The sequence below is a fragment of the Fundulus heteroclitus genome, chromosome 7, assembly GCF_011125445.2.
Source record: "Fundulus heteroclitus isolate FHET01 chromosome 7, MU-UCD_Fhet_4.1, whole genome shotgun sequence".
In the NCBI taxonomy this organism is placed as follows: Eukaryota; Metazoa; Chordata; class Actinopteri; order Cyprinodontiformes; family Fundulidae; genus Fundulus; species Fundulus heteroclitus.
In genome coordinates, this window is record NC_046367.1 from 8456344 (window position 1) to 8528432 (window position 72089).

Consider the following 72089-nt stretch of genomic DNA (forward strand, 5'->3'; position numbering starts at 1 on the left):
TTTGTTGCCGAGGAGATGGAGGCTTTCCTCAAAATGAATGGAATTCAACACATTAAGTCAGCACCCTACCACCCGTCCACCAATGGACTGGCGGAAAGATTTGTACAAACCTTAAAGCACAGTCTAAAGGCTTCAGTGTCCCAAGGTTCCCTTCATCAGCGACTGTACAGTTTCCTGCTGACTTACTGAAACACGCCACACAGCACCACTAAAGCGTCGCTCCCTGAGCTCCTCCTGAAAAGAGTGCTGCGCAGCGAACTGGATTGCATAAGGCCGCCGTCAATGAGCCAAACTGTCCATAGCAGCCAGCAAGAGCAGAGCCGACGTAGGTCGGGCACACCACGGTCCTTTCATATAGGAGACCCGGTCCTAGCACGCAATTACCTAAGGGGTACCAAGTGGGTGCCAGCAGAGATAGTGGCCATTACCGGGCCACTGTCATACCAAGTATGCACCAACAATGACGCAGTGTGGCGTCGTCATACGGATCAACTGCTGACCAGAAAGGGCCCTGCCCCGGAGCCCATGGACTCTCCTCCGCTAGATATCTCCAGCCGGGCAGATGCGTTGGTGGACCTGGCCGCCCCTGACACCCTGCCAGCCACACTTCAAGAGGATAACGTTACAGACCGGGTGCCCCAGCTCCCATCGCCAACGGAATCAGCGCCACCGCCATCTCCAGTGACTCACCATCCTCACCGGTACCCCACGGAGTGGAGTGGTCTGCTTTTGGAAAATTTAAAAAGGTTTGCATCTGACAAAGAAGATGACACCTTTGGCCCAAGCAAAACAAGGGACACAAACTGCCATGTGGAGAAATGGTTTGGAATGGTAAAACATTCCATTCTAAAAAAGCAAAGGAGACTGAGGCCAAGGGGCTTTGTCAGGAAAAGGTTTGCCTCTCTACAGGGTAGATATAAAGAACACATCATGTGTCATCAGTTATCTGAGCAGTTACTCCTAAAACCCATGCAACAAAAGGACATAGGTCAATCACAGGAGAGTTGGGCAAAGAGGGATGAAGCAAAACCTCGCACTGGCAACTCCAAATTCTACACTGCTCAAACCACTGTTCCTGTTCCAAAGAAAGCAAAGTCAGCTTTGAACACTGGCAAAGATCTTCAGAAGACAAATGAGAACAACAGCAGCTCCAAGCCCACAACAGAGGTACTTTTTTGCTAAAAACATTAAATTCAAGCCATTTATATTTCTTGATGCTGAAACCACAAAGACTTTTTGACAGCTAGAAACATTGTAAGACACATTAAGCATCAGTCAGGCAGTTTTATTCACACAGTGTGGTTCACTCCAGAACACAGTTCAACCCGACCCCATCTTACAAACATACAAAATCTAAAAAAACACAACAATGTTAATATTGTGGGAAATATTCATGAATTCAAAAGAGGTGGGTTTTTCAAACACAACTTTCTGTACCAGGAGGATATCTAGACATAGTACTGAAATACTGAAAATGGAATGACTTTGCTGCTGGAAGTGATTCTTTTTAATTTATTCATATCCATGTAGGTTGATGTACTCTGGAAATGCCAGGCAACTGAACTTGTTGTGGCTGTTGTAAATCACGAAGAGCGGAAACACACATTTACCCTCAGGCACAGAGAATTTCAGAGTTTGAGGCCTGGTGAACTACTCATTGGAGAGGCAAGTTTTCTCATTAAAAATATATAGATGGACATATTCATAGATAATGAACACAACTTTACTTAGACTGCTCTACTGTACGATATCTGACATTTTTATGATTGATCTTCTCATAATATTTGTTCAAAGGTGATAGAATGTTACATTGGAACCATCCTCAAGTCTAAGGATACTGCTGGCCCACTATACCACATGAATCACTACACCATGGGTGTAATCAGGGTCTGAAATTAACACTCGCCAGTTGCCAAATGCGAGTAAATTTCCCGTTTGGCGAGTGAATTTCAGAGGGCTAGCTGCCACATGGCAAGTAAATGTTTGTACCAAATAAATCAAAAATAACATAAAAATAACAAAACCCATCTGGGCTGCGGATGACCCGTTCACAGCTCTGTCCCTCCAGAGCTCAGTCTAAACTCCTCCTTCTGCGGAGCAGGAGGCAAGGGGGGAGAGCGGCTCCCAGATAAATCCTTCATTCAGAACCAGTCATGGCTGCACGCTGGATCAGAAAACAGATCTGCTAACCAGATGCATTCTAAAACGCCAATTAGTCTGTTTATAAGTTTCGTTCTTATTTATTCTGCATTTTTTTTTAACTACGTGTGCTGTGTCTCTGTGCTTCACCGCTCTTACTGCGCCCCCCACCCTCTCGGAGCAAGGTGCTTTTATCAGCAGCCAGCCTTCAAAACGTGAATAACTACGTTTAATGTCCTTCCACTCGTACCAAAATGTCCCAATTGAAGTCAATAGTAGAGTCAGTACCTGTGTTTCATGCTTTTTTGTTTTTAATGACACAGAACCAGCAGTGCTTCGGTGGGCGTGGTTCCTTGCGCTTGAATTCAGGTGCGCAAAATTACGTTACATATAGTTTAGGTGCGCACTTTTAAGGGTCATTTTAAGGAACTTGTAACATCAGGGGCTTTAGCTCAGACCCATTTTTTTCTTCTCTCCCCTCTAAAGGAGCCTTTTACAGTCTTCATTTGTGCATTTTCCCCACTGTTTATCCAGCAGCTGGATCAGCGTAAACACGCAGTGCGAACCCCTGCGTGCTTTAAGTATGGCAGCTGAGGGAAAAATGTTGGACCATAGGCTTGATGAAACTCTGCCTCATTCACAAATGAGACCAACATGGATAGAATAGTGATAATCTGTAGTGTTTTTATTGCCTGGATTTGAATCTGATAATTAATATTGTGCCTTTTATAATAGACTTAATATTTTCCTATCAAAGGTAGGAAACAAAGATTTCTCTTCCAGGGTCCAGTCAGCCACGCCCCCCAAAACTAACATAATCTCACTCTTAATTTTTGGTAAAAATTGAGAGGTCTGGGGAGGATTAATATTTTGGCTGGTAAAAAATATGCCTGGCCGGTTGATTTTTACATCTACCGGCCAACTTGGCCGATGAATCAGGAAGTTAATTTCGGACACTGCCTATGTGCTCTCCACATTTTCTCTTTGGTAAGGAGCCAACATCTGAATGTCCAGACCTGATACCAATGACTGTAGCGTCTCTGCAGGTAGGCTACGTTTATTTGGCTTTTTCTCAGCTGAAGAAAACCATAAAATTCATGAGGGCTGTTTATGTGAGCTTCAGCGTTGCAGAGTGAAGGATTTTGTTATTGTCATACCAGTTCACTTTTTCATGTTTGTGGCACGAAATTAGAACTCAGATCCTGATTCAAGAAGCCAAATTAATTATAAATATGTAAAAAAAAAAAAAAATTAAGTTAAAAGTGGAAGCTGTGTTTAGTCCACTGAGTGCAACCTGAGTTCACCGGTTGGGTTGTTGGCCCAGGGCCCCAAACAGGCTAGGACCGCCCATGGATGTGAGGACCCAGAGTGGACTGGGGAAAGTTGGCTGAAGATCTGCAGAGAATCCAACAGGCTCCATTCTCTGGATCTGTGGAGGTAAGTTTCAAACATCTGGTTCCAGTCAACAACAAGGAGCTGATTAGATGTTTCTCCAGGTGTTGATGTGGTTTCAGAGATCCTCCTCTGATGTGGAAGCTCTTCCTCAGACGTCCGGTCCTGATGTTGTTTCTACTTGATGATGGTAAAAACAACTTCAGTTTTTATGGCAGCACCTTTTGCTCATTAGTGTTGGACTGTTGGGAGGATCCTGGCAGCGTCTCGCTGGTTCTGGGTCTTCAGAACAAGTCCAATCTCTGAGGAGCAATGCAACACCTTCTCCATCACCTGCTCAGCTTTCTGCCTGGAAAACACTCAGCAGAAGCTGCGTTCAAGGGAAATGGGACATTCTGCTGTTTGTGGGTGTTTGAAACGCTTCATCAGAACAAAGTCTGTATGTCTGTTCTGGTGAGACGATCCAAAGTGGGATTAAATGTGTTTGGCGTTGGAATACGGAGCAGTTCTGCTGTGTTTTCCACAGGCTGCATGAGTCACAGCAGCAAGACGAGCAACAATCAGTTCATTTCAAGCTGATGGTGAATCTGACCTCAGATCTGTAGAGCATGTTTATTCACAGCAGGGCGCTGACATGAAGGTTTCCTCTCTTCAGCAGAACAAAGCCAGGTTCTGTGGAGAGCCACAGGTTCTAGGTTTGGACATTCAGTCACACTTTACTGCTGCTGTCTGCAAACTGAAGCAAATAAATGTTTCCAACAGCAAAAAGAGTTCAAGATCAACTGAATTAGAATGAAAAGCAGCAAAAATCAGCTTTAAATCCCTGCAGTTCTGGCCCAAAAACAAATAGAAGTGTTGAGCTGGGGTCCGTTCTTCGTATGTTGCTTAAAACATCCAAGATCAAATGTGACATCCAAGATGATTTCATCCGGCTAATCATGATCCGGCTAATTGGGTTCTTCAAACACACCTGTTGTTTATGATTAGTATGGCTGGATTGAGTTATCTGAGATAACTGCGAGTTCATGCGTTTGTTTAAAAGGGGAAATGTATCGATAGTAGAAACAATGATCAGCAATGCTGCTATTGGCTGTTCAGCATGGCCAAAAAATGCCCACAGTTTATTTTTTCCAGCAGAACAAGAGCTTTTAAAAGAAGGTTATGCCGAATTTGAGTCAATTAAAACGACAGGGAACATCTCAAAGTCTGCTAAAGCCAGGAGAGAGGGCTGGCAAACAGCAGCAGACAAATTAAATTGTAAATACTGTCCATGGTAGATGTTTCTATCACTTTCTACAGTATGTAGTTTTGCATTTTAATAATTTCATAAGTACTTTGTTCTTTTATGTCAGAGCCTCGATGGGAGCCACTAGAACATGGGGAAAAAAGTGAAGTACAAGAATATTGTACAAAATGGTAGCCTTTAATTATTATACTGTATTTTAAAAAGCAACTTCTTCCTATTTTTTTAAAAGTCACTGTTAAATTATGTGTTTGTCTGTTTTTAACAGCCACCATTAAGAAGGCTGGAAAAAAATCGGGTTCTTTTTACTTTTACATGTTTAACCCTTTTTCTTTTTTCTTTTTTTTTTCACAAAATCACTCAAGGTGGCATCTGTTCCCTATATTAACGGCATCTTCAACAAAAAAAAAGTATCTTGACCTGGAAAAAAAAATACAAATTAAGAGGAGAAATTGAACTTCACAACGTGAAAAAGAGAAACATTGCACTAGAGATCGAGTTGCTTCAAAATGACCTTCAGAGTAAATTCTAATACACCATTTTACACATAGTAGTATTGCTGACTTTACATAACTGTCTCTTACTGCAGGCAAAAGATGACTTGCTGACATTTCTTTATAAATAATTGTTTAAATAAAACGACAGGAACAAAGCATTATTTGTTTCGTCTTTTATTGAACATAAAAAAATGGTGTTCCACAATTCTGTTCCTTCCTCTGCCACTAGGTGGTCCAAGTGCGCTGGCTAGACACAGACTTCCCTATCTCCTCCGCTACGATCTAATCCTGTTTACATGAAATAAACCTGCTCGGGAGCAGGCTCAACTTTGCGCACATGTTGCTATGACAGCAAGTCCGGGATGAGCTTCGAAGAACCAAACGATCCAAGATCATGCCAAATCGTCAACAATCAAATCCAGCTAACTGAGTTAGCGACGTACGAAGAACGGACCCCTGCTCAGAGTTTCAAAGAGTTTGGGTCAGAAAATATCTGAAATACATTAAAAAAACAGTATATGTGAAAGATTGTGATAAAAAAAAACCTGTTTGATGCCAACAGAAAAATAAAATAAAGTGACTCAGTAAATAGAAACAATGTCTCACTTTAATACTTAAGGTCTTTGTTTATTGAAAACTCATTAATGTTCATAAAAAATATTAGATTTAGGTCATTGTGGTATAAATCTGTAACACATCATTCAATAAAATGACATAAATTCACATTATATATCTCTTTATTACAGATTTGGCTGCTAAACACATACTGTAAATTTTAAGTTTCAAATAAAACTATATTGTACAGCTGCATTGTCATTTTTACTGAAATACTAATCAGAGTTGTGGTGATTTTGATGTTTTCAGGTTATTTACCTTAAAAATGTTTAAATTAATGATTAAACATAATAAAAAAATCCAAATATGATAATTCTCAGATGAGAAATTTACAATATTAGATTATATCTGTTGTCTCATGTGTGTCTGGACACAACAAAACAGGTCCAAACCACAACCGGATCAAAGAACTGGTTCCACTTTTCAAACCTGGGGAATCATTTGACATTTTATTGCTGAGTTCACAGTTTTTACTGCTAAAAGCAACAAGGAGGAAAAACAACAAATATTCTGGTGCTAATCAACTGGTTTAGAAAACAATGTTGAGAAATGAACAAACCCAACAGAACCAGAACATCAATTCTGAAGAAAAACAAGTGCTGACAATCTCTAACAATTGATTTCTGTGCACTTTAGACATAAAACAACAACGATCAAGAAAATAATCTGCTGGAGATTTAAATACCAGAATCAAAGTCACTGAACCTTCAGTGGATTCTGTCTATTTGGGCTTACAGAACTCAGCAGAACCTCCATGACAAACCCAAACCCCAGCATGTAGCGGCTGAGTGAATGTGGTCTGGACTCTGTGGAGTAGAGTCATGGTTTCAGAGACGCTGTAGAAGGACAGAATACCTGCTCTGTGATCCAGGTACACTCCTACTGTGGTAGAACCAGGACCTGAGATGGAGGTCCAGATGTTGTTGTGACGAAATTTATGACCTTGGTAACAATATAATGCCCAAGATTTGTCATTAGCTCCAAATATACTATCATCTCCTCCTCTGCTGATATTCTTGTATGTGACTGCTACATCAACTTTCTCTCTCCTCTCCACCTCCCAGTAACAACGTCCAGTCAGACTCTCTCTACTCAGAACCTGAGACCAACCAGTGAATCTGTCTGGATGACTAGAATAAGACTGAGGTTGTTTCATCTTTGTCACCTTTCTGTTCCCCTCTGATAGTAACAGATAACTATGTGCTGTGTTTGGATCCAGTGTGATTTCACATGAATATCTCAAGAATCCAGCTCTGCTCTTTGGTTCTGGTTCTGACAGTGAAACATCCACCTCAGTGAGTCTCAGTGAGATGTTTGTCCATGCGTCTCTAAGGATGTCCTGTAGGTGATCTCTGAGCTCTGACACAGCTGCTGTCACATCCTCAAAGTAGCTCAGAGGACGGATCTTGATGCTGGATGAGTGTGTAGACTCACTGAGTGCTGACAGTGAGGGGTAGTTGTGGAGAAACTGGTTGTGATCCTCTGTGTCTGAGAGCTGCTTCAGCTCAGCGTCTTTCCTCTTCAGCTCAGTGATCTCCTGCTCCAGCTTCTCCTGAAGCTCTTTGACTCGACTCCCTTCAGTTTCCTGCTGGGATCTGATCTGCTGCTTCACATCAGAGCTTCTTTTCTGGATGAGACGGATCAGCTGAGTGAAGATCTTCTCACTGTCCTCCACTGTTTTATCAGCAGAGTGCTTGATGGCCTCCAGCTCCTGTTGAAGCAGCTTCACATCTTTCTCTCTGTCCTGGATTCTCTGCTGGATGTTTTCTCGTCTCACCTCCAGCTCTCTCTGCCTCTCAGTCCTTTCTGCTGCAGCTGACACTGTGTAGTGGCCTTTATGTTCATCCACAGGGCAGAGATAACAGATACACTTCTGATCAGTACGACAGAACATCTTCATCACCTCATCATGACGAGAGCAGATGTTCTCCTGGAGGTTCTTGGAGGGCTCCACCAGCTTGTGTTTCTTAAATGCAGCTGAATTATAATGAGGCTGAAGGTGTTTCTCACAGAAAGAGGCCAGACAGACTAAACAGGACTTGATGGCTTTCAGTTTTCTTCCAGAGCAGGAATCACAGGCCACATCTTCATGTCCAGCATAGCAGAGATCAGCAGGAGCAGCTTGCAGTCCAGTCTTCTTCAGCTGCTCCACTAAAGCTGCAAACATGGTGCTTTTCTTCAGAACGGGCCTCGGTGTGAAGGTCTCCCTGCACTGAGGGCAGCTGTGGATTCCTTTCTGATCCTCTTCATCCCAGACATTTTTAATACACTTCATACAGTAGCTGTGTCCACAGGGAATAGTCACCGGATCCTTCAGTAGATCCAGACAGATCGAACAGGAGAAGGTTTCTCGGTCCAGCTGGTTCTGCTCCATTTCTCCTCTCGGTCACAGTGACTGTGTGAGTTTCATTTCCTGAAAACAGCAACTGCTCTGAGCTCAGGGCAGGGCAGAGAAGCTGCAGCCAATCGGCTTTCACCTCCAGCAGATGTTGGCTCCACCAGCTTCAAGGTGTATCTGAGAGCAGGAAGAACAGGGAGGCTTATCAGGTTTTACAGCCTGCAGAATAAGGAGCAGAGGTCGCCTTTATAAAGCTTGTGTACGCACAAAATGCGCCTGAAATGTGTGAATCCCCCTTTCCACACAAAATTCACATCTATAACAAAATAAAACTTGTGGGGAAAATGTGCGGTCCTCACGGCTTACACCCATTTTGGAGACGGAAGAAATGTCTGAAAACATCTGATTCCTCTCAGACGTTCAATTTCAATCCATATCAGATTTTAACGGTAGATCAACTTCATTGTAACCCTTCAAAACCGCAAAAGGACCTTTAAATAAATAAACAAATTATATGTAACTTAAATCTATGAAATTAACTTAAACTGCATAGCTGTCACTGATGGCAGCCACAGGGATTTTTCAGAAATCAAAACCTACTTCTGGTTTAAAACCACTTTATGCCACAAGGGGGCAGCACCAGTCCACAAAGTCCCTCTGGTTTACAATTGCTCAAGACATGGCTGAGCAAACGTGGCGACTACGGTCTGTCAATTCTACAGAACTTGAGGTAAGCTAAGCGTTCGTGCACATTTGACAGCCCAGCCTTTTCTGCTTTGTTTATCAACGTTCACGACAGTTAAATGTAGAAATTAATATGTTTTTGTCTATTGCCTGCTGTTGTTATAATTCTGTCGACTATTGTTATTGCCGTTAATTGCATACTTTGTCACCAGGGGTCCGTTCTTCGTACATCGCTAACTCAGTTAGCTGGATTTGATTGTTGACGATTTGGCATGATCTTGGATTGTTTGGTTCTTCGAAACTCATCCTGGACTTGCTGTCATAGCAACATGTGCGCAAGCTTAAACCTGCTCGCGAGCAGGCTTATTTCATGTAAACAGGATTAGATCGCAGCTTTATAAGCGGAGGAGATAGGGAAATCTGTCCAGCCAGTGCACTTGGACCACCTAGTGACAGAGGACGGGACAGAATTGTGTAACACCATTTTTTAATGTTTAATAAAAGACGAAACAAATAATGCTTTGTTCCTGTCGTTTTTTTTAAACAATTCTTTATAAAGAAAAGCCAGCAAGTCATCTTTTGCCTGCAATAAGAGATAGTTATGTAAAGTCAGCAATACTACTGTCAAATGGTGTATTAGAATTTACTCTAAAGGTCCTTTTAAAGCAACTTGATCTCTAGTGCAATTTTTCTCATTTTTAAGTTTTGGAGTTCAATTTCTCCTCTTAATTTGTGTTTTTTTTTCAGGTCAAAATACTATTTTTTGTTGAAGAAGCCGTTTATATAGGGAACGGATGGCACCAGTGTGCGATTTGCAAAAAAACCAGAGGGGGGGATAATTTCAAAAGTTGTATTAATGAATCAAAGTTTTATTAATAATGGTTAGCTAGCAGGTGCTCTTTCAGGTAGCTAGCTAGATCCAGTAGGTTAGACTTTTGTTTTTAAACTTGCGCCATCTACTGTCAGGACTCAGGAGTGGGTATTAATTTACTTTAACTGCTTTGAGCAGAAAATGTAATAATACTCTTTAAATACAAACAACAAAATTAATTTACAAATGTGAAGGACACAAGACATGTATTAATATCAATTTTGAAAAATCCATCATATTCAGGGGTTAAAGCAAAAATAATCAATTTGACTGAAAACATTTTCTTGTCAGCCCATATATTCCCGGGCCATGGAAGTCATGCCACCTTAGTAACCTCATTTGCTTATTGTAACAAGTCCACTTTAACCAAATCTGGCAGTTCCATTGACAATTCCTGTATCTCTCCCACATTCCAGCTACAGAGCCTTTTCACCATCAAGGACAGCCCTCTGCATAATCTCCTTCACTTTCCACATCCATAACATCACCTGGTTAACTTTCATATTTGCAGCATCAAGCAAGTTCTTCCTTCACACTTTTGCCAAACTGGTCCACAGTCCACTCACCTTTCCACTTTACAATTTCAAAACCCTCCATAAACTGCAGCTAATTCAAAAGACAGCAGCTTGCATCATTACATCATCTTCTTCACACCTGTACATTAACTCTACTGTAACATTCAATATAAATCAATCCAATATACTCTGTGTCCCCACCTCTCGCTCATTGACTGCTGGAGATGGTCAACAGCCCCTCCACGACCTTCTTTGTTACAGAAAAGCGCAGGTGGAATAATATTTATGATTTTTTTTTTACTTTTTCCGAATCAGACCCAGTCAAACCGGGACATCGTTTCACATTACGACCCTCCTTCTTCTTCTTAAAAAAAGCGCGTCATGCTAAATTAGCCGAGCTACAGCGTTACTCTTTCAGTTTTAAATAAAACATAACAGCAACAGACACACTTACCAAGGGAAGTTGTTGTCAGCAGTTTTATGCACTGAACTTTCTGACCTGCTGGTTTACATAAATCCAAAGAAAACCTTTGACTACCGCTACTTTCATTCATGCATCTGTGGTCAGTTTGAGATTTTCTTTTAAAAGTTAAAATGATTGAACACCGATAAACCTCAGACTGGTAGATTTCCGCGTTGCAAAGACCCGCCCTACTCTCCTTCTGATTGGCTAATGTCCTAGCTCTGCCAGATTTCATTGGTTAAGCGCAGCTTCTATTTAAAATCTTGAATAAAAAGTCTACACGGAACATTTTGTGCTTATTTTCCAAATGACGAAAGTCCCTCACAGCATTAAACCCCTGATAATATTACTTATTCAAATCAGAAGGGGGAGGAATGTATCCCCCCCAGGGATAAAACATGAATGACCAGAGGGGGGGACGTCACAACCAGAGAGGGGGGGGGGGGGGATCCCCCCCAGCAAATCGCACCCTGGATGGCACTATGTGTCATTTTGTGAAAGAAAAAAGGGTGAAACATGCCTCATGCAACGAAAGTGAAAAGAACCTGTTTTTTTTTTTTGCCTTTGGTGCCCTTGGTGGCTGTTATAAACAGACAAACACATCATTTAACAGTGGCTTTAAAAAAGAGGAAGAAGTTGCTTTTTAAAATACAGTATAATGATTAAAGGCTACCATTTTGTACAATATTCTTGTATTTCACTTTTACTTGTCCCCATGTTCTAGTCGGTCCCGTGGAGGCTCTGACATAAAAGAAACAAAGTAAAAATGAAATTATTAAAATGCAAAAATTCATACTGTAGAAAGTGATAGAAACATCTACCATGGACAGTATTTACACATATAATTTGTCTGCTGCTTTTTGCCAGCCGCTGTGATTTCTGAAGCTCCTCGTCAAATTGCCCAGAAGAAGAAAAAAGCGGCTGGCAGAGGACTGTTTCGGCTGCAAACTGTTGTAAATAAACCCACAGCTATAGCTGAAAGCCCCCCCCCCAAGCAACAGTTAAACCTTGTAGTGTGTAAATGGAGAGTACAAAGGCAACACAAATCTTTTTTCACCGTGTAAACAGAGCCAGAGACTGTACTACAGTAATGCAAGTGTATCCAAAGCAGAGTTGTTAACTATAAATAACTGCCGAATTGGTCAAATTTCAAGTAGAGGACTTGACGACTTCTTAAAAGTCGTCAAGTCCCTGGCCATGGGCCCCCAGGGCCCATGGCCAGGACCACTTCAGCGCGGCCGGCTGCCGGCGGAGCCCACGGGCTCGTCCCCGCGGCTCTTGGGGGCGTCGGCATTGCGGTGGCTGGGGGATTTCCTCGGGGTCGTCTCTCCTCTTTCCTCAGGGGGGGGTTGCAGATTTCCTGTGAAGGCCCCTCTCGGGCGCACTGCTTTGGGGGCCCCTTTGTGAGTCCGGGGTTATGGGTTCCCTGACCCCTGCCTCTGTGCTCGGGGAAGGTGGGTCTTCGGTTCTCCACAATCACTATCAAGCCATTTCCTTCTGGATAATTTTCACCTAAACTAGTGCACTCTCACAATCTCCCACAGGTGCTGGGTCCCAGGTATTAAATGTTCACTTATATATAGAAAGGCTATAATTTAATTACTTTCTTTTACTTTTTTTTTTTAGGTATCACATTACACATGTCAGCTTAAATAATAATACATATGTTTAGCAATGGTATCAAGATGTTACACGATTGTATCTGTTGCTTTATGTCTGTTGGTTGTGCTGTTCTTTTTGTGTCTCTTTCCAGGTGATGGAGCAGACAGAGGAAGTTTTATCATTCTCTTCCTTTTATCTCTTCTTTCTTTCACCTCTTCTTTCTCTTTTTTTTTTCTCTTCTTGTTTTTCTTTTACTCTCCTACTTTCCCATTGTAGTGTCCATATAATTTGAAATTCTCCCTGCAGGAATCACAATAAAGCTATTTACACGCACAAATCAAGCGGAGCATTATGGCGAAAGCTGTTTGCTCCACTTGTGAAAGTAAAATCTGTCGAGCTCTATTTGGCATTAAGATATCAATTTTTATTGCCACATTGCTAGACAGGACACTGGGAAAAAAAAAAAAAAAAAAAAAAAAAAAAAAAAAAAAAAAAGTAATAAAAGGCGCCCCTCCGTCTCTCCTCTTCTCCATGACACTCAAATATCCCGCGAGCTGATGCCGGGTTACGTTGCGTTGTTATGAGACGAAAATTATGTTGTTTAAGCAAGATAAGTCTCTCATTAAAACAAGAAACTTTGCCGTTAAAGGGAGAAAGTTATATAGTTATAGGAAGTTGCCTTGTCAGCCGTCTGTGCGGCATATTTACAGTGTCCTCCACAGATGGATCTCATGGCTGATCCAAGGTCGGTGGTGTGGGCGAGAACCCAATAGGGGGCGTGGTCAATTTGCATATTTTTGAAACATTTAGATATAACATTTAACATTTAGATATAGATTTAACATTTAGATATAGATTTAACATTTAGATATAGATTTAACATTTAAATTTAACATTTAGATTTAAATTTAACATTTAGATATAGATTTAGCATTTAGATTTAAATTTAAAGTTTAGATATAGATTTAACATTTAGATTTAAATTTAACATTTAGATATAGATTTAACATTTAGATATAGATTTAACATTTACATTTAACATTTAGATATAGATTTAACATTTAGATATAGATTTAGCATTTAGATATAGATTTAACATTTACATTTAACATTTAACATTTAGATTTAAATTTAACATTTAGATATAGATTTAACATTTACATTTAACATTTAGATATAGATTGAACATTTAGATATAGATTTAACATTTAGCTTTAAATTTAACATTTATATATAGATTTAACATTTACATTTAACATTTAGATATAGATTTAACATTTAGATTTAACATTTAGATATAGATTTAACATTTAGATATAGATTTAGCATTTAGATATAGATTTAACATTTACATTTAACATTTAACATTTAGATATAGATTTAACATTTAGATATATATTTAACATTTACATTTAACATTTAGATATAGATTTAACATTTAGATTTAAATTTAACATTTAGATATAGATTTAACATTTACATTTAACATTTAGATTTAACATTTAGCATTTAGATATAGATTTAACATTTAGATATAGATTTAGCATTTAGATTTAACATTTAACATTTAGATATAGATTTAACATTTAGATTTAACATTTAACAATTTATTTTACTTTATAAACATATTGTTGACAATTGCATATAAGATCTTGTTTATTGTGAATTTCTGTCTTAAATGTGAGAAAAGGGAGCTAAATGTGAGAAAAGTGAGCTAAATAATCAAAATATATCAGCTATAGAATTTTATCTGAAATTTTACATTCGGCACCCCATATACATAGCCTTTCAAAACACATTTTTGTGGTTGATCCTCTTCAAGGCTCCAATGAAGTTGAGGACATAAAGGCTGACTACAAAATTTGGGTATTATGAAATTATGAAAACTGAGTACCTTAATGACACATTTGGCCATAGTCTGTGAAAATGTAAACCGAAAATTCTGTTCCCTTTGTCCTATAGACAGTACTTCAAGATGCGTCGGAATAGACTTGGAAAGTAAGATTGGGTTAACATCAAGTGGAAGCCTGGCAAAATAACCCACACCTTCCAGAAAGATGCCACCAGTTGCGGGATCTTGTCATGCAGGTGATAGTATTCAAAATCTTTTCTTCAATATATTTATTTTTTGTGCAAAATCATACATAGCACATGTGTTGTTTTAACATCTGTCTAGATGGCCAAGATGACAATAATGGAATTTCCAAACATACCGCAGAAATTTCGCGTTGAGTCATCTAAAAAATCTCTTCAAAATCTAAGAAGAGAAATGACAGAAGAAATTCTGAAAGGATCAGGTATTGTTCAAAATATTACATTATTATGTTGACAACTTCCTACAAACATGACAGTAATATAGCTTAATTATTTTTAGTGGCAAAGGATGACTTCTGTTCCTTCTGTGGAAATAAGTACTTACTGCCAACCACTGCTGATGCTGTTTGGGTTAGAATCTCTTTAATTGTCTTAGAATTCTGGCCTTTAAACAATGGCGGGTTTTGAGGAACGACTTTCGGAGATTGCCCGCAACTACCCACATTTATATGATGTGTCGTGTCCGGGGCACAGGGACAAACAAAAAGTTATGAATAGCTTTCAGGAAATCGGGGAGGCTCTGGGCATGACAGGGGATGTTGTAAAGTCCAAGTGGGCCGCAATTAGGGAGCGCTATGTGCGCGCTTATAGCAAAATCAATAATAAAAAAGCGGGGATGGAGCAAATGGGATGTCTGCAGCAGGCCCTCCAATTTTACAACGCCTGATATGTCTGAGCCCTTACATTTTTCACCGAGCCACTGTCAGTAATTTTCCATCTGATGCGGTAAGTTCTGTTTTGTAATCAATTTGTTTCGTACCCCCTTTTCCCTCGAGTTGTCATGACTAGCCTCTTAGGATAATTTGAGTTCTGGAATTGGCTACTATAGCAGTAAATTGATCATAAATTACATGCACGAGCACGTAGGCTATAAAAAAATTATTGTATGTACACACACACAAAACCAATAGCTATTATTAGCCCTACGCTGTTTACACCATATTGTAAAAGATAATAGCGTTAGATAATAGGGTGTCTGTGTGGTGGTGCAGGAACCTGAAGGAACAGTATGTTGCTTTTGATGAAAGCATTGGCTTGAAAATAAAATGGACACAGACACACACTATAGTAGAAGACAATTGATCTTTCATAACGTTACATGAAAATCTTGAGTGTAGTTGTTCTTTTATTAGAGTTAATTAATGACAGTCTGTAACGTTTTGTACACATTTGTAGTGTCAAGAAGATGATGGCAAGGATGAGACATGCAGAGACTCCCCTCCACCAACACCTGCACCAGCATCATCATCATCATCAGCAGCAGCATCATCATCACCAGCCTGTGGAACCTCCTCTGTTCCACCCTCAGAGAGTCCTTTGGCAAGACCAGGCCAGAGGAAAAGAAAGAGGTCTCCTGAGGACATCGACCCTGTTGATGCCGCCATTCTTCGAAAGCTCGATGAGAGCAAGAATGTCTTTTCAGCATTCACAACTTACCTCAACGCTTTCTTACTTGAGCTTCCTGAGAAAGAGGCCAAGGCACTGGTGAAGGACATACAGCACCTTATGCTGTCTTATTGATGTAAATATCATGTCTGACACTGATGTCAATGTTCACCAGGTTAGTTGGCATTTTTTTGGCATCTTTGGCATTTTTTTAAAGGTGGGTTGCCTTTTCACAACAGTGAATGTTAATGTTAATAAAATATAATAATAACCCTTGACTGTTCTGTTTTTCCGCATGAATTGGTCACTAAATGTGATCTGATCTTCTTCACTAACTCACTAGTATGACTGAACACAATGTGCAGAAGCTGGCGCTACAAAATAAATTACATGGCACGTTTTTATTGAGTGTCCATGCGTCAGCACATTGTGTTTAGTTAAACTAGTGAGCTACATGAAGGTCAGATTATATTTAGTGATAAATTCATGCGGAAAAACATTTTGTCATCATCATTGTTTCTACTGTTAATGTATTTTGATGATATTTTAAATTATTTTCTTGAAACTGTTTTTAAAAAGAGTTGTACATAAAATGTTAGAGAATTATCTTTAAGATGGATCAAATTTGACCTGTTTGAGGTCATGACATGCAATGTCTTTATGCAGTACTGTTTTGCACTTAAATAATAAAAAAACAACTTGAGTGATTGTGATTGGTGTGGTTTATTTTTATTGTTCGATGTATTAGCTACTACTACTACTAAACAAAACAGGTTGATTTTGATAGATTTTGAACAGACAATCCGAATCCGGCCCGCCGAACAATTTAGTCCGGCCCTGTGGCTAAATGCATTATCATTATAAAAAAAAAAAAAAAATTTTTTTTTTTCAGTGTCCTGTCTGGCAATGTGGCAATAAGATGCCACAAAGAGCTCATCAGATTTGACTTTCACAAGTGGACAAGATAAAAGGAAGAGACTGATAAAACAATTATTGAAAAAAAAACATGTATTTTGTTTAATTGAAAATATGCAGTTCCTATATTGTCCACGAGGGGCACTGTGTTTTAATTAGCAGATTAAGCTTCAGGTTTGGAAAAATTTAAATAATTTCTTAATTTTTATCTGTTTGATGTATTTTGTCATGCAGAACAGTGTTTTTAAGTTCCAAAAAATGTGAATAAATGTTTTTCAACATTGTATAATCACTGTGATCAGTTCTTATGTATAATGCACTTAAGTAAATGTTTAACTGAGTAAAAGTATTGTTGGAATTGCACATACTTTTCTTAAAAACGCTGAGGTTATTCATAATATATTGTGTAAAAGTGAAATTATTTAAAAATCAACAAGTCCACATTTATTAGTTCTATTTAATCTTGCAATGGGTTTACTCGTGTTGCCCTCTTGAGATCAGATTAAGCTGTATGCGGCCCCTCAACCAAAATGAGTTTGACACCCCTGCTCTAAAGGAAGAACAGCCTCTGTGAAGCAGACGTTTTTACAAGGTTCCTAGAGCTACTTCCGTTTAGCAACATGCTAACCATTAGCCGCTAATATGGTTGCGTTAAGTATCACCGGCTGATTGTACTCTGTCAGTTTGGTCCAAATCCTGTACTGGGAAGTGCCTCAAAAAGGGGTGCCAATACTTAATGTCACCGAACGTGACCAAAGTTCATGGGTCAGATTGGCCTTCTTTAGCAACTCAGCCTCACCAAATCTGGGCCCAGAATTCAACATTAGACCAAAATGGTGTGTAGCGCCATTTCCCACAGGTGCGTGGTGCTGTATTGGCCAATTGGGTCGTCTCTGGGCCTCATGCCAGGTCCCGTTGGAGACTGAAGGCCCAATAGGAAAGCATGTGAAATCCAAAATGGGCCAGAAAAGTGACACATGGCTGATAATGTTAAGAGGAAGTGACTGTGCGAATTTCAGAATCCTACATTAATCACAGCCACTGCAGTGGGCGTCGAAAGTTGCCATTCTATCCCAATGGAGCCTCTCCCTCTGGCAAGCAGAGTTCCGTCGTCATGGAAACTCACTTATGCCTGCAGCTGACCCGTCTACTCAAGCGCAGACACTTTGCGTCAGACTCTGCCTCATTGAAATAGAATGGAGAACATTGCCTCGAACAACACTCGATTTCTCCGGAACCGTAAATTGTTCACCAAATTCACCAAATCTGTCAAGCATAAGTTTGTACAAGCTTCCTAGAGCTACTTCCGATTAGCAACATGCTAACCGTTAGCCGCTAAGATGGTTGTGTTTGGTATCACTGGGTGATTGTACTCTTTTAGTTTGGTCCCAATCCTGTACTGGGATGTGCCTCAAATGGGGAGAAAATATGTTGTTTATAATGTTGGCATGGTAACTCAAAATGCGGGTGGTACAAAAAAATACTTCATGGGATCAGCACACATGTTTTGATATACACACTGTGGGGATTATAATATAAAACTCTGAGTCTCCCACACCGGGAATTGATCCCACGATGTCTTGAATTCAAAGCCTGCACTTTGTGCGTGAGCTATACTGTAGCGCCATATATGGGCATGCATTTCTGGGAACACAAGGGCTTTGGTCCCCCGTTGAAAAGCATTGGATGTTTGTCACCTCATAGCTTGGAGATGCTTTATGCGATGTAGCCCAAATTTCTTGTGGAGCTTTCTGTCTTGAGGAGGTGCAGCTTTTGTCAAGCAGAAGTTTGTATGAGCTTCCTAGAGCTACTTCCGGTTAGCAACATGCTAACAGTTAGCCGCTAACATGGTTGTGTTCAGTATCACCGGGTGATTGTACCGGGTGATTGTACTCTGTCAGTTTCCTGTACTGGGAAGTGCCTCAAAAAGGAGTGCCAATACTTAATGTCACCAAACGTGACCAAAGTTCATGTGTCAGATCGGCCTCCTTTAACAACTCAGCCTCACCACATCTGGGCCCAGAACTCAACATTTGACCAAAATGGTGTGAAGCGCCATTCCCACAGGTGGGTGGTGCTGTATTGGCCAATTGGGTCGTGTCTGGGCACCATGCCAGGTCCTGTTGGAAGCAAAGGCCCAATAGGAAAGCATGTGAAATCCAAAATGGGACAGAAAAGTGACACATTGCTGAAAATCACTTGAAAAATTTAATATGTTATGAGGAAGTGACTGTGCGAATTTCAGAATCCTACATTAATCACAGCCACTGCAGTGGGCGTCAAAAGTTGCCATGTTATCCCAATGGAGTCTGTCCCTCTGGTCAGCAGAGTTCTGTCGTCATGGAAACTCACTCACACCTGCAGCTGACCCGTCTACCAAAGTGCAGAGACTTTGCTCAGACTCTGCCTCATTGGAAAAGAATGGAATACTTTGCCTCAAACAACGCTCCATATCTCCTGATCCGTAAATGGTAGAGACGGAATTTTTTCTGCGTTTATTTCGTAACGGATAGGAGAACCAGACAAACTATCAGTTTTTGCTGAAAATATTTTAATAAAGGCGTAAAAAATTATGATCTAAAGGGGATTTTTAAGGAATTTCTAAAATCCTCTAAAAATGGTCCCGAACAAATTGCTCTAGCTGAAAAAGTATGAGATATCAAAAGAATTATTTCACTGTGAGTATCAGCAGGGTTTTGAGGACTATGGTGCTCATTTTTATGTTTGTACAAAAATCGGTGTAGGCATGGCGACGATGTAAAAAAGTGGATCATTTGGGGGGAAGGAGGTCCAAAGCGTTTTCAGGATTTTGCACATTCGCTACTCCCGAACAAATTGTTCCTGTGGCAAAACCGTAACAGTTATCCACAAAATTCCTTTTTTGTGAGTGCCACAAGGGTCTGGACTTGAATGTGTGAAAGTCTGATGCCTGTATATTAAACGGTTTAGGAGCAGCGACGATTTGAAAACTTGTGTTGTTTGGAATTTTCAGGTGTCATTTTTCACAATCGCTCCATAGGAAATGAATGAGGAGGGTTTAGACTTGTTGGCGGTCTGAGGTGATTTGCAAAAAAAACTATAAAAGCTACACCAATGAGGGTTACACTTCCTGAATCCAGACAATAATTCCTACATTTTGATGTATAATGTATGTAGATAGGTTGAAAATTGAGCGAGTGAGAAGAAGTTGTTCGGAGAAGAAGAATTTCTTGAATTTCTAGAGTGCGCACTCTATAACTGCCTCCTTGACGACCATAGCAATGCATGTTATTTGCTGAATTTCTTGAAAAGCCAAAATTATTTTAAGGAGGTACTATATGAAAATGGTAAAAGATATGAAAAGATATCACTACATTTTAAAAGTTGAATGGCGTTTCTGGCTGAAAGTTGGCTGAAGCAGTAAGCTGTCAAAAAGCAGCTGAAATGAGCGGAATTTTAGTGAATTACATTAATTTCCTATGGGAGAAAAAAAGCTGAACATTTTAAAAAGTTGAAGAGTTAAAGGTACAAAAACATATAGCCATTCATTCCAGAAGAAGCTGAATAGTTTAAAAGTTGAATGGTTGAAATCGGAGAAAATTTGTAGGAGGAGAAGCGAATCAAACTTTAAACAGTAAAAACGCGAAAGAGGATCTCAATAACTGTGAATGCCTACTGCATTCACAGTGATTATTAGAAACAAACTATTAGTCATATGATGAGATTAACATTGATATGTCTTGTTGGACCGGTCAGAGCACTTCAGGAATTCTTGAGATGCCATAATCTGTGGGAGGTGGTAGTGTAGTGGTTAAAGAGCCTGACTTGTATGCTAGTAGCCTGGAAATTGTGGGTTCGTATCCTGGCTGCCACTGTTGTGCCCTTGAGCAAGGCACTTAACTCTAAGTTGCTCCAGGGGAAACTGGCCTTGAAGTAATTGATAGATGGCAAAAATGTAAGTCGCTTTGGATAAAAGCATCTGCTAAATCCATAAAATGTAAAATAATCCTAAAGTCTACCTACACTAGATTTAAATCACTCCTTCCTGTAAGATATTTATTTTTTTCAACCCTATTTATCGCTATTTATCTATTGTCTATTTATTGTCACTGGATTTGAAGTGCAGAGTGGTAGGCTACAGTATGGATGCGCATAATTATAGTACAAAAGTATTGAAGCTGCTGTGACAATGTAATTTCCTGTAAAATATTACAAGGTATTCATTCATTCATTCATGAGATGTGTTCGCTTACCTGGATATGGACGCATCAGGTTCACCTTTTGAGGAAAGGCCTCATCAGCGACAAACACTGGTGGGGTCACGATATCCATTCCAGGCAAAGGTGCTTGAGATGGAAGGGGAAGCTGACCTCGGATCAGTTGCGCGCCAAAATCTGTGCGGGCAAAAACTCCAGCGTCGCTGTCTCACCCGTACCACATCAGCAAAAAAAAATCTGTAACGCGTGTCACAGGCAGCCATCAAGTCAAAGCTAAAAAAAACTTTGTAATTCAAAAAACAACTTCCGCTGTTGGCTGGCGCTCTCACTCGAACGTACTTCCCATCTATTGACCCAATACAATTTGGAAACTGCCACTGCTGCCAGAACTCTTGCCGTATCACCTCCCAGTCATGACCTTGAGGGTACTTCATGAAGTCCACTCGCAGTTCCTCCCAGATAGTGCGACACACTTCTCTTACAATGCCACTAACCGTGGAGATCCCCAGCTTGTAGCTGGCTGCCAGAGCTTGTTGACTCATCTCAGAAGCAAAGAACCATAAAGTCACAGCCAGGCGCTCTGCCTCCCCAATCGGTGCACTGTGGGAAGCGGCATGTTGGATGCGGGGGGAAATGCGCCTCAGTAACCTGTCAAAGGTGGGAGCGGACATCCTAAAGTACTGGAAATACCGCTCGTCGTCCATCTCCCGCATTGGCAACACCAAACTGCAAAATTCCCCATCAAAAGGGCAACTGGCGTTTAATGGCCTCACGTTCCACTGTGTATCTCTTTTTTTACTTTTCTTTCACTTACAGAGCAAATACAACAAAATCACGTCTTGGACCGTCGCCATGTTTGATCAATGACAAATTATTGGTGTCCAGCACTGCCACCTAGAGGAAATGTTGGTATGAAGGAGTACGGACAGAAATACGGACGTGTAGGCCACACGTAGGGTATGAATGGACCTTAAAGGGATGTTACCATTGAGACGGATAAAAAGGTTGTTTCAAATAAACCAGTGATAAGGTCGGTAACCCCACTTTTATTATAACTAATGGACTCATAGGAATACAATAAAGCGTCAAATTTTTATGATCCTAATATATATTGTTGTCACAAAATAAGTTAATTTGTTAGACAGCCCAAAGGAGGCTATGTTTGAGTGGATGAGTGGAACACACTCCTTTTTTACATGTTAGTGTAACATTGGTCATATTTGCACTGTGTGTGCTTTTTTCCACAGAGTGGGTAGGTCACACCTCTCTGCCCCAGTACCATCGGGGATCTGACACAGCCAGAGTTCAGTTGCTGTGTCAGATTGATGAAGTGGAAGTTCTTTGTGTTTTGTTTTTCCTGACAGTTGTAACTAACATCACTTTGTTAGTGAGTAGATACCCTTGACATCTAAATGTAAACAGGCAGGGAGTTGTATCGAAAGACTATAGGGACCATGGCTGAGCTGAATTGTATAAGTTATAATATAGGAGGAATTAATAATCCGATTAAAAGTAAAAAATTTCTGGGACAACTAAAGAAGCTGTACTGCTCTGTTGCTTTGATTCAGGAAACATCAGAGACTGAACATCTAAAACTGAAAAGAGAGTGGGTGGACCAGGTTTATAGTTCTTTGTATGGGAGAACGAAGAAAAGAGGGGTAGCTATATTATTTAGTAAATCTGTGTATTACAATAATGAGAAAACCTTTCGTGATGATGAAGGCCGATATGCTATGGTAATAGGCACAATTGGAGGAGTAAAGATAACCATACTTAATGTTTATGCCCCAAATGAAGACATTTTATTAGAATGGTCACAACTCTACTTGCAGACTTTCTACAGAAGCACCATAGAGAGCATTCTGACCAGCTGTCTCTCTGTGTGGTGTGGAGGCTGCAGTGCTTCCGACTGGAAGAACGTGAGGAGAGTGGTGAGGACAGCAGGAGGGATCATCGGGGCTCCTCTCCCCTCCATTAAGGACATTTCATCTCAGCGCTGCGTGTCCAGAACCCGTAACATCATCAGGGACCCATCACTCTGGGAAGAGGTTCCACAGCATCCGCTGCAGGTCCACCAGGTTCTACAAAAGCTTTTTCCCTGCTGCCATCAGACCGTTGAACTGCTGAACTATAAACTGGACTCTGCACCACATCCGCATATTTGCACATTTGCACATTTGCATCACTGCATCTCTATCTAGCATTACAAATGCTGCTGAACTTTTAGTTTCTAAATGCATTCTTGCACAAATGCCAATTCTGCACATACAAATGGTTTTTAAAAATACTCACCTGTACACTGTGATTGCACAGTTCTCCTGCATTGTTCTCCTGCATTGTTTACATTTCAATTGTTTTCTTTTAAGTCACTGCTGCACCTTACACTGTAATTTACTGTAATTTACAAGCTGTATGCAACGAAATTTCATTCTGTACGCACTCTGTGCATACAAAATGACAAATAAAGTTGTCTAAGTGTAAGATAAAAGCGAGGGGATTATACTAGTGGGGGGTGACTTCAACTGCACCCTGGATTCAAAGTTGGACAGGTTACCTACAATAATAAAATCTCAATCTAAAATGTCTAAGGCATTATCAAATATGATGAGGGAACTGGGACTAGTAGATATTTGGCAACTCCACCCCAATGAGAGAGTCTCAGGTTCATGGGAGTTATTCGAGGATAGATCTTTTCTGCGTAATCAAAACTGAATTGCATAGGATAAAAGAGAGCACAATTGAGCCATTCAGTATTTCAGACCATGGCCCTGTGACCATTAAAATGAATTTAGGAATAGACACTCATTTCAGACATTGGAGGCTTAATGTCTCATTATTAGCAGACATAAACTTTAGGCAAGAAATACATAGAGCCCTGGTTGAATACTTCACCATAAATGATGATGGTAGTGTCTCCCCCTCAGTTGTATGGGATGCCAGTAAGGACACAATAAGAGGGCAGATTATTTCTATAGGATACAGGATAAAGAAACAAAGGCTGGCTAAACAACAAGGATTGGAAGCTGAAATACAAAAGTTAACAAGAGAACAAAAACAAATGGGAAAGAGTGACACTTTAAAAAAAATAAAGGAGGTTAGAAAACAACTGGATGAAGCTTTGACATATAAAGGCAGAGGGAGCGCTCAGGTGTACCAACAGAAAATATTACGAAATGGGTTATAAAGATAGTAGATTACTGGCTTTTTAACTAAGAAATGCCCAATCTAGTCGTGCAGTTCCCAAGATCAGAAACCCAGAAACCCATCAGATTGAGACAAACCCAACTAAAATCTCAGACTTGTTTGCAACCTATTACAGTTATATATGGCTGAAGAACTAGAATTTAAAGAAGAGAAAGTTACAGAGTTTTTAAGCCCTCTCAATCTGAATAAACTCTCTAGTGAGGATGCAGAACTGTTAACAAAACCTATCACAGAAAGTGAAATTAGGGAAACCATCACCAAATTAAAAAACAATAAATCACCAGGAACGGACGGCTTTTCTGGAGAATTCTACAAAATATTTGTGCATGAACTCGCCCCCTTCCTATGTAAATTACATAATCAAGTACTAAAATCAGGGGACCTCCCAAATTCATGGTCGGAAGCCATATTAATGGTAATACATAAGGAGGGGAAGGACCCTCATCAATGTACCAGTTATCGCCCTATAATTCTACTCTGTGTGGATTATAAAATCTTGACTTCCATAATAGCCAGGGGCGTTTCCAGCTTTGAAGGACATCCGGGGCTTAGCCCAGACCATTTTATGTAAATACAGGATCACTCAAAGTGTTTTTTTTTAATAATTATTAAAGTAACAATTTACTTTCAGTCAAAAAACATCTTTAACATTATGCACAAACACATACACACTCTCTCTCTCTCTCTCTCTCTTTCTCTCTCTCTCTCTCTCAATACACACACACAGTCAACATGCACTATTCACCTCTTGCTGTCTATCTGGTGTGTCCTTCTATATTTGTTATATTACTCTCATTACTTGCTGTTGTCTTTCTCTCATCACTTGCTGTTGTCTCTCTCTCACCACTTGCTGTTGTCTCTCTCTCACCACTTGCTGCTGTCTCTCTCTCACCAATTGCTGTTGTCTCTCTCTCATCACTTGCTGTTGTCTCTCTCTCACCACTTGCTGTTGTCTCTCTCATTACTTGCTGTTGTCTTTCTCTCATCACTTGCTGTTGTCTCTCTCTCACCACTTGCTGTTGTCTCTCTCATCACTTGCTGTTGTCTTTCTCTCATCACTTGCTGTTGTCTCTCTCTCATCACTTGCGGTTGTCTTTCTCTCATCACTTGCTGGGTATCATTAAAGGGTATTTTCTTGGTTTTGAGCATTGCAAATCGCAGCTGCAGACAGGAATCGTTAGTGCTGCTTGAAAGACAGATCTCAGGCTTGGGAACATGTCAGGGTCAAGGAGCTTGTATACACTTGCCATATCTGAAATGACACCCTCATCTCTTCTTTTGATCAGGAAGTGTCTAGCCACTACAACCTCTTCTTTACTGACCTTCATGTTATAGTGTTTAGCAATCAGCTGTAGAGATTATTCACACAGGAAGTCATTTGCTGCTGGATGGCAAGCTTTCATTAGCTCTGCACCAACACCACAAAATCTACCCTCCAACTCACTCACCATTCTGTCGAGGCATGGGTAAAATATGTGATTTCTTATCTCATCCCCAGCGCTTACATAAGCCCTTGTGCCAGTGGTGGACTCTACCACATAGTCATCTAATCGCCTCTGCTTGCGTTTGTGAGAACCTCCTGGAGTAGGGGTCTCTGACAGATGGTTGGCCTCAAGAATTTCTTTGGCCTGATTATGAAACTTCTCTGCCATTTCCTCTGTCCGCATGAACCTAAGTGTTTCAAGGACCACATCGTTATACAATGTCCACATCATCTTTTTGAAGGTACTTGTGAAGTCCCTCTGTAGTGGACAGCAAGGTTTTAAACATAACAAGCAAATAGACATTTAAAAGACTTGAAAGTTTGGAAAGCAGTCCAATTGCTGTGGTAGTAGTAGTCATTTCGCTGAGGCACTCCAACAATGCTGGCAGATTTGCGATCACAGCAGTGACTGATAAGAGCTGGCATGTCCATTGCGTCTTCGAGAGGTGTACAAGCTCACTCTTCTCTAAGCCCAAGGCTTTTTGCGTGTCAGAGAAAGACTGATAATTTACTAAAGACACACTGAAGAAACAGTACACACTCTCCAGTGTGTCGAAGAAATCTACGGCTTCTGGCACAGCCCTACAAGTGTGACAAAGCACCAAATTCAGTTCATGTGCATAGCAGTGCACATACACTGCTTCTGGATGCCTCACGCGAAGTTGAGCCTGAACACCCCGAACAGCACCGCTCATGATGGAGGCCCCATCCTAAGCCTGAGCCACGCATTGCAGGTCTTGCAGGCCTTTGAATTTTAAAACTTCTTCAATTGCCTCTGTGATTGAACGCGCATCAAAAGACTTCAGACTTTTAAGTTCCAGAAAACTTTCTTTGACAGTGTTCTCATATCCCACATAACGAACACACACAGCAAGCTGTTCCACATGATCATCTTAAGCCTCATCAGCCATCACTGCATACATTTTTGAATGCTTCATCTCTTCAATAATGGATGCAGTATCTTCCTCCACACAACATTGTATCATTTCATTCTGAGAGCCTGCAGAGAGATATGTGGAATGTGCAGGAGGTGTGTAGCTTTGGAGAAAGGGGTTGAATTTTCCCTGATTGTTAGAGGACTCTTTCTCATCATGGCCACGGAATGTGAGGCCTTGCTTTCCCAAAAAGCTAATGACAGCAGTGATACGACGGAGTTATTCTCTTCTTTCAACTATCTGGTCAACATTGGCCACATGCATTCTCTCAACAACACTGCCTTGTGATGAACTGACTTTGTAATTCTTCCAAGCGATCATTGAAGCTTTGTGTCCTGAACAAGTATCATGCTCTCTAAAGCTGTCCAAAGCTCGTTTCCAGTTTGAAAATCCAACAGAGCTGGTTATCATATCTTTATTTACTCTAGACACTTGTTTCCCAAAGAGCCTGCATGAGAAGCAGAAGGCTGCATTTCGGTTAGCAGAGTACTCTAACAACTCAAATGTCTCAAAACATTTTGGCTGGAAGGCCCTTCTCTGTAGTCCAAAGGTGGTGAGAGGGTATTCTTTGAGTTTTGCTCTGGCTGGGCCTGTTTCTACAGTTCCTAAATCTTCCACTACAGCACTATCGACCTCGACTAACAACTAAAGCTTCACATTCTTCACAGCTTCACAAAATGCGGGACAGGTGGTCCCCGTTTGATAATATTTAGTGGGTTTTGATTTACACACTGTTTAATGTTTGATGATCATGTTATTTTATATTTGAGTGAGTGAGCAATCTTCTGTCACTTGTTTCAGCTTCTTCTTCTCCTGTGTTTTTATCCGGAGAAGATTATGTACTAGAAGATGCCAGTACAAGTGCTAACGTATAACGTTAGCCTGTATGGTAATAATAACCAGCTAGTTAAACAAATAGGCCTACAGTGAATGATGATGATGATGATCTTCAGACTTTAAGGATATAAAAATGAATTCTTGACTTGCCCACTGACTTCTTTCCAAAAAATTCCCAAAGTCTCCTTTGCTTGATTTTCTATATTTCTTTCTTTCCTGCTCGCTCTGTCTCCGCTGTTAACTTATACTCATTCATACATCTATTGACTGTAGCTGTAGCAGCAGCTCGCACTGTAGCGCTTGACTGTGCTAGCTCCTCCCCTACCTGCTGCTGCTGCATATTTAACAGAGTGGAAGAAACGGAGTAGCCCATAGGCTACCGACAGCAAATAAATGTATTCTTTAGGCAAGATTATTTTTAAGGTCTATTTTTACAGGCTGTATGCAGTATATGCAAAGGAAAAGTGCAATGAAATAAAGCAACTTATAATTTCTGGGGTTTACATAGGCTATTGTCCAGTTTCATATTTGCTCATTACATTCGGGGCTTGACTCAAAACATTCGGGGCTGAAGCCCCGGCAAAATCGGCTGGCGCCGCCACTGATAATAGCTACCAGGATTTAAAAAAATATTAAGAAATTAATACAACCAGATCAAACAGGATTCATACAAGGATGTCAAGGAACAAATAACATAAGGAGAGCCCTGAACCTGCAGACAATAGCAAGAGAAGACACACAACCATCAATGTTTCTCATTTTGGACACTGAGAAAGTTTTTGACTGAGTTGACTGGGTGTCTCTGAGGCAGACGCTAATAGAAATGGGCTTTGGGAAAGAATTTGTGGCCTGGATCAATCTACTGTATAAAGAGCCCAGCTCCAAAGTCAGAGTTAATGGTCACTGCTCCAGTTTCTTCAGGATTGAGTGAGGTGTGAGAAAGGGGGACTTGTTGTCTCCTATCTTATTTGCTCTAAGTATTGAACCTATGAGGCAATACGCCAAAACGTACATATTCAAGGGATAGCAGATGAAGGGGGGGGGGTCAGTTCGTAAAATAGCTCTATTCGCGGACAATATGTTACTCTTTGTAAAAAATCCACTTCTTTCCATCCCTGCACTCATGAAATGCCTGTATGAATACGGGTCAGTGTATGGTTACAAAATTAATGAGACTAAGTCAGAAGCCATGATGATTTCAGGCACCTGGCCTGTACAGCTAAATAACAGTGTCTCCTTTCGCTGGTCCAAACAAGGGAAGAGGCCGAGGGTAAGACTGAAATGCCTTCGATTACCTAAAGACAGAGGAGGACTGAGTCTCCCGAACTTTAAAAATTATTACTGGGCTGCCCAAATAAATGCAATTGTGGCGTGGCTTGAAAATGACCGAGAGACAATATGGACTCGAATAGAGCAGGATTCAGTTAAGGCTGTTCCTCTATCTATACTGCCATTCATTGATACAAAGTCAATTCAAAAATTTTTAATAAAGAACGAATGGATAAGACACACGTTAAAAATATGGACAACAGTTAAAAAATTGCTTGGGGGACCGGAGTCCATCTCAAAGGCCATGTTGATAGTATGGAACATAAAATGTCCTCTTTCGATGTGGGATAGGGGGTTTAAAAGATGGGCAGACAAGGGTCTCTGTACAATGAATCAACTCTTTATAGGAACAGAATTCAAATCATTCTCTCAACTTCAAGAACAATTTAAACTCCCATCAAATGATTTATATAGATACCTTCAGATAAGACATTATATCACAAGTCATAAAGAAAGAGATTTGGTCAGAAAAAAACCAAATGAAATAGAAGAGTACTTTATCAACGTTATAGAGAAGCATTTAAAAAAAAAACATATCTAATATATACAAAAGGTTGGTGACTGACACATTACAAAACACAAACAATATTAAGGAAAAATGAGAATTAGAATTAAATGTTATAATAATTGAAGACTCTACATGGGTGGACATATGTACTGACTGTCATAAGGGAATTAGCAGCCAACTATGGAAAGAATTTGACTGGAAAGTGAAGATCAGATACTTTAATACTCCCTTTATCATTTCCTCATTTGCGAAAAACCCCAGTGTAACATTATGTTGGCGAAATTGTGGAAATATTGGAGACACCACACACATTTTTTGGGATTGTTCAGTAATACAAGGATTTTGGGACAATATTAAAAAGGAAATAGAGGGAATATTGAAAGTAAATGTGACGCCTGAACCTGTGGTGTTTTTGTTGGGAGCCATACCTAAAAGCAGATATAGATCAGAGATATATACTGAGGGTTCTTTTATTGGTAGCAAAGAAAATTATTACTGTGCGCTGGAGAGATGTAAAACCACCAACTATAAATCAGTAGGCCCAGAGATTGAAACATGTTTACATAATCGAGCGATTGACTGCAAGCCTGCAGCTTACTATGGACACTTTTATACAAAGGTGGACCTGTATTTCAGAATATGTGGGTGTCTGATGGAGAAGATGATGGGACGAGATGTTACTAGAAGGAGGGGTCTAATGGAATTTCTCTATGGGAAGGGGTCCTGCTTGGCCACAGATTACAGATTGTGGATATTGTCTGCTCTGCCTGCTGTCATAATTGTGAAGACTTTTGGTATTTTGTGTTTGCCGTGATGTCTACTATTGGAGTTTCTGTCAGGAAATGTTATGTAAAATTTCTAAAATGGTTAAATAAGAAGTTCTAAAAAAAAAAAAAAAAAAAAAAAAAAGTCGTAAAAAATAACGAGGATCCCCTCTGACAGCCTGTTTCTTCCACCATATTTGCACGTTTGGATATTTGACAAAGAATTCTTGAAATATTGAGAAATTTTAGTTACCAGTAATAAACAAGCACTTAAACTGATGAAGAACATGTCCTGTGAAATGTATTTTAAAGCATGCAATTACTGGCGAGGAACAAGTCAGGACACCTTCATTGCCACCAAAAATGACTAAAATGATGCATATCCCATCAGGTGCGCAAAATGAGAACACCTTTACTCAGCATTTTGAAGGTTTGCCCTGTTTAAAACTAAGTTAGCTTGGTGTGCTCCTAACTGTTGAAGTGAGAGGGAACACCCTGTGGACATTGAACCAAAAAGAAGACTGGAACTGCTCATGAGTCTGTTAGGGGTTTTAAAAGAGTCTCCAAAGCATTTGCCAATCCATTGTATCTACAGCTGCCAACACACCCTGTTCTGACCGAGCTTCAAGCAAGTTTGCCCTGAAAGCAGTTCAAGATGCTAAAAGAAGTCTCCAAGAGGTTCTTTACCTCTCTAGGTAATGCTTTGCAGCATTAGCACCTAGGCATCTTAGCTTCTTAGAATCCACCATGAACGAAAAGTTGAGACCATGTGGAAAAAAACAACTAAAGCTGAAATAGAGCTGGAGCGTGCTGCTTGACAATGAAACAAGTACATAAAGACTGGTAGAGAATTTAGAAAATATCGGGCCGAGTCAAAGCCCAGACCCTGATGTCACTTCAATGCCTTTGAGTGCCTTGAAACAAGTTGAACATGAAGGAAACCTCTCAAACATCTCACAGCTGAGCCTGAGGAGTCACATTAGCAAATTTTGGAGTACCATTAATGACATTAGAAATAACCAAAGATTGTCCACATGTATGCATGTTTCCATATTGTGTAATCCATTGTACTGCAACTATATGTTCAATATGCTCAATTCCTAAGAACTTTTTAATCCTCTCCTTTACATATTGAACTTTCTTCACCTCAGACACTGGGCCTATGTGAACTTTACTGGAAAAAATGGGATGTTTCTCATACACATTTTGACTACATTCATAAAGTTGGTTTTGCTTTAAAAGAGACTTAAAGATGTTTTTAAAGCTACTTTTTAAAGCCCACTGCTTAAAAAAGCAATGCTTTGACTCAAAGCGCATACGCATATGGCTTATTGTGGGACCAAGAGCTTTCATTTGAGAAGGAAGATGCAACAGGTAATGCTGTTTAGGTATAATGTTTGCATCTGGGAAAAGCTGTTTAAAATGTTTTAAAGGTTGCTCTATTAATAGCTTAAGCCTTGACAGAGTTGAGAGAGAAAAAACAGGAGACAACAGAATTTTGATTATCCCGAGCAACTTAAGTAGCATTTCTGTGTAATAGTCTTGTCCAGTTTTGTCAATGAGAAACAGCAGGATCTTTAAAAGAACCAGCATCTGCCCAGCTGACTGTCTTAGTTTATTGTCATTGGATGACAGTGTATTGACAGATATGGGGAAAGGTTTATCCCTTGCCTCAAGGGGGGAATACAGGAAAGAAACAATTGCACTGTTGAATGTGTCTAAGTCCATATGCCCTGATAGCACAAGATGCTTTAAAACACATTTGATTTCATATGGAGCAACACCTTCAAGAACAACATGCATGACCTCTTGTGGAGTTTGGTTGATTATATCAAAGTGAGGACATTCTGTTAACATACTTCTCCTGTTAATCCCGTAAGTTTTTTTTAGACTCTCTTTCAGAAAGTCAATGGTTGCCTTTTCAATATCATTGCATTGTCTTACGTGGCTTACCATTGTCCTTTTAACAAACATATCTTTGTTAAATTGTTCCTGCATGTCTTCAAAGTTGCACTCACAGTGTCTGCATTTACTATAGGCAAACCCCACTCCTTCCTTAAATCCAGCCACTTCAAGCTGGGCTAGTGTGTCTCCACACACGGATACAAGGGCTCCATAAATTGTCCTCTCACCACTTGCAGTGACAACCTGCACACCATCACACAAACTAATTAAGTCATGTTTAATCCTCTCAAATATTGAATCAATACCACAATGGGACAGATCTTTTGATTTCACCATGGCAAGCAGACGAATAGCAGCAAGTCTTGATCTGTATTTAGGGCTGATGTTACCTAAGGTGTAATAAATCAACAACAACTTGTTTTTGTTTGCCCGAGATCCAAGAGGATTGCGTAGCTCAATTTCATCTGTATAAAAAATTAACTGCAAAGCTTTAGGGACTTTCATAAACAGTGGGTGTGACTTAAAAATGTCCCCGTCAATAAAATCTTGAAAAAATCCATCATTGCATTGCTGTTGTCCCTCATCAATCATTGCAAGAACTATTGGATGGCATAACAACTGCTCTAAACGCTTTACCAGAGGTATATAATGAAAACAATGGTCCTTATTGGAAAGAACTCTGCTGTCTCCATGTTTTACATAACATACGGTTTGTTTTGCAACAACAGCCTCTGGTTCAACTGGTTGAAGCAATTCTTTGATAGTTTTATCCTGCATATAAGTGGAAGCAATTGGACTGAAAGGGTCAACAAACTGGTCAAATATACCTAACGCACCATTCTTCAGTTCATCCAGGCCACCAGAATGCCCCTCAATCAAGCTACATATTTGCTGTTTAAGGTGCTCCAACGGTGCTGCCTGATACTGCTGGACTCCACTCACCATTTGGTCATCAGCTCTCTGGAAGGAAGAAGAAAAAAATAAATATTTTTTTTTAATTGTATAGCAGATTTTGGCAACCCCTCATTATTATTGAAAATAACCTAAGTATATATGAGATTGTTTGATAAAATGGTTGTCATTGAACATTTTGACAAAAAAGAATCAATGTCTAACCAGTCTCCAAACCTATGCAATACAATGTGATTGATAGAAAATGACCTGTGTCAGTCGCTGTGTTTCTCTGGCTTGAAGAAGAAAGGCAGTTGCATGTTTAGATAGGTCTAAATGAACGTGATCCTCTTCGTCTTCTTCAAATTCACTCTGAAACAGATAAACAAAGGCCAAAAAACATTTACATAAAGAAAATATAGGTACTGGTGGTTGGTAAACATTCTAAAAATACCCTGATCAACTAAGATTTTTTTCTTAAGAAAATGTTTCACTCTTTAGCCACAGCATCGGAAGGACCTCTACAAAAAACTATAAATTATTTGGTGTGCCTTAGCCTGAAGAAGACCAAACACAGTCGAAATGTCGCAGATTTATTTATGATTATTTTCATAAAAATAAAGCATTTTTTTATTTTTTTCATTTTTAAAATATATTTTTTCATAATTTTTTTCTGAAAAAACAAAAAAACATGAAAAACAGATTGATATATACAAATATTTCATACAACACACCTAAAACACATTATTGACTATATAACAAAGCTGACTGCAAATTGTGCAACAAAAAAAGAAAACATGTGGCCAGATGACAGCTGGCAGGTTGTGAGGTATGGGAAAAGACGCAGAGAGTGTCCCCATCCTCAATCACGAGCAGATGGAACGTTTTGGAGGAAGGACCGCAATCCTTCTTTCCTAACCCATTATTGTAAACAAAAAACCCATGTAAAGGGATAGAGGGGAAACATTTTACCCATTTAACCCTTTATTTCTGTCCATTCAATTAGAGGTTGACTGCTACAGGTCAATGGTCAATGCTGATTATTTTAACATGAGTCTAACCAAAATATGTGATGCCGATCTTTTGGGGTTTTTATCTGAGGTGATAACTTACCGCAGATAAAACGTGGAGAGCAGCATAAGCAAAAGGCAGTGAATTAGAGTGTGGTTTTAGTTAGTTTATTTTTGGAATATAAACAATGCCTACGACTTGTTGTGCTCCCGTTGCACACAGAGACATTCCAAATCGTCGGATGTACGTTTCTTTCGTTTACCGAAGGACGAAGAAAGAAATGGATAATTTCAATGAAAAGGATGCAGGCAGACACTCCCAATGGACTGTGGGAGCCATCATACCATGACAGAATTTACAGTCTACACTTCATGTCTGGTAAATACAACCTAATTTTGCACTAGTCATTGTTCTACTTAAATAATTATATAAATAAAAAAAAAATAGGATATATACTTAAGTCAAGACGTAAACATTTGTTTCGTAATAATATACATACATCAGGGGTCTCAGACTCGCCATCATGGGTTGAAAATGGGGTGGGGGAAAAAATCTGACCCAAATAATGTCATAAATAAAATAAAATAAAAATTTGCATTTATACAGGGTTAAACTGCTATCCAAAACAACTAAATATTCATAAAAGACGAAGGGAACCGGAGGACTTGGATTGCAACGTCACAGCATGATCCAACACGAAAGGCAGCCACAACGGTGTGCTCCTGCTGTTTGAGTTAGTGTAGTTCTTATAGTGCCCCCGAACGCTGCTGAACGAGCTACAGGTGTGCGCACCCCGCACATCTGTCAACTGCAGACACCTGCGGAGAGAGCAGAGAAGGAAGAACCGGCAGAAACGGCACGGCTCTGCCTGCTGTGTCCTGACAGTATTTCTCAGGAATTATTCAAATGAATTTCAAGTTAATCACATTAATGTTACAGATTTAAGTAAAGTTAAAGATCAAGTAAAGTTACAGCTTCAGTAAAGTCAGATACCAAAGTAAAGTGCACTTTTAAGTTCTATCCAAGTTTAATTGACATTTAAAGACAAACTTAATTGACTTAAATACTGTTTCAAGTAACATTGAATTGGTTTCTTGTTTTATTGCGCAACTCCAAAGAAATTAACCAATGCGGTACCGCGCGCGAGCTATTTTTAGAAACACAACGTCACGATGACGTCACATCACGTGGTACGCAGTAGGGCAACCTTGCATAGTCCGCCGCTGTTTCGCTGTAAAAGAGACGTGCGTTACCCTTGGTTTTACTCGGTAAACGACTGCTTTTTCCAAATCTAAGACCATGGTTTTTAAACATTGTTGCTATGGAACGTGCAACAGCGACTCGAGTTACGCTGATCGGCCGTATATGAAGGATGTTTTCTTCAATACTGCCAAGGAGAAATGTGTGCGCTTGGAACACCGGGGCGGTCGGCCTACACAACAGTTCAACCCGGAAAAAGTTACCAAATTCAAGTACATATGTAGCAAGCATTTTGTCGGAGGAAAGGGCCCAACCGAAGAACATCCTGACCCAATTCCAGCGACATCAAGTCAAGGTAAGAGTATTTTGGTGGCCGACATGTTAATAAAGTAGCGCCTGCTACCATGACAGCATATAGGCTATCATGGTAGCAGGCGCTAACATGATAGCCTGCTACCAGGATAGCTTACTCAAAAACATTTCAAATGAGACAAACATTAAACATATACCCATTCCTGGACGGTGATTGCAAACAACAACAACAAAAAAAACGGCCGACGCTGCCATGATCGCCGCGCAGGTAAAAAAAACAAAGCTTACCGTTCATCAACTCGGCCAGTTTTCCAGTCTTTTTAAACCCTCGAACCTCAAGCCATCGTTTGAGCTGAAGGTTGGTGTGTTCTTCAACAGTGCGACCAGTAATCCGTGTGCCTGGGACATCGTCTTGGGAAAGTTTAACGGCTGTAAAGTCGGTCATATCGCTGTTTCTGTTGCGCTTGTAATAGCTGGGTTATCCGTGCTTTCTCTCCTGTATGCCCTACCTAAGCGGCAAAAGGGGCGTTGCTCTTGAGACGGTGACGTCACGTGCGCGGTACCGCATTCCAGAGTTGTATTGGCCGTTCACAAAAACCAATAAAAAAGTAACTAAAAGTATCCTTAAAGGACAAATTTACAAAAATCAAAATGCTTATTTTATACTTTGAGGACATATCTTCAATTCGGCCACAAAATTAACAAAAAGAGAATGATATTTTAGTCTGCAAGACCATTTAAGTGGCGTGTCACCATCGCATTTCTATTATATAAAAAAAAAAGGATGTAAAATAAACGACTCACCGTTGATTGGTTACCAGAAAACACCCAATATAATCCTTCGTCTATGTGTATTTGGGTCGATTCAGCAATGTTCTTCAGCAATTTAGGAACACGCTAACACAACAATTAGCCACAGCGAAAGCCTGTAGCAACGGCAATGGAGGAGATCCAAGTTCACCTCTGACCTGGACCTTAAAGTATGCTGTCATTTTACCCGGCAAAATAAAATAGGTGTTGATTATTTTATGCCGGTTACATCAGCGGGACAGAAAAATAAGCGGAAAAGACGCATCGCCGAAACTGAAACTACAGCCCCAAACATGTCTTTTTCAAAGCCTGCAGTGAAGAGAAAGGTTGGGGATGAGCACAGACAGTTTCAGAAAAAGTGGGAAGAGCAATATTTCTTTGTTGAGCACAGGGGCATCCCGACATGTCTTATTTGCACAGAGAAAGTTGCAGTGCACAAAGAATAAAATTTGAAACGTCATTACACAACTAGACATGCTGAGGAGTATGCAAAATACCAGGGAGATGAGAGAGCCAACCGGGTTGTTGATCTTAAAACATGTCTACTGAGGCAACAAGATTTCTTTAAGAAAGCAACCAAAGAGAATGATGCAGCAGTTGAAGCTAGCTACGTGGTTAGTGAGATGATTGCTAAAGCAGGAAAACCATTCACAGAAGGCGGATTTGTTAAAAAGTGCATATTACAGGCTGCAAGTATTGTCTGTCCAGAAAAGAAAGGTCAGTTTAACAACATCAGCCTTTCTTCCAACAACGTGGCAGAGCGCATTTCTGACCTGTCAAGTGACATTTATGATCAACTGCTTGAGAAAGCAACGTGTTTCAGTGTATACTCAGTTGCTCTTGATGAGACCACAGACATCACTGACACTGCCCAGCTCGCAATCTATGTCCGTGGTGTTGATGACAATTTTGAAGTCAAAGAGGAGTTGCTCACAGTAATTCCAATGCATGGCCAGACCACTGCTCAGGAGATATTTCACCAGCTGTGTGATGCCATTGAGAATGCCGGTTTGCCATGGAAGAGGTTTGTTGGAATAACAACCAATGGAGCGCCATCAATGACAGGAAGGAAAAATGGACTGGTGGCACTTGTTAAAAAAAACTGGAAGAGGAGAGTGTAGAGGAGGCCATTGCTTTGCACTGCATTATCCATCAGCAGGCCCTTTGCAGCAAATGCCAGAAGTTTGACAATGTGATGTCTGTCGTTGTGAAATGCATCAACCAAATTTGATCCAAGAGCTTAAAGCACAGAAGATTCCGTGTTTTTTTTAGAGGAAATGGAGTCAGAATATGGTGATGCGCTCTATTTCACTGAGGTACGTTGGCTCAGCAGAGGAAACATATTGAAGAGATTTTTTGATTTGAGAGTGGAAGTGAAAGCCTTCATGGAGAAAGATGGGTTTGCTGTTCCCAAGCTAAGTGATCCCATATGGCTCATGAACTTAGCTTTTCTTGTTGATATTACACATGAGCTTAATGTACTGAATAAGAAGTTACAAGGCCAGGGGCAACTTGTCAGTGCTGCCTATGACAATGTGAGAGCATTCTCTGCAAAACTCATGTTATGGAAAGCCCAGGTTTCTCAGACAAACCTTTGCCATTTCCAAGCATGCAAGGCACTCATGGATGCAGGCACACCATTCAGTGGTGAGAAGTACTGTATGTGGATGTAATTTTGAAGCTACAGGAGGAATTTGATTTGCAGACTTCAAGACGCATAGAGCCACATTTCAAATTTTTGCGGACCCCTTCAAATGGAGCTCATTGACCTGCAGTGCAACTCTGAACTCAAAGCCAAGTTCAGGGAGGTGAGTGGAAAAGCACACAAGCTTGGGCAATTTTTGAGAGAATTGCCACCCAGCTGCCCTGAGCTTTCCCGAATGTTCAAGTGGACCATGTGTCTTTTTGGGAGCACATCGCTGAAAAAAACAACTCATAAGATTTACTTAAAAAATATATTGTAAGTAGTTGCACTCAAATGATTTAAGTAAATTTTAATGCTGCAATATCAAGTAACACTCACTTGCCAGTATCAAGTGAATTTTACTTTCCATTAAACATTACAGTTGTGAAGATATTAAGTAGCATTTACTTAATTACATCCAAGTTGTAAGTTAGATTTACTTAAAAAAATTAAGTCAAATGAACTTGCATTTTACTCAAAATTTTAAGTAAATTTTATATTCCTGTAGAATTTGCTGTTGTGAAGTAATTAAGTAAATCTTATTATTTTCTTTTGCTTGACTTTTACTTTGCTTCATTATGTTACACTACTCACTAATATTAGGTAATCATTGCCAGTTTTCTTTTGATAAATGTTATTAAATAAATTGAACAGTCTATACATTTTATATACATTAAACAATTTTTCATTTTAAACAGTTTGACAAAGAAGTAAATACACTGTTTTAAATTGCCCGATCTTTCGTTGGCCAGCCAGAAATTTGACAGTCTAACTGGAATCGCACTATTCAAATATGCAATAAATTTTTTTTTACAACCCTCTGAAACTCAGTTTCAAGATTCATTACAAAAACATACTAATATGTAAGATCAAGATTATTTAACTTACACAAACATGCTCAAAATAACTTCTGGGCGGGGGTCAGAACAGAAACAGCCACTTAAACTTTGAGCAGTGGAGTATAGATTATGTATGCCTCTATATAAATGAAAAAAGTATGTAGAAATATAGCATTAATATTAAAAGTGCATTTTGTTGTACTGCATTGGAATTTGTACCGAAAAAAAGACAAGGTTGGTATGACTTGTAAACAACAAATACACAGTATTACATATACACCACATTCAACACAGGTCTGGTAATAAAAACATTTTATTAATAAAAGAACACCTTATTTTCCCTTTTCCCTTCACTTTTTGATGGCCTATCACATAAAATCCCAGTGAAACACATTGAGGTCTGGGGTTCTATTGTGACAAAATGTGTACTAATCTGAATCTTCATCTTGCAATAAACCCATCATAAACCTCGAGCAAAGTTCTCCACAGACTGGGATGCATTTTAATTAAATTGACATCCCTCAGGATGCTGGTCTGAGGTTGAGGGTTTCTCTATCTCAAACACATTTTGATTCATTGCACAGTTAAGACAAATACTTTGAGATATATATATCATACGTACGTACATACATACATACATACATACATACATATATATATACATACATACATACATACATACATACATACATACATACATACATACATACATACATATATATATATATATATATATATATATATATATATATATATATATATATATATATATATATATATATATATATATATATATTTTTTTTTTTTTTTTTATTTCTTAAAGTGGAGCATTTCTGAGTTGCAGTTTCAATATCTAACAGTACATTATCCGACAGCTGCCTGGAAAAAGTGAAATCTGCTCAGGTATGCAGTTACTTTCAGTGTTCAGAGTGCAACACAGAAAAAAAAAGCACGTCGGTGTTCTGCAGCCTTTCTCCTCTCTCTGCCTCAGTTACCAGAAACTGTTACAATAGCAACAGTTAATCTTAGTCACCACTCAAATCTGCAATAAAAATCTTACAAACCTACACACAAAGTGCAATTTCAACACTTAAATCAGTCGTCCAGACTAGTGGACTTTTAAGAATGCAATTACAACAACGAAACAAAATCAACAATTAAAAATCAACAGCTTCAACTGTCTTTCCATTCTCAATGAACAATAAAATCTCTACTAGATATTTGAATATATTTTTGTTGCCAAATAACATACCTTATTTGGCAAAAAATGAAACATTAATGACAAGGCAACCTTCCACTAACACCCACTTCTAATTCTTGGCATTTGATGGCACAATTTCCTCCTCTAAGATGAAAGCAACTTCAACTTGAAGTTGTTTACTTTTGGAGACAGTCTGAATCCATCCAACTCCAGGAAAAGTTTTTGGAACACTTCAAAAGTGTAGCGCAAAGTAGGAGGGTATGCCAAGTTCAGGGCATATATCAGTTCCATGAGCAGCGAGCAGGCTTTTGCAGTACTGTTGCATGCTGGCAAAATCTCTTGGCCTTCAACAAGGATGGAGACATCAACTGGATCCTCATCAGCACCAATCTTGAGAATATGTTTAGAATATGTTTTAGTGACGTCACTCCGGCTGTCCTCCTGCCTGTAATGCACAACAACAAAATGTATTTGTTGTTGTGCATTACAGGCAGTTGTGCATTATTTGAGAAAAAAATAAAAGAGCTGCATGAATCAAAGTGACTTATTTATCAGGGAAGAATGAACAGAAGAATACCTCTGTTTGTTTGACTACTTTCTTCTTAACTTGAACATTAAAGGGACATATTGTAACATCACCTGTTATCTATTAAAATCAAATAGTTAAAAATATTTTTTTTATTAATCAGCAATTACACCCATAAACAAACTGAAGTGTTGTAATAAGCTCTGAATAATGATTTATACTGTATATACATGGATATACTTGGAAAGCTCTGTGCTGGCTGCCGTATCGTGTCCCCATGTTTATACGTTCAGTAATGGTGCGTTACATTGATGCTGCATTTATGTGCAGCTGGGCAGATGGCTGTCGGTAACAAACCAGATGTCATTTTAATCAGAGCAGTCGAGAGGAAGCCGGTAAAACCTGGATCAGGTAAACAATACAACATCGCCATGACAATATACAGTCACATGTTTTGCCTTGTGCTGACGGATCACTTTGCACAGAGGCTTGTTTATGCCACTACACACAGCGGCTGTTGTCCATCAGCTAGAGCTGAACGATAAATCAATAACGATATACATCAATCGATAGACGTATGTAGATGATAGAAAAAAAAGGGTCAATAAGGGTTCAATAGAATAACAGTTTTCCCTCCTTTTGCAATTTAGCCATTTAGGTTAATATTACATCATTACATCTTGATTGGGGCGACTGTGGCTTGATGGGTTGAGAAGTCATCTGGCAATTAGAAGGTTGTGGGTTCGATTCCAGCTTCCCATTGCCACATGTCGATGTGCCCCTGGGCAGGGCACTTAACCTTATTTGGCAAAACAATGAAACATTGACCGAAAGGTCAATGTTTCATTATGTCAAAAATTTAAGTTTGTTACTTCAGTAATAAACTTAAAGTTTGTCTCTTTTGGCCAATATAAACAAAAACAGAAAATATTAACTGTGTCAGATGTTAAAAATCAACTGAAGGAATAAGTAGAAAAGCTCCTAGGAAGGACTTGGTTGTTTTACCTAGTTTGACAAGCAGATGTGATGTTTCAGAGAAACCATGCGATCTCCTTCTACTGCATAACTAGCCAATGGATATGTGTCAGTAAGTTGGGACTGCTCAATTACTTTAACAACTCTTGTGGACTCCAACTTGAAACATCTGAAATGCTCAACGTACCATGCACTTTGCAGTTTGACCACAAACACTAAGGTGTCATGAACAATAATGATTTGTAGTATTTCAGCAAAGTCAGGCAACCCAGCTGTGAAGCCATTTACCAACATCATTCCCACGCTGTAACTGGTGCCCTGAAATTCTGCCTGGTTGGTCAAATTAACACCTGTCTCTTCAGGAAATTTCTGTGATAGAAATTCCTGTACATTCTCATTGACAACTTCCAACGGAGCTCTTGACATCTTTGATACAGACACAGCAGGCTTTTTTACAACTGAAGCATGTAGATAGCATGCGACCATGGACTGGTGTTTGTTTGCCATAGACTTTAAAATGTTACGAAAGCAACAACTCTGTTTTACAATCTTCTTAAAGAAGCGGTGCTTTCCTTCAAACCTCATTGTCCATAAGGACACCAGTGGGCCAAATGATTTGATGAGCTGAGGATAGTGCTCTACAAAATGGTATTAGGGATCAGTTTCGCTTGTGGAAGAACACTGGTAAATCTCTGTCTGTGCTCAGAAATAAGACTATCGAGGACACCAATGCTTTCGTCTGTGTGAGTGGGTGACATAACCAGCTCAACAAGATCTTTGAGTGTCATCAGCAACTGCCATGCTTGTTCGGTCTGTGTACCTTCAGGCAATTCGTTTTTTTCCCCGGAAATCCAAAACGAAAAACGGATACTACTTCCGTTTTCCCGTTTTTCCATTTAAAATCAAAAACAGAAAACAAAGCCGTTTTTCCGTTTTTGTCAACACAATTTAAAAACGAAAAACCAGAAAAACTAAATGAAAAAAAAAACGGCCCGTTTTTCAATTTCGCCAATTCTTTTTTCCATTTTCTTTTTAGTATTGAAAGACGAAGACACTTTCACGGATGGCCCAGAAGTGCAGGAAAATATTTCAAAATAAAAGCCTAACATAATGCAAGCCTGAAGAAAAAAAAATAATGAAGCGTAGAGATGTTTTTTGAATGAAAAGAGGATATTTTTATGTTACAACATGATAGTTTATTGTACAGACGTGAGCTGTATTACATTATTGTCTGTTTTATTGTTGGGGGGGGGGGGGTTAATGTCTGGACAGAATGTAGTTGAGATGAAAACCTGTTGCTGTTAAATGTGACAATAAAGATTATGAAATGTTAAAATCTAAAATAGCATGAGTGTAGGGAAAACTCAACAGAAGGATTATGCGTAATGACGTACCCACTGTATGCTTTAAATGCAGGGGCACTTAGATAAAGCAGCGGCGCCCGTTTCTGAGTGACGTCACTACAGAAACGAAAATAATTAATTTGACAAGCTGCCGCATTACACCTCCCCCCCACACCCCCGCCTCCCCACCCCCCCATCCCTGCATCTCTTACAACTGTTGTGGCCTGCGCTTAGGGCACAGCGAAGATGATAAAGCTCGCCGTTGTCGACCAGTTGTTGCTGCACTGCGACATCTTGTGCTTGCAAGAAACTTTTTTGGCCAAACAAGATTTAAATGGACTAAATTCTATCAATGACAGTTTCCTTAAAAGAGGAAGGATACCAGGAGGGGTGGCTATATTATGAGGAAAAAAACTGGACTCAGTGATAAATGTCCTGAGGCTAGGTGTTGATTGGTGTATTGAAGTACATGTGAAACAGCATGACAAAGAATTTATTATGTTAAATGTCTACGCTCCATATATGAAGAAGAATACCTTATTAAAGTTGCTTATATTAGCTCTTTTCTCAGATAAAAACTGGCTGTTTGCTAAACACCTGGTTTGTACAGATTTGTATTTAATATTGTCAAATAAAGAACTTTTGCCTGCTACAAGTTACACCTATATAACTGAAGCTTTGCATACTACGTCATGGCTGGATCATTGTATCACTACAGCTGATGCTCATGCTGCTTTGATATACATTAATATCTTATACAATGTGTCCACTGTTGATCACATCCCCTTCGAGGTATAAATTAGATTTGATCATTTACCCGCTACTGTAAATAAGAACAGTATTCAATATCGGACACATATAGACTGGTCTTCTTTATCTACTGAACAAATAGCCTGTTATTGTGCCCAAACTGATCAATTGTTATCTACCATTAACTTATCAAGAGAGGCAGTTACTTGTACAGACTGTAACTGCCCTAATATTGGACATAGAACAAACTTAACTGAATTATATTCAGACATAATTGAAGCACTATTGGGAGCTAGCCTGCCTCGAACACACATGTGGCTAAATTCCATAGTGAAGATACTACTTCTTGGGCTTTAGCAGGTAAACCTAGGCAGGACCCCATATTTGAACATACAAAGTTGTCTAATGCAAAATACAAATACGCACAGCGATTCATTAGACAGAATGAGCAAACCAAGAGGGCTGATTCCTTTGCAAAAAAGCTTAAAGGTAAGGATACAAAAACTTTTTAGAAAGAAGTTAAAACTATCACTACTAATGATCATCCTCTTCCCTCCATTAAGGACCTTTCATCTCAGCGCTGTGTGTCCCGAGCCTGTAACATCATCAGGGACCCCTCACACCCCCACCATGGTCTGCTCTCCCTGCTGCCCTCTGGGAAGAGGTTCTGCAGCATCCGCTGTAGGTCCTCCAGGTTCTGCAACAGCTTTTTCCCCGCTGCCATCAGACTGTTGAACTGCTGAAGCTATAAACTGGACTGTGCATCACATTTGCACATTTGCTCGCATTTTTGCACAAATGCCTTTTGCACCATCATTTTTGCACATACAAATGGTTTAAATATTCTCCTGTACACTGTGAACTCAGATTCTTTCTTTCTCCTGCACTGTTTACATTTCAATGGTTTACTTTTTAATCACTGCTGCACTTTATACTGTAATAAACAAGCTGTATGCACAGAAATTTCGTTCTGTATGCACTCTGTACATACAAAATGACAAATAAAGCTGTCTAAGTCTCTAAGTAGTAAATCCTCCCTCCCTTGCACTGCCGATGGTGTCTCTGGGGTTGACTAATGTTAAATGTAGTGCAGTAAAATACTCATCTGTACTCTGGAGACATTGGTATGATTGCCTTTTGAAAGGCTATGAGTTTTCTTTTTCTTTTTATTGTAGTTTTATTCTTGTATTCGTTTTTGTAATTTGGAGCTTGAGTCTGTAATAAAATCGACCCAGAAAAAAAAATTGCCGGTATGCACTTAATTGTTAGCGAGAGGCCATAGAATGCCAAAACGTTGACTAGGCGGGTGTTTTTCCAGACCTGAAAATGGCTAGCCTATTGCAGCAAGAGGAAACCCTACGACAAATGTTTGTGAATGGGTACTCTGACATCCAGATTTCCAACTTCCTCATCACAGAGATGGGGATGCGGAGAGGCGCCTCAGAAAGAAGCGTGAGGCAGTTTCGTATGGATCAGGGGCTCATCAGAGAGGTTATCTCCGATCAACATTTGGAAATGGCTGTTGCGGAGGCCATACATGAGGTATAACGTGGCATCTTGTGTAATTTAAAAGCGGACTTCATGAGCAATATCTCTCTCTCTCTCTCTCTCTCTCTTTCTCTCTCCATCTCACTTTTTCTTTGGTCTAGAGCATAAGAATGGACAAAAAAAGTTCATTCACAGTGTAGCCGGGGCTGTCCCCGAGGCATGGCACTGCGCACCTGCCCTCTTGCCCATATATGGAAGAGGCTGTGACAGAGCACACCTGGCTGTAATGAGCACCTACATTTAAAAGCAGGTAGATCACTGAGGAGATTAGATCCTGCTTTGGTGCCTGCAGAGGCATCACATTTCGAAATTGACGGTCAGAACACCGTGGATTGGTTTTACTGCAGAGAAGGTTGACCTGCTACTGTTTCAGCTATTGTTTTAATTACTGTTTCAGTTTCTCTTCCTGTTCAGTTTTGGTTTAAGTCTAGAATCTTTCTTTTTTTATTATTAGATTTTAGCCTTTCATTGAAGGAGGGTGAGTTTTTATTGCTAAGTCCTCTGCGTGGTTTTAAACTAAGGGACCTATGCTGTCCCTGGGTCCTGAGCTGTTTTTATTTAGATTGAGGAGACTAGTGGAAGGGGAGTTTCATTTTTCTTTTCTTTGTTATATTCACCAGGGCTTGTGGTGTGACTGTGCTTTTGTTGGGGGCCACTTGGGTGCATTTAGTTGTATTTTGTCTTTTTCTTTATTATTCCTCCCCAAGCAGTCTAGCTTAATTGGGTTTTAACTGATTCTCTGCCATGAGGATTCCAGGGCCAGCATGGACCCTTATTTCTAATGTGGTATTTTTTAGTGTAATGAAATAATCTGATTGCCCATAGGAACTTTAGAACTTAATAAAACTGTATCCAACTTGCAACAGTGCCTCTGATAATATCTGTGATCTGGTAAAAAAGAGTATATAAGGTTATCCATATATAACAAACTGTACCCAAGGTCACAACAGCTTAACAGGCGACACTGGGCATGTGCTGACTGATCATATAGCAATTCATAACCATGCTGTCACTTTTTACAGCAGCCTGTTTAAATGTGAGCACAGAGAGGAGCGAGCAGTGTCCCAGAGCTTCTACATTGGTCTTCCTCAGGTGGAGCAGCAGAGTAACATAGAGCTGGAAGCAGCTCTGTCTGCTAATGAACTCTATGCAGCTCTGCAGAGCATGCAGAGTGGCAAAGCTCCTGGAATAGATGGTCTACCTGTGGACTTCTACAAGTCTTTCAGGTCAGTAGTGGGGGAAGATCTGCTGTCAGTACTCAGAGGCGGACAGAGTACACAGCTTCATTACTTGAGTAAAAGTACAGATACCCCTTGCTAAATTTTACTCAAGTACAAGTAAAAGTACTGCAGTCAGATGTCTACTTAAGTAAAAGTACTGAAGTACTTGTTTTTAAAAGTACTTGAGTATCAAGAGTACATTTTCTAAATATTGCATTACTACTGCCACAGTGCTTACATTTATGTAAAGAAATGTCCTACACATCGAGTTATGAAAAATGTTAATGTTAATACATTGGAGAATGTAAAAGGAATTGAAAGTAAAACCAAGTCATTTAATCTTTTTACCATGTTGCTTTATTTAACATTTCTCTCAAGGCAGTAGCACAATGGCAACACTCTGACAAACCTCTGCTAGAGTTTGAATGGATTTTTTGCACCCACATTTGAACCTGACTGTGTTAAACACACCGCATACTAAAGAACATCAAACCAAATGCTCGGCTTAATTTTTGTAGGCAGTGATGAAGTTCTGTTTGGGTAAACACAGCAAACACTTGAAGCAAAAACTATCATTCAATTGTTCCGAAAATTGAAATAGTCGGGCGAGGTGGGGCCACGGGTTGACACATTCCCGGGATGGAACTGCTGCGTCTTCATCCATTGTTCGTCTCTTGTCTAATAAATCTGACCATGGAGTTGATTTCGGCGGAAAGCTGAATGTGATTGCTGATAGGCTGTCCCAATCAGTGGCGCCTTGCCGCCTGCACAATCCAATCACGTTTGAGAGGGAAACAACAAATTAAAGGTTTCCGAGATTTTTTTATTTTATTTTATTTTTTTTAGAAGATTTTTTTTTTTTACTCACAGTTATGGATAGAAATGTAGTGGAGTAAAGAGTACAATATTTACCTCTCAGATGTACTTGAGTAAAGTCATGAGTACTCCCCAAAAATTATACTCGAGTAAAGTACAGATCCCTCGAAATTGTACTTAAGTACTGTACTCAAGTAAATGTACTCCGTTACTGTCCGGCTCTGTCAGTACTGAATGACAGTCTGGCTGGTGGCCGTCTGCCTCTGAGCTGCAGAAGGGCGCTTCTTACTTTGCTGCCCAAGAAAGGTGAGCTGCAGTTTATTAAAGACTGGAGACCTGTTTCACTGCTCTGCTCAGATTACAAGCTCCTCTCTAAGGTGATGGCAACCAGGCTGAGCAAAGTGGTGGAGAAAGTGATCCACTGTGATCAGACATATTGTGTACCGGGCAGGTTGATCTCTGATAACATTGTCTTGATAGGAGATTTTTTAGAGATCTGTGAGTTGTATGGCCTGAAAGCTGGAATCCTATCTATTGATCAAGAAAAAGCCTTTGATCGTGTTGAGCATGACTACTTATGGCTCACTTTGAGTGTTTTTGGCTTTGGTCCTGGTTTTATTGATAAAGTTAAGGTTTACACTGTGACATTCAGAGTGTGCTAAAAACTAATGGTGGTTTGAGCGCTCGTTTTCAGGTCCAAAGAGGAATTAGACAAGGGTGTGCCCTTTCTGGCATGTTCTATTCTTTAGATTTGAGCCCTTGTTACATAGACTCAGATGTGACCTTCAGGGGTCGATCATTCCAGGTTGTAATAAACCTTTAAAGCTGTTGGCCTACGCAGATGGCCGTGTCATCTTAGTGATTACTCAGAAGGATATTGACATGTTGGTGAGAGATGTAGCTCAGTTTGGCTCTTTATCCTCAGCCAAAGTTAACTGGGACAAAAGTGAAGCTCTGTGTGTTGGAGGTGATCTGGAGAATCAACTAAGATTGCCTGGGGGGTTGATTTGGAAGAAGGAAGGGTTCACATATTTAGGAGTTTTTCTAGGTGATCAATCTTTTGGTTTGAAAAACTGGGAAAATGTTCTAGATAAGGTGAAAGGTCGTTTAACAAGGTGGAAGTGGATTTTGATAAAAATGTCCTACAGAGGTAGAGTTCTAATTGTTAATAATTTGGTTTCATCCGCTTTATGGCACCGCCTGTCATGTGTTGACCCCCCACCTGACCTGCTGTCAAAGATCCAGGCTCTTCTTGTTGACTTTTTCTGGGACAAATTGCAATCGCCTTTTCAATAGACAGGGCCACACTATGGCAGGAAAATGATGACGGGGTATTTGTCAGCACAGGGTATCCATGTATCAGAGAGGCGAGGTGCAAGAGCCCTACCATCGTGAACGACAACAGGTTAGCTAAAGTTACATGCAAAAGGTTTTGTCATGGGACACCTGGCAATTGTGTTTATTATATTAGCAAAATGCATTTTTTTATTTTATTTTTTTTTATTATCTAACAACATGCCCCCCTGTAATTTGTTTCTGCAGCCGGGTCTGGATCCAAGTATTTAACCCTTCATATAACGTAACATTTTATATTAATATACTTGCTTAACCAGACTTTATGTTTGTAAAACTTGTTCGTCCTTAAAGTATCACGCACCTTTCCATACCCTCTTTCTGTGCCAAGTAAACTAGTTTCATGGGCAAATACAGGTCCATCTATCATTTACATCCAGTGACACCCCTCCACAGAAATGTTAATTAATGACAAGTGTGAAAAATATATCCAACTCCAGATGTTAAGAGCATATTTGTTAACAAGGAAATTTATTGTCCACTGTCTGAACAGTACTGGTTCAGACAGTTAGCCAGTTAAATTGGAACATTAGGGATATTACGTTGTAAGTTGCATCTGTAATTTAAAGCAAATCTCTAAGTTTGTAACTGCAGATGTTATTTGAAAGTAAAATGTAAATTCTATTAATTTTTTTTCCTTTTTAGGGTTCAAGAAACCTGAACCCTCAGCCATACCAAGCTGAATACATGGGTCACAAACTCCACATGGACCAAAATGAAAAGTTGGCCATGTACGGGGTCACACATGTTTTGGCAATAGATGGCTTCAGCAGCAAAATAGTGGTGCATGCTACTATGCCAGTTAAAAACAATCTCAATTATGAAAATGTGTATGTCAGGACTCAGCTGGCAGGGCTGTGCAGCTTGCTGCCAGCTCCGTTACCTCTGCTCCTTCACAGGTGTTCGTGGTTGGACGGTGGGCGGAGTGCGCACACCTGCAGCTCGTTCAGCAGCATCTGAGCGTTCTATAAGAACTGCGTCCGAACAGCGAGAGGACGCCAGAGTGTTTTCGTTGCGGTATGCGTGACAGCCTCGACCTCTAGCCCTCTCTTGTTCCCTGAGATTAATCCTTCGTTTGCTCTCTCTCAAGGTTTCCCTGTGTCTACGTGAACCCCGAATGACTCTAGAGTTCCTCGACTCGACCAGACGTACCCCTGCTCTGGACGCGAGTCACACCAACTCTCTCTCCGGTTCCTCTCGCTGCTCTGGATCCCTGGACGCCCTCGTTGCTGCTCGGACCCCCTCGCCCCGCTCTCCGTCGACCCGAACGCCTGCTCAAGACAATCCAGCTGAGTCCTCCTTACCGTCTCCCCGCTCGGTTAACCAATCCTCGTGGTAAGCTTACGTCTATAGCTTTATCTCCCATTTCTTACCTTCTGTTAATCACATATCCCTTACCTCCTAGACTGGTCTGGTCCCTTGGTCCCGGGATAAGTTCGAGCCGCCATCGTCCCCCGCCCCGCAGACTAGCGCTGCGCTCCGTGTGCTCCCGAGCTATTAATAAATCCTTGAATTCTGACCTGTGTTTCCGAGTGTGTTTTCTGCATGTGGGCCCGACATCTCAAGGCAAACATGACAGAAGAACACTCTGGCCAACAAAGTGACCCAGCAGACACACTCGGAGGGGCGTTAGCGGCCCAACAGGATCAGATTCGGGGCTTAGAGTCCACGGTGTTAGGCCTACAAGGCCATCTGCAGAGCTTAGCCGGCCAAATCAACCAGCTAACTGTGATGCTAAGTGCTAGCCAGCAGCCCGCAGCCTCGGCCCCTTCCGTTTCCGCTTCCGACCCAGCTCCGCCTTCGGTGACGTCACCGTCTGGTTCCGAGTCTTCCTCTCCCGCTCCGGAGAAATTCTCCGGAGAGAGTAGTGACTGCGGGGGGTTTCTGTTCCAATGCTCCTTAGTTTTTAATCGGTCCCCTCGTTCGTTTGCTTCAGATGAAGCTAAGATTACCTTTATTTTACGTTTGCTCACGGGCCGCGCGCTCAGGTGGGCAGAGGCCCGGTTCCCCAATTGCCAGCAGTTTGGCTGTACATTTAACGAGTTCCTGTCTGAATTTAAAATGATCTTTGCAGCTGAGGTTGATCAGGTGCAGGATTCTAGGCGGCTTTTAGCTCTCCGGCAGCGGGGAAGACGCCTTGCTGATTTCGCTGTTGAATTCCGTACGCTGGCCGCTGCGGCTGGCTGGGAGCAGCGTGCTTTAAAGACGGTATTTTTTCAGGCGTTAGATGATTCGCTTAAGGATGAGCTAGCACGTCAGGAGGAACCCGCTACTCTAAATGAATTTATTGCATTGGCCATCCGTTTAGATAATCGCCTTCGCTCCCGCTCTAAGAATCGCTCCCTCGGGCCTCTCGTTTACCGAACTCAACCTCCCGAGCGAAGACCACCTAGCCCTGCGGCACCTCGCTCCCCGCCCCCTGAACCCATGCAATTGGGTCGTGTGCGGTTGACACCTGAGCAGAGGGAGCAGCGAATGTCCACTAGGCTGTGTTTGTACTGCGCCTCCCCTGCTCATTTTATTAGGGACTGCCCCGAGCGGCCAAAAGATCAGGTCCGCCGGCTGTAGCGGAGAAGCCGACGGACCCGCTCCAGTTAACGTCCTCTTCCTCTCCGCGACTTAGTTTAAAAGCAACCGTAGTGACCTCTCGTGACTCGTTTTCTTTATCAGCCCTAGTAGATTCCGGCTGTGATTTTAATCTAATCGATAGTGCTTTCGTCCGTCGGGTCGGACTCGAGACGGTCCCGTTAAGTTCTTCCCTCCACGTCTCAGCCCTGGATGGAGGGGTCCTCCCTAGTATTACTCATAGCACTAGACCACTTGAGTTAGTAGTTTCCGGTAATCACAGAACGGTTAGCTTTCCTTGTTTTCCCAGTAAGACATGCCACCTTAGTGCTAGGTGTTCCTTGGTTACAGCAACATAATCCGCACATTAATTGGGTGGACCATCGGGTAGAGTCCTGGTCCACAGGTTGCCATGCAGCCTGTTTACAGTCAGCAGTTCCTCCCTGTCAAACCGTTTCGCAGTCCTCCGTTCCGGCGGATCCGGAACTAGTGGAGCTAGTACCCGAGTGCTACCATGACCTAAGACAGGTCTTTAGCAAATCCCAAGCCTGCTCCTTGCCGCCGCACAGGCCTTATGACTGCGCAATCGATCTTCTGCCTGGTGCCCTGTTGCCGGTTAGCCGCCTTTACAACATTTCTATGGCTGAGCGTCAGGCCCTTGAGAAGTACGTAAAAGAATCCTTAGCGGCAGGTCTTATTCGAGCCTCGTCTTCCCCGGTAGGGGCAGGCTTTTTCTTCGTATCCAAGAAGGACGGCTCTCTGCGTCCGTGCATCGATTATCGGGGTCTAAACGCAATTACCGTTAAAAACAAATACCCTCTTCCACTACTCTCCTCCGCCCTAGAACCGGTCCAGTCAGCTAAGGTCTTTACCAAACTAGATCTCCGTAATGCTTACCACTTGGTGCGGATCCGTCGGGGGGACGAGTGGAAAACTGCCTTCAAGACCCCCCTGGGACACTTCGAGTACCGGGTTATGCCCTTCGGTTTATGCAATGCCCCAGCTGTCTTTCAGGCTTTGGTCAATGATGTCCTCCGGGACTTCCTTAACGTATTTGTCTTCGTGTATCTAGATGACATCCTCATATACTCCCGCAATCACTCAGAGCATCAAGACCATGTTCGACAAGTTCTCCAACGCCTGTTAGAGAACAAGCTATTCGTGAAGGCGGAGAAATGTGAGTTTCACAAGTCCTCAGTATCATTTCTCGGGCTCATCCTGGAGGGAGGACAAGTTCGCTCAGACCCAGACAAGATTAAGGCGGTTCTCGACTGGCCGGTTCCCGAGACCAGGAAACAGCTGCAACGTTTCCTTGGTTTCGCTAACTTCTATCGAAGGTTCATCAGAGGATACAGCCAGATCGCCGCTCCTCTCCACGCACTCACGTCCACCAAGTCCCCTTTCTTGTGGAGTCCTGAAGCTGACTCTGCGTTCATTGACCTAAAGAAGAGGTTCTCCCAGGCGCCCATCCTCATTCACCCTGACCCCAGTAGACAGTTTGTGGTGGAGATTGATGCTTCGGATACAGGGGTTGGAGCCATTCTCTCCCAGAACTCACAGTCTGACCAGAAGCTTCACCCCTGCGCCTTTTTCTCCCGGCGCCTGACACCGGCCGAACGCAATTATGATGTGGGAGATAGAGAGCTGCTCGCCATCAAGCTCGCCTTGGAGGAATGGCGACACTGGCTTGAGGGGTCCGAGCAGCCTGTCCTTATCTGGACCGATCACAAGAACTTGGCCTATATCCAGACAGCGAAGAGGTTAAATCCCAGGCAGGCCCGCTGGTCCCTTTTTTTTTCCCGTTTTAATTTGTCCATCACGTTTCGCCCCGGGTCGAAGAACCAGAAGCCTGATGCTCTGTCCCGCCTTTACTCTCCCCCTGACTCGGACGAGAGTCCAGCCACCATTCTCCCTTCATCCTGCGTGTTTGGAGCCCTCCAGTGGGAGATTCAGGATTTGATCGCTCAGGCACTGCAGTCAGACCCCGACCCAGGTACTGGACCACCCGGCCGGAACTATGTCCCAGCCTCGGTTCGTTCCCGTGTGCTCCAGTGGGCGCACTCTGAGAAATTCTCTGCCCATCCTGGTGTTTACCGAACCCGCACCTTCATCTCTCGCCACTTTTGGTGGCCCACCTTGTCTCAAGATGTCAAGACTTTTGTTCTCTCCTGTCCCGTGTGTGCTCAGAGCAAGCCATCTAACAGACCCCCTGCAGGCCTCCTACAGCCGCTACCCGTTCCCGATCGTCCCTGGTCCCACATCGCCCTGGACTTCGTCACCGGGCTCCCCTCGTCCCAGGGGATGACAACCATCCTCACAGTTATTGACCGTTTTTCTAAGGCCTGTCACCTCATCGCACTCCGCAAGCTCCCCTCCGCCTTTCTCACGGCCCAGCTCCTGGTTCGACACGTTTTCCGCCTCCACGGAATCCCCCGGGAGATCCTGTCTGACCGTGGTCCCCAGTTCATCTCCAGGGTTTGGAAGGAGTTTGCCGTGGCCCTTGGGGCCCGGTACACGCTAACCTCCGGCTATCACCCTCAGACCAACGGTCAGACAGAGCGGATGAACCAGGAGCTGGAGACCGCCCTCCGTTGCCTAACCTCCCAGAACCCATCCGAATGGAATAAGTTCCTCCCCTGGGTCGAGTACGCTCACAACAGTCATGTCTCCACAGCCACCGGCCTGTCCCCCTTCGAGATCTCCCTGGGCTATCAACCACCTCTGCTTCCTGACGACAACCCCCGAGTAACGGTTCCCTCAGTAAAGGACCACATCACCCGGTGCAGACATTACTGGACCCAAACAATCCAGGCCCTCAAGAACACTGCAGAACAGAACCGCCGATTCGCTGATCGAAGACGCACCCCAGCTCCCAGTTACCGTCCCGGTCAGCGAGTTTGGCTCTCCACTCGAGACCTACCCTCCCGAGCAGCCTCCAAGAAGTTGTCTCCACGCTTCGCCGGCCCCTTCGAGATCACCTCCATAGTCAGCCCAACGACCGTTCGCCTTCGTCTCCCGTCCCACTCCCGGGTTCATCCCACGTTCCACGTCTCACAAATCAAACCTGTTCTCACTAGCTCCTTGTGCCCTCCGGCCGAACCCCCACCACCCGCCCAGGACCATCAGGGACGACGGATTGGGTCCAGCGGATTGTGGCCTCCCGTCGGCGAGGTAAGGGTTTCCAGTACCTCGTCGACTGGGTAGGTTGCGGTCCTGAGGAGCGCTCTTGGCTCGCTGGTTCTTCCATCCCTGACCAGTCTCTCATCGAGGCGTTCGTCTCCTCTCGTCCCTCCACTTCCTCCTCTGGGCCGCCAGGTGGCGACCCTTGAGGGGGGGGTGGTGTCAGGACTCAGCTGGCAGGGCTGTGCAGCTTGCTGCCAGCTCCGTTACCTCTGCTCCTTCACAGGTGTTCGTGGTTGGACGGTGGGCGGAGTGCGCACACCTGCAGCTCGTTCAGCAGCATCTGAGCGTTCTATAAGAACTGCGTCCGAACAGCGAGAGGACGCCAGAGTGTTTTCGTTGCGGTATGCGTGACAGCCTCGACCTCTAGCCCTCTCTTGTTCCCTGAGATTAATCCTTCGTTTGCTCTCTCTCAAGGTTTCCCTGTGTCTACGTGAACCCCGAATGACTCTAGAGTTCCTCGACTCGACCAGACGTACCCCTGCTCTGGACGCGAGTCACACCAACTCTCTCTCCGGTTCCTCTCGCTGCTCTGGATCCCTGGACGCCCTCGTTGCTGCTCGGACCCCCTCGCCCCGCTCTCCGTCGACCCGAACGCCTGCTCAAGACAATCCAGCTGAGTCCTCCTTACCGTCTCCCCGCTCGGTTAACCAATCCTCGTGGTAAGCTTACGTCTATAGCTTTATCTCCCATTTCTTACCTTCTGTTAATCGCATATCCCTTACCTCCTAGACTGGTCTGGTCCCTTGGTCCCGGGATAAGTTCGAGCCGCCATCGTCCCCCGCCCCGCAGACTAGCGCTGCGCTCCGTGTGCTCCCGAGCTATTAATAAATCCTTGAATTCTGACCTGTGTTTCCGAGTGTGTTTTCTGCATGTGGGCCCGACATCTCAAGGCAAACATGACAGTGTACAGGTGAGCCTAACTTTTTTTTTTTACAGAAATATTAATTGCATAACTTTTCACAACCACCTATGGTAATGGTACCCGCTGCATATCCAAGTATTTTATTTATTGGAAATGAGATTGTAATCGTAAGTCTCAATAGTGTTATTGCATATTGGACGTTTTCCAAATATCATGCAGCCCATTGCAGCACATTAGTGAAAAAGCACTATACAATTGCTTTCCAATTGGCATTCTACAGATAACAGATATTTTATTAAAGAAGATCCACTTAACCAAGTTATGTCATGATTGGAGTTTTGTTATTGGTTTCTGCTGTACTTCTTTCTATTTTACCGATTCTGTCTTAGTTTTGGGTTCTGTCTTAGTTATGGTTTTATGTAATAGTTTGAGTTTTGTTGTGGTTTGCTTTTGTTCTTAGTTATGGAATGTGGGACCAGTTTAGAGTGGACCATGGAACAGAGTTTTATCTGTTTGTTTGATCAGGAGTTGTTGGCTGAGCATAGGCACAACCGGGAGAGACAGCCATACATTCAGACAACATCAACTAAAGTGAGATTTTATTAAGAAATGTTATATTTGTACCACGCTTTTTGCTTGGCAGTGTTCTATTACTCATTTATGTTGACATTATCCTGTGTATCATTGCTGGACAAACTGAACAATGGTTCCTTAACAATAACCATTTTGGAGAGCAACATTGAGGAAGATTGTTGAAATACCTAAAAACAATTTAAACAGCCTGTTAAACATCTTCTGTCCCCTCATGATATATTCATCCAAGTGTGCCTGACCTCAGTAACCATGATAACGATGGCCCAATACACCTGGAATAATCATTTTATCTAGACTCTGTTTACATTTCCTGTGATGCCTAATTAATGGACTTAACCCATGGGTTCAGTATAGCTCTAGTTCACCATGATCCATGCTTAACTCTATGTATGTTAGATTATATTGATGTGCTCTTTCCATGTGGCATCTCTTTTATTGTGGTGTTCTGTAACTTATTTATTTATCTTTTTATTTATGTTGCCTTTTGTCTTTTACAGAACCATACAGTGGAGAGAATTTGGCCTGAAATAATTAAGTGATAAACTAACAATTAATGAACTGCTAACAATCTGCTTCGCTTTGATGATTTCAAACTTTACATTTTATTGTATTTCAGCTAAATCCTTCTACTATTTACCTGGTGGATGAAAATGGTGCCATCCTCTTTCCTAACACCTCTGGGTACATTGATGAGGAAGAGATGGGGGACAGATTTGAAGTGGCTGGAGATCATGATGGCCCTTCCACCTCTACAGCTCCACAAAGCTATGGTCCTCCCATTCAGACTCCCAGATTTTCATCTACATCCACCTCTGCCAGCTTGCCAAGACCCCTACCTCAGACAAAATCATTCTCCAAGTAAGAAAGCAATTACAACTTTGAATCCCACTGGTTCAGTGAATATGGATTAATCAAATTGAATCCATTGTTATCCCATTATCTTTATTTTTTTATATATATTCTTATTTTATTATATATTGAATATAAAATATATATTTTTTTTATCTATTCAACAATATATATGGAAATGGCATATATTATGGGAGAGGAGTTGACTTGTAATTTTAAAAGTGTATATTCAATAAAAACTATGTTTGTGTCTCTTTTTTTTCTGTCAACAGGAACATTATTATAGGAAGGGTGGAGGAAGGCATAATTCACCTTGATGCTGGTACAATGATTGTGGACTTCACAGAGCGTGAGGCTACTGTCCCGATTATTGCTGAAAAGGTGAAGCGTGACTTTAGGACAGAGGAACCCATTGTCCTCTGTGACATTCAAGGCAACAGACTTCTGGAGGGCACTGGATCAACAGGTAAATAGTATATTAATTAAGTCCACATGGTATTTGTTTTCAGTTATTCATAGTGCTCCACTGTTCAGAAATATTTAACATTAATGTTTGGCTTTTTTTTTTCTGTGTGCCGTGCCCTGACACAAAACAGAACAGAACCCTGCTTTAACATCTATAAATGTATACACTTTCTTTCTAGGGCTTGGATTTTGGCGCCAAAGGAAAAGGAAGGAAAATCCTTGCCCTCACTGACAAAATGTATCAAGAACTGCACAGAAAGAAGAGGAAAAGGAATATGTAAGATAAACATTTCATTGCTCAAAAATCATCAAATAATGTAAAACATTTACTCCAAAATCAGAGACACATTTCAATTTATATACACCCTAAGTAAGTGACATTTTACGCATATTTCAAGCATTGCTCCTTCGGAATATTATAAAACAAAATGGTTGGATAATAATTTGTATTAATCTAAAAATAACTTTTTTTTTTTGTTAAATGTAGTCTTAAAATTCAAATAATCCAGTATGGCACAAGTTGACATAATTTGGCACAAAGGTGTCAAAAGGACCCTATACATATAAAAAGGGTCATAGTTTCCCAATGATTATGACTAGAAATCAGAAATTTTAGACAGATATTGTCCACAACATGAACAACTTGTGTAGGGATTGGGAGAGATTAACTTCAATTATACAGCAGATATAAAATACAATAAATTTCATCTTTTTTATAGAGAGAAAAAAAGGAATTCTTGGACATGTTTGAAGTTACATAGCTCAAGTTGTGTAACACCTACAGAGTCCATACACATATCTTCAGGAACTAAAATATCTTAGCTTTTGAATGAGACATATCAAAAGCACATGGGATTTAGATTATTTTACTGGCCAGTGGGATTTGGGTATGCAATACGTTTGTGAACAAGCTATACAAAGGTGGGTGGTAAGGGGTTAAACACTTTTTATTTACATTTGTACCAGTATCACATAATCACATTTTCTAAATGATATGGCAAGAAACAAAGAAAGTAGTCTTTTTGTTAAATGTGCAAACCTTTCAAGCATTAAACATTTACCCTGGTCATAACAGAGTCAAGAGCTTGTTCTGACTGAACCTTTTTGGAGTTCTTTGTAACATTTTTCTTTTTTTCCACAGACAGACTGTGGCTGGAGAAACAGCAGAAAAAGTGGAGGAGCTTGTGTTAGCAGCCGAGGAACTGCCAGCAATATCTCAGACGCTAGAGAACTGTCTGAATATGCCGTAGCCAACAAGCGGTCAACCGTGGCCTTCACTGCTGCCCAAGCCACTTCTGTACAGGACACATTTAAATGTGTTATTTGTAGAGGTATGTAGGATAGAAGTATACTATTTAAAGACAACTATAAGTGTAAAATACAGTTACCAATACTCTCAATGCTTGATTGTTGTTATTTCAGCCTTAACTTTAATTACTTATATTTGTTCAAAACAGTGTAATGGAAAATAATCTAATATAGTTGGAATAGTTTTGATCAAACAAGTGATACATGTAAATGGACTTGGACTTAAGGTAAAGAGAGTTAACACTTGACTTTGAAGACTTTGATTTTTAAATAGTCTTACTGCTGTCAGACTGCAAAGTCTCCCTTGTCTGCAATACAAAAGTGAAAAAAATTAAATATTTTATAGTTTTACCCAAAAGCAATACAACAAATCACCTCAGAACAGAACAATTGTAACAGCAACTGCATTGCAAGTATTTTCATTAAACTTAACATACATGCAGGTGCAGTTTGCTATAATGTTTTTAATTTTTTTTTCCACATTTACAATACTCCAGGTGTCATATATGCTGTTTCTCTAGCTTTGACCTGGTTCGGTAAAACTTCAGACTGCAGCACACAGAGATTCCGACATGTATTGGTCTATTCTTTCATTATAACGTCACCATTTCTCACATAGTTGTAAGCATTCAGCCATTTTTGTGCATTGATTAGATGTATAGACACTCCACTGTCCACAGCACATAAATTATTTATGGCTCTCCTGTAAGGTATCTGGTTTAGTCATCCGGCTTCCATCCCCATAAAACGTCACCATGTTTGTAACTTTGAAAGAGCATATAGTATAGTTATAGTCATACATCAATGTTTGTGTAGATTATGAAGTGATTCAGTTGATCTTTTTTGACCACTTAGATATTAGTCTCTGTTATCCAATTACAGAACAACAATTACTCATTGAGTTGTAACGGAGTGTTCCAGTTGTATCTGTATTCTTAGCAGATGTCAGGTAATTACATTCCAAGGTTGCAGCTGTTCGAGCTGAATTTGTTCAAAAAATATGCACCTCAAAACTAAGAATTATAAGATCACTGTTATTTCTTCATAAAATGAGTTCCAAGGAACACTGGACGGTACTGTTACATCATGGGTCAAAGACTTTGGGGCTGTATTACAAATTTTATATATGAAAAGCAACATTAAAAAGGGACTTGAACATAATTAAACATAGGGCGCTTTTTGATTAACCAGATAAAGTAAATACCAATTCTAAATGAAATCCATGTAAGTTTATGTAAACGGCATGTTTAAAAACAACCCTAATCGAAAAGCCAGGTTTTGAAAATTGATTTACATATCATTACTTTTCAATGAACAATTTCTGTTCATTAATAGACCTGTAAATCTCTTCTGGGATATTTAGCAGTTTATGAAATGATAGCATGATAGAAAATGCCAAGAAGGTAAGGACTTTTGTTGATGATAATTAGCGATGTGTCAATTTCATTTTCAGATGTGATGAACGTAGCTGTGGTGGACCCCTGTTGCCGCAGTCTTATTGGGTGCAACACTTGCATCTCTGAGTGGGTGATGACCTCATCCAACTGCCCGAAATGCAGGGACAACACGTTCCGGGAAGCGCGCTTCTGTTTAACAGGGTTAGAGGAAATCCTAGAAATTCTTCATCCTGTTATTAGAGGGTAGATGACTGTTTTTTATTTTTTAGTTGGTGGGGGCACTTTTTTCTTTTTCTGTGGACAACTAAGTTCTGGTTGATGGGTTAGCTGTTTCCAATTAAATAAAGTTTTCGTGTTCTTAAAACTGGTTTTGATTTCTGTATTTCTTTTTAAAGTCAAAATAAACCTGGTATTGATACCACTTTTAGAAACTGTTGTTTTGAATCTGTCATTGGTTAAAAATGTTAAAACCAGGACTCATACTGGAAAACCAGGAAATTTAAATATTTAAACAGAAATGAATGTATTATGTATTAATCACAATGTCTTTTTAATGTTCACTGGAATTTTGAATATTCCTTTTCTATAAACTCAGAAACGGGTCCAAGTTACATTCTTAATTTCACTAAGCTCAATATCCGGCCATGTTTCAGAACTTGTGGCAGCTTTCTTTTTATATTGAGCCGTAAATCCTATAAGGTATATTGTTGACCCTTTGGCAGTCCCTAGAGAAATAAGGTCTCCAGTGTGTGTAGCCTACCCAGGAATGGTTCGTGTTCCTTCAGGTAGTTTGTCACCTTGTGGGCATTTAGTAAAAGCACTTGTTTCAGTAAATAGTGTAACACTTCAATAAAATACTAACCCCTTGGTCTCACAGAAATATGTGAAATAATCAAAAATCTGCAACATTTCAAGCCAAAATGAATGTGAAACATTCTTAGTACCTTAAGGAATATATATATATATATATATATATATATATATATATATATATATATCGAAAATAGAGTGGAAGGATCTTCTGGAGCTATCATCTTAAAGAACATGAAGTCCTTGCTCTGTTGATTCTTCACTGAGAGGAGAGGAGTGAAGTTATTCATCATCTTTGGCAGCTCCTGCCGCATTCTTTTCTGGACAATCAGCTCAGCAGTTCCGGTGGAGGATCCTCAGCACATTAATTAATTAACCTTAATAAATACTTGTCTTATAACAAAGACTGTGTTTTATTCCATTATATGTGCAAAGATTGCTTGGTCAAATACTGTCAGTGCTGGAAATACAACCCTTTTACGTACTCTGAAAACCCCACCCCACAAGGCTGGTGTTATTGGATGCATAACTAACAGTAAGAACAAAGTTGCACAGCAATGTTCAAAGTAAGACGCTCCGCATTGAGAAAAAAAAAGATTTACCGTATTAATTTGTGGTTGGTTTCGATGTGCATTAAAGACTGGGGGTCTGGAAAAAGAAAAAAAATAAGTCATTAAATTGTCGGTAAAACACTGAATTTTAATCCTGAAATCGAATGGTCATTGCTAAAAATTCTGTGAAATTACAGTAAAATATTTAATCTAAAATAAATTACAGAATGTCCTTACAAGCAAATTTCTAATTTTCAAAATAGTAAGCTTTTTAATTAATTGACAAACCAAAAGGTATTATAGTGTTGCCAAGTAGAACATTTGGTACCCTACACTAAAAAGAATGTAAATTAAAGTACTATTAAAAAACAGAAACTGATTCCCAAATCCATGTTTTAAATCAAGCAGTAAGGGTGTGTCTCTATTCAGGGGCTGCATCAGTGCAGACTTGCCAGAATTTGGCAGCGGCTGCAACAGTGGAAACACCTGCATGGTTGTTTGGTGCATCTTTATCACACCAGAAGAAAATTACGAGTTAGAAAAAAGATGGAAATAATGTTAATGTTGATATTCGGTGCATTTACTTTTATCATGCTCTACAAGCAAAAAAAAAACAACAAAAAAAAAAAAAACAGGTTTTGGAGGTTAAGTTGCTAAAAGTTTAGTATGTTTAATTTAATAAAAGTTTAATTTGTCGTCAGTTAATGTTATTTAGGGTTTTTATTTTACATAAATATCACTGAATATGATGCGATCTTTCGCGGTATGCGAAAGACGCGGTCCACAAGGTCGAATCCTTCTTGGGTTGGACCTCTTGAATTGGGACTCACCCTATGTATTGAAATTAATGCGCAAAGAAAAGCAATACTACAGAAAAATGAAAGTAATAAACTCACCGTTGAGTTAGCGTTAGCTTCCATGACCGCCTCCGTGATGCTGGTTTTCCTTCAGTCTGAGCGCCACAAGCGTCACGTGACTAAGAAAACGTAACGGGATTGGCTGGGTGTTGGACACCACAATCCATTGGTAATGTCTGTGACCTGATGTAACCCTTCCCTTTTTACACCGAATTTAGACGCTGAATTTAAGACGGTGAATTTGAGCCAGTTGAATCTCGGGAGGCTGAAATTATTGAGTTTGAATTTTGAAAGGCTGAATTTTTTTAGATGCAGATTTTTTTTAAACTGAAAAGTTAAACTGAAAAACAGGTATTGAAAATTTAATCACTTTGAAATAGTAATGTGAATTTTTATCTTGCAGTGAAAATAACAAATGAAATTTCAACTATGTAGATATAATGACAATGAATTTTTTGGGGGTTAAAAATGTTTTCTGAATACCGTAAATCCTCTAATATTGGCCTGTATTCCATTAGCGGCCGGGACTTATTGGCCGGTCTCGCTGTCAGAGGAGGTAAATAATGGCCAGTCTCTCATACAGGCCGGGGCTATTCAACATTATACTTGTGATAGTAACATACAAGTACCACAGGGGGGCAGTGTTTGCTAACGAATCCAAGCCATCTCTACGGTAGCCTGGTCATCGCCTCGCTCTTGACTCGAACGTGACCAGTAGGCCTAGGCTAACGTTAACGTTTACCATGGCAGCGAGAAGACGAAAATTCAACATCAAGTTCAAAGAGAATGTGCTGGAATATGCTGCAGAGCGCTCCGGGGAGCAAGCTGCTAAACATTTTAACATTGACCCGAAAAGAATAAGATACTGGAAAAAGCAGAAAATAGATCTAGCCGCAGCAAACAAAAAAAGAGCAAGGCTGCCAGGAGGAGGGAGAAAAAAGGTTAGCGAGGAGTTGGACACAAAACTCTCTGAGTGGATCCATTCAATGAGGGACAATCATAACCGAGTGTCGAGAAAAATTATCCGAAACAAGGCTCTGGAAATCTATCCTACAGTGAGTGATGGCGGTGCGCGCTTTCTGGCTAGCAGGGGTTGGCTGCAAAAGTTTTTAAACCGAAAAGTTTTTAGACCACAATGGCTCAGAAAGACCCAGATCTCCTCACAGAGAAACTTGTCTCATTCGTCGACTACGTGAGCAAGACTGTCGTCTCGAAAAGAATTTCCGAGAAGGACATAATTGCAATGGATGAGACTGCCGTTTGGTTCGATATGGTGTCTCCCCGTACCATTGACGTAAGAGGGACGAAGAGCGTTGCGCTCAAAACAACAGGCCACGAGAAAATCCATCTCACTGTTGTCCTTGCTGCCAAGGCTGATGGCACTAAACTCAAGCCTTATGTCGTCTTCCGGGGGGCCATCCGCGAGGTGAAGGCAATGCAGCAAGAAATCTCAAGAGCTGTCATCGCCACATCTGCCAATGGCTGGATGAATGACAACTTGACCACAGCATGGCTCAGGTCAGTGGTAGACAAATTCAGTTTTCGCCCGCGCCTGCTGGTGTGGGATGCCTACCGCTGTCACATCAGCGCCGCTACCAAACAGGAATTGAGGCCCTACAACATCACAACCGCGGTGATCCCAGGAGGCTGCACTAAGTATGTGCAAGCCCCCGATGTCATGTGGAACCAGCCCTTCAAAGCGAGCCTACATGCTTCTTATGATGAGTGGATGGCCGGGGACGCAGACAAGCAATACACAAGTGGAGGGAACCTAAAAGCACCATCTCGCCGTCTGCTTGTGGACTGGGTTCTCGCTGCTTGGGACAAGCTGGACAAGGACCTGATCATCAAGTCCTTCAAAGTGTGTGGGCAGTCTGTGAAACCCGACGGGAGTGAGGACGACCTCATATTGTGCTTCAGAGGGGGACAGGTATGAAATTAGCACTCACTTCTATCACTATCACTTTTGCATTCGTGAGTGAGCCTGTCCACTGTGACTTGCAATAACGGCCAAACTAAATTAATGTATCGTTCTTTGCAGCCCTGCGCTGCTGGACGACAGGCCCTGACAGGCTGGACGACAGGCCCCGATCTTGGCGAGAACACAGGAAGATTGGACTTGACGAGAACGCAAGCACGCAGCATGTATCTGTATTGGAACAGATGCGTACTTGTGACGTCATGAGACGCACAGTTCTTTAGCATTCAAAACTATTTATACACTACACCACAATAAATCTTGATTTAAAAAAAAAAAAAACATTTTTAATTTCTAAAAAGACTAAAAAATATCTAAAAAAATTACAGAACTGTGGGTATAAAACCAGCAGTGACGGGAATTTCTTTGTTGGGAGTTGTAATGCTCATAGTTGGAGCATTGATTAAATCTTTTAAAGAAATCATAACTTTGTAGAAACAAAATGAGCAATAGGCACCAGGGCAGTCAAAAGTAGCCGGTCAACGGCGGCAAATCGCCGTCTATAGCAGGTCCTGCCGCCGCCTACTTTTCCCCGATTATACATCCCAAAAATCAGCTTAGCATCTGTCTCCACTGAGAGCAACATCAACGAGTGATTGGGTTCCTTGTTCCAACCGAGATGCTACTTTTCCGATCAAAACACAGACCGGTGTTATGCCGAAAAGTGCAATAAAACCGTGAGAGCCGACGTGAGTTTTGAAACTGCAAAGCTTTTTAAGCGGAAGATCAAACGTGCACAGCACCGCGTTCATAGACCAGTGTGATGCATTCACGAGCGTCAGAAAGCTATGGTGCATTCAGGAGCATGGGACATTTCAAACTTACAAGGAAAGAGGCATAAAACGGAATAGAACTTAACTCATACAATAATGTATTTATCCAGAAACAGTGTGGGCTTTCTAACAATACTGAATGCTCTATAATTGTATTTCTGATATTTTTTGATTATGCACATCTGTTAGCTTTTTATTCTAAAAAATCTATAATATTACATATAATAAAATATAATATTACAGCAGCAAATTATCAAAGTTTTTCAGAGGATGCATTTTGAATCCTCGCCGATTCAAATCAATTCAATTTTGAATCCTCGCCGATCATATGATATCGTGTGTGTGATGAGTGCAAGTGAAATTAAACTAAGATAAGAAATTTCGAAAAGAGCGATTTGACTGAAATAAATTCAACATGTAAATTCAATTTCAAATTCCAACCCTGTATTTTTATCATAAAAATTCAACTTTGTTCGTGAAGAAATGTTACGATCGTTTTTAGAACAGAACTGTGAATAATAATAATAAGATGAATAGACCTCACCTAATCTGATCTGTTTTATGTGGTGCTAGTAATTCAAATTAAACAACTTTTATGCAAATGGAGATTACCTTACCTTGTTAAAACATGATAACATCATGTGAAAAAATAATGTTTTAAGAATAATGATAAAAAAGAAATGTTTTTGAAGAATTGATCATTGACATTTTTTGCCTTTTATTGAATTTGAAACATGCACTCTGACTCTATTGTTTAAATAATCACCTGTCTTGAAAGCTTCCAAAATATATCAGGGAGAGTCTATTTTTCAAAATTCTCCCCTCCGGGGCTCGGGCACCGGCATAACTCCTCCCTACTTGATAGTGTGCGGCCTGCTACTTTAAAAAAGTTTGACTGCCCTGAGGCGCGATATTGCTGTTGCTTTGGCCGCTGGTCAGCTTTACCAGCAGGCTGCGCAACAGACAGCACAGTTGAGGAGGCAAATCCGAACAAGGAGGAGATTGATGCGGCAGAGGAAGATAAGAAGGTAGGGTTTGCTCACCCATCTGTTCCAACTGGTAGGCATTTTAGGATTGACAGCCCGTTTCCTACTTTTATCTTTAAAAAAAACATTGAGGATGGTATTAAACATGTGATCAGGTTGAAATTGTTCCAATTTTTCTATAAATAAAAACAATTTTCACATTAGTAACAGTATGGCAGTAGGGTTAAGCTATTTCATTTGCACCTACTGAACTTCACAGCATTGAATATTAACAAAGAATGAGTCATTTCTATGTCTTCCCACCTTTACAGTGATTAATCATTAAATTATGTGCAGTAGGTTCAGCTCATTCTTTAAGTGAAATGGTAAAAATACCAGAGAAGGGAAGCCATTTGTCACATTTACTATATGACTAGTTTTACAGCACTATACATTTTACTTTTTATATCTTGAGAACTATATTAATCTGCATGTTAAGCAGGTATAGTTTTATGGTGTGAAAAGGTGAGAACTAAAAACAATTATGGTAACATTTGGCATTTTTTATTTACAGAAAGAAAAAAACAACAAAATATGTGAGGATAAACACCTCGGTACTAATCCTCCAAATATTTTTTAATGAAGGGGACCTGAGACCAGCCTTCAGGCTAAACAGGGCCACCATGGTACACCTCCTTCAGATGCTGCCCATCCAGAAGGTCCATGGATTGCCACAGGAGATAGAGGTGCTGGTGACCCTCTACTAGCTGGCCTGGGGTGTGTCCTACAGGGCAACAGCTGACATCTTTGGGATGCCCCTGTCCACTGTGTGCCGGGTGGTGCACAGAGTTGTCAACTCCCTGATGATGAGCATCATTCCAAAAATTATTTTCCTGCCAAAACCACAAGATTTGGAGGGAGTGGGGGCTGGTTTTGCCCGCCTTGCCGGGAACTAGGCCTTCAGAGCAGCAGTTGGTGCCATCCATGGGTGTCATGTCCGAATTGTTCCACCTACAGAGCCACAAAAGAGAAGTTATATAAACAGAAAACTCTTCCCCTCAATCATCCTGCAGGGTGTGTGTGACGCACGTGGAAAGTTTTTGGACGTTTACATTGGCAATGTCAGCTCTGTCCACGACACACTAGTACTGCGGAACTCGCCGTTGTACAAAAATGCCTTATACCCACCTGAGGGCTTTTTTCTACTCGCCGATGGCGGGTACCCATGCCTCCGGTACCCGATCACCCTCCTGACACCCTATCGCCAGCCAGTGGCCAGTAAGATTTCTTACCTTCTTGTCCATAAATGGAGCCAACAATGACACACAATTGATACAAAGATTATATTAATTGGATAGAACATTGAGACATATTAGCATATTACCTAAATTAAAAGTTAATTTTATAATTTGGTACAGGCCAAGTGGAGGCTCACTACAACAGGCACCACGCCACGGCAAGAAACATCATTGAGCGTGCCTTTGGTGGTCTGAAGACACGGTGGCGATCGATCTTCTTTAGGGCGCTGGAGGTCTGCCCGACGTTTGCCCCCAAAGTCATCGCCGCCTGCTGCACCCTCCACAATATTTGTATCGAGGCAGGTGACCAGGTTGACGTGGAGGAGGAGGTTAACCCAGAGGAGGATGGCCATCCAGCGGCTGAAGACATGGAGCTGTCTGGAAGCTGCCTCCGAGCCAGACTGGCAGCCCAGCTTTCTTGTCCAGCAGAGCTGGCTGAATTTTTAAGTGAACATGACTACATCTGACCTAACCTAGGTCAGATGTAGTCATGTTCACATGCTGCTTCATTTCATTTTTCCCCCACTACCTGTAAAAATATGTACAATAATCAGTAAGTTAATTTCAATTCCAACTATTTAATTGTCTGTTTGTAGGCGTTCTCTATTTGCATAATGTTAATAGAATTTATTTCTTTGATTTTAAACTATATGTTAATGTGTTAACAATTTGTTGAATATGTTAAACTTTGATTCTGTTCCAAAGTTAAATAATTTGTATAAAATAAATGTCTGTTTTTTATATACTGTTATTATTGTTTTCTTTCTCTCTTTCTCCTCTCAATTCTTTGTGTCGTCACTCAGAAGAAACTCACTAAGATAGGAAACACATTTATAGATTTTATTTATAACTTTTCTACAAGTTTTTCAAAAAATGCCAAATATTTATTGGCCATTTCAGTAGCCTCCCTCTCTCTGGCTTCTTCTCTAACCAAGGCTGCCCTCTCTCTCTCCTCATCCTTCTCAGCCTGCTCCTTTAAGAAGTCACGCAGGACCTCACTGCTTCTCTTCCTGGCCTGCCTCCCTATCCTTTCTGCTGTTGGGGAAGGGGTAGAGGCTGAGGTCGTGACCACCCCACCGGCAGTGGCAGACGAGCTGGTCACAACCAGGGGAGGACTGATATTGTGCTGCCCCTGGAATGTAGCATCAAGCAGCTCATACCACTGCCAGGTGGCAGCAGTCACACCACCAGCCTCAACCCCCTGCCCAGTAGGTGGGTCTCGGAGCTCCTGAAAAATGGTTTATCATTTTAGTTAATCTGCACAATATCCTTAAATACTGTGTTTTCTTTTACTGTAATTAAAATAACACAATAAAACAAACAACTAAAGGAGGGTCTCCAAATTGGAAGACAATACATAAATTAAAAGTTTTTTTTGGTCTTTAGTTGTTTTAAATTTTATTTTATGTTTTATTTTTTTAAATGTGAACAAACAAAATAAATTTAGATAAAAGAAATAAAAAAACAGTTTGTGTGCCAAAAGCAACGTTTCGACCCCTCTGGGTCTTCTTCAGGCAAGGCACACTGTGTAACTGAGAGGTCTGCTCACCACGGTTGTCAGAGCCAGAGTGGGAGTCGGCTTTATATAGTCTCCTGACACCGCCCCCCTCAGCCTGTCCGGCACCGGCTTCAATGGTGCCTTTAATAATTTTTTGGTGGTTTTTAACGTAGAAACATAGTTTTAAATGGTTTTTAACATAAAAAGTCAGTTTTTAATGTTTTTTTTTTAACATAAACAGGTTTAACCGTTTTTTAACATAAAAGTTTTTTTTACCGTTTTTAATAGTTTTTTAATGCAGAAACAGTTTATAAATGTTTTTTAATGAATCAAATTAACTTTTCGGTTTTACTAAATATTTGTAAGAGAAACATATTTTTGTGTTTTATAGTATTTTTTTATTTTTTTTGATATTATCAATGTTTTTTATGGTTTTTAAGTTTTGCATATGTTTTTTGGTATTTGTAATGTTTTTTAATGTTTTTGTCCTTTTTAATATTTTGTAAAAAAAAATGGGATTAAGGTTATGGTTAGGGTTGGGATCTGGGTTGAGGCTAGGGTTATTCTGGGCAAAGGTCCACGGTTAGGTTTAGGGCCAAGATCAGGGTTTGGGTTAGAATCTGGGTTGAGGTTAGGATTAGGGCTAAAATCAAGGGTTGGGATTAGAGCCAGGATTGGGGTTGGGGTCGGTTAGGATTAGGGCTAGATTAGGGTTGGGGTTAGGAAACGCACAGGAAATGAGTTTAGGGTTAGGGTTAGGTGAAGGAATAAAGGAATAAAGGCCGACTCATCAGTCTGCGCACGGGCGTCCTCACTGTAGGGTCCCGGGAAGTGGATTCACGCTTCGTTCAAACCCAGAGGGTGTTTTGTATCGAGTCTGTTGATCCAGATGCTTTCGGCCCTTTTACGTTGTGCTCTGGACCAATAAATATTACTTTCTAGGACTAAGGTTCTAGCAGCCTCCTACCCATGTTCAATAAAATGTTTTACAAGCATGGTTTGCGTTTTCTTTATCTTTAAGACGTTATGTTTGTGTTGTGTGACTGATTCTGATTCTGAGTCCCCCACATAGTAGGCTTGGCATATATTACAAATGATTAAATAGACACAATTCTAAGAATTTGGACTGGCCGAATTTTCTGTGGGGAAGACATTGCTATTGTATTTATTTTTAACTAATTTGAGTTGTAAAAAATAATCAACTTTGTTCTGGGGTTGTCGATTGAGGCGGGGTTTAAAATGTGCCCTGACTAAGATGTCCCTCAGGTTCCTGTTCCTCCTATAGGCCGCGATGACTCTGTGGTTCTGAAGGAGGCCCGAGTCCAGCTGGAGTCCTGAGAAGTGAGTTTTAATTTGGGAGCTCAAGGGGCCTGTGGCAGTGAAATACGTGGTTATGAATGGTATTAATTTAGAATGAGTGGTGGGTTTTGGTTCCAGAAAGGTTTACTTACAAGCTCTGAGGAACGTTTTGCCGTAGCCTCTCTGTTTTAGAGCTGAGAAAAGTGTTATGGTGGCCAATTTAAAGTCTTCTTCTCGGGTACAAATGCGGTGAAAACAAAGTAATTGTGATTTAATTAATCCCGCATAAGTGTGTTTGGGATGAAAACTGGTTTTAAATAATAGTGCGTGTGTCGGTGGGTTTGAAGAAGACTCTAATGTCTAATTTGTTTGTCGAATCAAATATAGGGCCTTTGAACGTGGTGGTGTCTAAAAAATCAATTGAATTATAGTCCAGATTATATTTTAGTTTAATGGAGGGATTATGGGTGTTCAAAACCTCCACAAATATCTTAAATTATTGCTCAGAGTGGGCCCAGATGCCGTCTAAATACTTATAATAATAGGAAGGTTTTAGGTTACATTTTTGAAGAGCTTCGGTTACCCAATTAGCCATGAAAATGTTGGCGTATGCTGGTGCAACTTTTTTGCCCATGGCTGTACCTTTAATCTGTAAGAAATGTTTACCTCCAAATTCAAAATAATTTCTGCGTAAATTGATATCTAGCAATTTCAGTAATTGTTGGTCGGGCCGTTTTAGATCTGGGTTATTTTGAAAGGCTTTCTGAATACAGTTAATGCCTTCTTGGATATCGATATTTGTATAAAGACTGTATATATCCATAGAGAAAAGGAAAGAATTAGGTGGTATTCTGATTGATTTAACAATTTCAACAAAGTGGTAAGTATCTTTAATGTAACTAGCGTGTCCAATCGGAAGGGGATTAATACAAAAAAATCTATATATGCGGCTGTACCATAAATTTCAGTCTGACACAATGGGTCGGCCCAGTGGTATCTCAAATGGTTTGCTCCAAGCTGAGGGATCTTTATGGATTTTGGGTAAAAGATAGAATCTACGGGGTCTGGGTTCTTTGAAGCCCCTGAGGTAATATCTCTGTTTGGCAGAGATGATTTTTTTACTGTAGAGGTCTTCTAAAATCTTATAAACCATTGGGATTGTGTTGTGATATGTAGGGTTAGGGTTAGGGGTAGGTTTAGGTTGTATATAATGAGCCTGTCTCTGTCCGGAGACAGGTGGGGCACTGTCTGTCCCTTCATAGGGTCGCCGTTCCCGTCCCCCAAATCTTTTTTGGGAGGATTTCCTCCCATAGTGGACGGTGGTCCAGCCGGAACCACCATGAAAGGCCATTTTTGTGGCTAAATGCTCCGAGTAGGCTTTGTTATTATAAAACAATGAAAAAAAATGAATAAAAAAACAAAAGAAAAACTCCTCAAAGATTGTTTTTTAACTTTTCTTTAAAAACAAATTTTTTTTTAAAACTTTTTAATGTTTTAAATTTTTAATTGTTTAACAATGAAAAGAATTAAATGTGCTCCGCCGCGACGTTTCGGTCCTTGCCAGACCTTCTTCAGGCGAATGGAGCACCAAAGAAGAGAGTGTGTTTAAATTAGTGGCTCTGTGTTGAGATGTGTCCTCTCTGAGTGTCTGAGAGAGAATGAGAGAAAATTAAAGCTGACTCCCTTTTATAGCTGCCCGCTGATTTTTAAGAAGTTATTTTAAAAGTTGTTTTTAAATGTGATAAACAGCAGTGCCGCAGTCTGACACAATGGGTCGGCCCGGTGGTATATCAAATGGTTTGCTCCAAGCTAAGGGATCTTTATGGATTTTGGGTAAAAGATAGAATCTATGGGGTCTGGGTTCTTTGAAGCCCCTGAGGTAATCTCTCTGGCAGAGATGAATTTTTTTACTGTAGAGGTCTTCTAAAATCTTATAAACCATTGGGATTGTGTTGTGATATGTAGGGTTAGGGTTAGGGGTAGGTTTAGGGTTAGGGTTAAATGCCAGTTTATGAGGGCCTGGGTTTCTTCTGTGGTCCCTGTTTAAAATATAAATGTCAATTATTTATTACTTTACACAGACCGAACATATTTTGTGACCCATATAATAGCTGATAACTGCTTCTTCTGCTTACAGTGATGCGTTTTGTCCAAAACATTAGCCACAATGGTATGGATGTTGATATTGTCCTTGGGAATAAATAGATTTACAACTTATTCCAGCAAGTATTGAGTTAATAAAGCAACACAAATCAGTCAGATAAACACAAAACAAATTAACGTTTTGCCGAATTAAAACAAAAAACGGCTACAGAACGAGCGGTAGTACTAGGCCGAGAGAAGTGAACCGCAGCCAGGGCTAACCCTGGCTGACTTTTTTAAAAATTACGCACTAACTCTGTAAACAGTCCACTTAGGGAAGCTTAAAAGTATAATGTTCTCG

General features: G+C 40.7%; 2 protein-coding genes across 2 annotated transcripts; both read right to left on the reverse strand.

The window, feature by feature from the left end:
• Positions 1-6619: 6619 nt before the first annotated feature.
• On the reverse strand, positions 6620-8381 carry LOC118563676 (tripartite motif-containing protein 16-like). Its single transcript, XM_036138856.1, has 2 exons — positions 7054-8381; positions 6620-6811 (listed from the first exon to the last, which is right to left on the reverse strand). Exons 1-2 carry the CDS (start codon positions 8258-8260, stop codon positions 6714-6716), a joined length of 1305 nt encoding a protein of 434 aa, XP_035994749.1. The 5' UTR covers positions 8261-8381; the 3' UTR covers positions 6620-6713.
• A 12601-nt stretch (positions 8382-20982) lies between these two features.
• Positions 20983-36276, reverse strand: LOC118563700. The gene is made up of 5 exons (XM_036139024.1): positions 36134-36276; positions 33077-33178; positions 31527-32875; positions 21347-21676; positions 20983-20986 (listed from the first exon to the last, which is right to left on the reverse strand). The coding sequence occupies exons 3-5, from the start codon at positions 32858-32860 to the stop codon at positions 20983-20985; spliced, it is 1668 nt and encodes a 555-aa protein (XP_035994917.1). The 5' UTR covers positions 32861-32875; positions 33077-33178; positions 36134-36276.
• Positions 36277-72089: the final 35813 nt, after the last annotated feature.

Coding starts and splice junctions, on each gene's coding strand:
- LOC118563676 (XM_036138856.1), bottom strand. CDS start 8,260: ATGGAGCAGAACCAGCTGGACCGAGAAACCTTCTCCTGTTCGATCTGT. Junction 6,812..7,053: donor ACTATCAGAGGGGAACAGAA/AGGTGACAAAGA, acceptor AAATTTCGTCAC/AACAACATCTGGACCTCCAT.
- LOC118563700 (XM_036139024.1), bottom strand. CDS start 32,860: ATGGTGAGTGGAGTCCAGCAGTATCAGGCAGCACCGTTGGAGCACCTT. Junction 21,677..31,526: donor TACACAGAAATGCTACTTAA/GTTGCTCGGGAT, acceptor GGAATTTTGCAG/TTTGGTGTTGCCAATGCGGG.